This window comes from Pezoporus occidentalis, unplaced genomic scaffold (genome assembly GCF_034315485.1).
Source record: "Pezoporus occidentalis ecotype Australia unplaced genomic scaffold, CSIRO_AGI_Poc_V1 ctg30, whole genome shotgun sequence".
NCBI classification, from domain to species: domain Eukaryota; kingdom Metazoa; phylum Chordata; class Aves; order Psittaciformes; family Psittacidae; genus Pezoporus; species Pezoporus occidentalis.
This window is the reverse complement of record NW_026914941.1, coordinates 3807467-3879555: the sequence shown is the minus strand read 5'-3', so window position 1 is coordinate 3879555 and position 72089 is coordinate 3807467. Positions and strand designations below refer to the sequence as shown.

Below are 72089 nucleotides of genomic sequence, written 5' to 3'. Positions count from 1 at the left end.
TTAAATTAAAATGAACAGCATGACCATGGCAGGATTAAAAATATGTGCTATAGAGCTACTGAAGATATTTGTTCCATTCCCACTTCACTCTTCTAAGGAAGTCTTCTAGTTTACTGTTAAAGGGCTGAGTTTGTGACCAATATATTCCAGACCAGAACCAGGACTGCCCTAAAGTGTATTTAAGTCATGGGATAATTTTTCTGAAGAACACAAGTAAATAGGCAAAGTGGAACAGACACATTCTGGGAATAATTACTGCCTCTAATATATTAAGTTATTCAGCATTAGGCTATTCAGCAGTAATTATACTACCTCTGGGCAAGGATGATTTAGTACTGCATACTGTTGAAAGTGCATAATTAAGAGAGTGGGGTCTGGCTACTATTTAACACACCTTTCCAAATGTTCATTTGATCCAGTTGGCAACAGCCACAGCGGACTGTATACGATGGGAAGGTTAGCAATGTGTCTTGTACTACACTGTCTGGAGTACTACAGCATTTAGCACTCCCTAGACAGAAGGTCAAACTGTTCTCATTTAACTCTGTGTAAGCCAACCACCTTAAACAGAATTGCATGTGTCTAATTAAAAGCTGCATGTGGTCTGCTAGGCCACCCTCTGATTAAGTTAATACTTAATGCAGTCTAGCACATTTTTCTCTGGTTATTTTGCTATCAGCAGAACAAAGCCATGTATAGGGTCTAAAACCAGCTATAATGCCTCATATGCTTGAATAGAAAGAAAAAAAGAAAAGAAGTTTAACGAACAGAAGAAACATTTTGATGTTTCAGATTACTTCCAGCCCCTGAAATGTGAAAGCTTTATGTGCTATTGAGCATTGCTCCGTTTCAGTGTTGCTCACATTGCGGTATTCATAGGAATGGGGAAAAAGAACCTCTGGAATCCTCTGGGTAATGTCACGAGACCATTAAAACCCTCTTCTTAGCCTTCCTATCCATATTTCTTATAGAACAGAAGATGAGGACATAAAAAGGTATGAATCTGTTCCATAAGACTTAGAAAGTACCACTACACAAACAATATAGTCAGATCTATGCTGCTGAGTTGATTTATGCGTATCTTGGAATCTGTGCACTTTAATACCCAGCAGTACTCAGGGCTTCAACTTTGTCCCTGTGCTTCAGTCTGCTATGAGAGCACTTTACAACAACACGGGATTTGAAACACAAGGCGACATTCTAAAACATCATACTTGGGTATCTTTGCTATGACAGAAGTCCTTTCTTGAAGCCTTATATCAACACATGGAAGATTATCAGCAAACATCTGACAGAGACAGCAAAATCTGGAATGCCTCCAGAGGCTGAATCTGGCTCCCTGCCTCAGTTCCTTGGCTTGCTCTCTGACAGATCCCATGACTTGCTTTACAAGCAGTAGCAGTGGCAGTTTGGAAACAGCCCCTAGGGGAGGTCAGGAGGGGGTTGACTTGGCTCCTCAGTATCATTTGTCTTGCCTGAAATTAATTTTGAAGAAGCTGTTCAGCACTGTTTAAGAAAAAGCTTATGTATTAGCAATAGCCATTGCTTTTCCCACTTGGTGCAAGGAAACCGAGCACACCATTCAAATGCCAGGATTTATGTCACTCTGGGGAAACATGTTCTAACCAATTTGATTTGTTTAGCATTTCTCAGTTACCCTGTTTGACACAGACATCACAAATAGTGCAAACCTAGAACACAGTAGAGTGAGAAACAAACAGAAAACCCTAGGTTTTAGGAACTTTAGGAAGAAAGAAGCAGGAAGTGTTCGCATTTCTTGTTCCTTTGAAAGGAAAATTAAAAAACAAACCAAAACCAAACCCCTTTTTTTTTTACATTCTTTTGCTACTTCTCAGAACCTCCTGGATCCTTCCCCAAGAAGTGCTGGCATTACTGTTATTTTTGTATCCCTTGCTATTTTGCTCAATGTCTGTGACTTTCATTAGAAAAAGACTAAAGATATATTGACTAAACTTATTTACAAAGTCACTAACTTCAATTAAACCCAAGGTAAAGCAAAGGATGAACCATTAATTCTATAGCCCTCCAGACATCAGCTTCTGTGACTCATTTTGTTAATAAGACCCATTCAAAATTAAACTGTGATTTTACCCACCTTTCACTGTCATTTTGCCTAAATGCTAGCAAACATTTGTTGTGTATTTCTTCTTTTTGTCATCTATTTTCAGTTGCTTATCTCCTTCTCTCTTCTGGCCCTATGCACTTGCTGGTACATTACTTTCTTCCACCCCACCCCACCCCACCCAGCAGAAAACTAATAATAATGTACCATTTCAATGTCCAAATCATGACTTAAATACCAGGAGACTGGAATAACTAGAAAAATCTTCCATTTACAAGCTGATTCCAAATAACTGCTTTTCATACACTCTGATTCAGGACAGAATTAAAAGCTTTGAAGTTTTGTGAAAAGAAATGAAATAGACTACACTGAAAAAGAGACTGATGATCTGACCAATACTGGCTTCCAGAAGAGTTCCAAGCTCCCAGATGATGCTCCAATCACATTCCGGTTCCACGCTGCAGCAAGATCAAGCCCTTTATCATTTCCTTCCCTCCTGCCCGCTCCACATCTCACATTCCTCTTCCTGCATGAAGGACACCAAGCAGACTGGCCCTAAGAAGCCAGAGTGCACACAAGCCAAGTCCCCAGACTGGGCTAGCAATGGACCAAACTGCAGGGTGTTGCAGACTGTGCTGTCCTTTGCTTTAAACCCAACCCTTAAACCAGGATGATCAATACTCAGATGGTGAGGACACTTACCAGGCCTGCAGGAAAGGTACTAACAGGAACTTTTCTGTCTGATTCTGATACTTGAACCAGAAAGGTATCATGACATGGAAGTGTCCAAAGAGTCGTGCACCAAACCAGGATATACATGGACAGCACATACCAGGCTGAAAGGAGTGTCTGGTGTAAGAGAAAGATAGATGAGGATGGAAAGGCAGCCTGTACTTGGTTTAGTCTCTATTTAGCACTCATGTATATGCTCATAAAAAAGAGAAAAGCGTCATATGTTGACTGAAAAAGTCAGGAGTCGGTTAAGGACAATATTTCTATGCAGTGAACAAAGAAACAGAGCCTTGGTTCTTTCATCACTCACTGATTTTCACAGATGAGACAAAAATCAAACTCGTATTTTTAGTTAGCTGAAAACAAACTACACAAGATCCTGAAAAAGCTTCCAGAATTTACATCTGCTTTCACAAATACAGATGATTCTGCCTCCTGGTGAACAGCCATAGTTTCTCCATGCTTGACCACACACAGAATTTCAGCAACAGTCCCCACACCCCAGTCTCTACATCAGTTTGGTATTTTTCTGTGTGCACATGCTTCTCAAATCTGCTAATTCGATAAACTGCAGAACAGAAAAAAAAAAGGGGGGGGGGGGGGGACAGGGACAGACGGGGGCATCTGCTTACAGTACTGGGGCAACCCCAAGGCTGAGAGAGAAAGGCAATCTTTATCTTGTACTTCCAGCGCACGCATCCGCAGTGGTTTTCCTGCTGTAACACATACTTTGATCTGGCTCTTTTCTCTTTCTCATTTTTAGCTTAGAGGCTAATGATCCTTGTTGCTAAGTCACATCAGCGAAATGCTATGAAAGGACAAGTTCCATTTAAACAAATGAGTCTATATTTGCACACGCTATTTTCATCCATGTTCCAAGGAATTATTTTGATCTGCAAACTTAAATTAAAGCTCATTCCTGTTCTTTTAGCAAGGCACATTGCCCTGGGAGCTTATACTCTTACGTATCACTGTCATTGCTCTTTCCTCTTTTGGAAAACAATGGATGCTTAGAATTAATTCTAAAAGCTTTGAGAATGTACAATATACACAAAACTTCAGGCTATGTTATATGTGGTGGCACTGTGTATTCAAGTACCAGCTGTAATCAGTATCTGTGATTTATATGCTGGAATTTAATGACCTATTACATACTTATCCTCAAAGATAGATATAATTTTGACTCAAAACTCCCAGCAGCCTATGTGCACTGTGTTCTGTAACACAATAGCTTTTCTTGCCACAAGTTGTACGGCAAATCTGAAAATTTTCTTATCACTATGGTACAGATTATTGTAATAGTTTTCACACCGGATATGAAAGCACTTGCTGGAACAGAGCTGGGGCAGGAATAGCCGAGAGGTGTGGTATGTCCTTTCACAAAGCCTCAAAGCTGCAGATTTAGTTGGTATAAAGCATCACTGTCACTGCCTTGTGAGCGTACAGGAAAAGGTAGCAGGTACAACAAGAGAAGGTAGCAGGTAGCATTTCTGATTTCTGTGCACCAGAATACTAATGTGGTTTCCATGCTGCTTCCTGAAAGAAGGCAAGTGAAAATAGAAAGGGCAAAGTGACACAAAAAACCTGGTCCTGTCATGCTAGAGCTTACCCAGATGGAAGACTGTCAAATGTGTGGCTCAAAGATCAAAAGCAATAGGAGTCAACTCAGTCTGTATCAAGCATCATGGAGAAGCTTCTCCAAGAACTTCACATTCCACAGAGCTCTGCTTTAACAGGTACCTACAATTTCCTTTCAACCTACAAATCTCCAGCACATTTTTACCACCATTTCCTGCTGAATCTTTACGTATTTGCTCTGTCACCTTTTTTTTGTTTTTCTCTAACAAGGACAAATCTCAAATTATGCTGCAAGAATGGCAAAGCTCCTGCCTTAAAATTAAATGCTACCTTAACCCAATGTGAACCAGAGTATTTCCTGACATCCCAGCGGACACAGTCTAAATTAAGTGTTCACTCAGGAAAAAAGAAGTATTCAGGCACCTGACTTTATAATGGCTTTAAACTAGAACAATGACTACCAAATTTGAATACCATATGCTCTGTTTTTTTACCAGTGAGCTCTATATTTTGGTTTACAAAGGACACTAAAGACTGTTCCACTGTAGAGAAGAGAGAAAAAGAAGAAATGTAAATACTAAAGGTAGACGAATAAAAATCCTTTGAAGGGGAATTGAGCACTTGCCTACTGCTTAAGAAAAATGCTCTATAAAGCAGCTATTGATTTCCCATTCAACAGCACTAAATGTTTTATTGAAAAGCAGCAATGCTCAGTAATTTGAATTTTCAATTAAGGTAGCACGTTCCTTGGACACATTTACTACTGCACTCCAGTGACATTTATTTGACTTTTAAAATCCCTCTACTATTGTATTCATGTTTGTATAGATCAAACTACCAATACAGAAAGTGTTCAGATTATAACACTGCTGATTACAGACACGTTTGGTAGGCTCCATGGGCAATCTAATGACTGTATTTATAGGTAGGACAATGTGTAGTTGGACACAGCTGAACTAAAATATGCCACTATGAGATATATTAAGCAGTTCAGTATTTCAGCTTAGAAATGTTTATATTTTCCTTGTCTTTATGGACATAGCTGCAGTGAAGTTAAACTAGCTATTAAAAATGATTATGTGTTTACATTTGTGAGGATTGGGGGGGCTTTACTGAATTTCACTCTTCTCAAACTGATCAGCTACTTAAATGCGTAAATATTTCAACTCTAAGTTAGGATGCAGTATTTCTGGACTATAAACAAGATAATGATGGCTCATCTCGTATTCTCTTCTACACAAAAATGGCTTGTAACCTGCTAGCTTTCCTAGCCCCATGGAAAAGCGGGGTAGCTTGACCTCCAAGTGCTCAACTGACAGACTTCATCTGTTTTGAAACAGATTTAGTAGATTTCCTAGTCACAGGTGCTTCCTTGTTCAACAACCATAGCAGCTACTTCTGCTAAGCAAAGAACCCTGGTAACCCTTGGGAACTTTATTGAGGGCGAGAGGCACAGCTTAGAGTCACTACTGCACCAGGCTGCGCACACTGCTGTGCAGAAAAGTGCTAGCAATTTATTTCAGCAAAATTACAGGGCAGGCTGTATAATTCCCACCAGTTTGCAGGGTTGTGCTTAAATTCTTGATGTTTCTTGCACTTAAAACCTAGATACAAGCAAAAGGAACACACTTTGTTTGCAAAACTGAGAAATTACTATAAGAGAAGCCTTAACAGTCTAAAGATTTAGTCCAGTTACTCACACTGGTATCTAAAAATGTGTTAGGTTAAAATATCTATGCTAAAAGTTCTGAAAATCAATGTTTTTCTTACTGGCATTCTGCCTGTCCTTACCCATGTTTTATTTCTTCTCACCCCTGGAACTAGTTCAGGTCATTTTTACATGCCTGCTCACATGCTCATTCTTCACTAGATTGCAAGTACACATTACATTTACATGTACTATATATGGTGTGTTCCCATGCACGTTAGACATCTGTTCTTGCTTCTTTTTGTTACCTACTCTTAAAATTGGTTTTACCCAGGTCCCAGGCTTGCTTCTTTTAACAATAATTTTCCATTGGTGAGTTATTTATACTTCTCAGTCCTTTGATATCATCCTGTGCCTGTAGATTCAACCCCCCTGCTGTTATCTCTTGCCTATACACTTCTAAATTGCATTTTTGTTCCAGGGTCATAGGTAGTTCATTCTGCACAGAAAAACTACTTCCTTTTCCTATCTATCAGTTACAAACATAGCTAACTATATATATATGCATGGATATATGGACATTTATACACACATACACACCCCAGACAATTGTACAAAAGCTAGGTTAAAAAAAAGAAAAACAGGTAGTAGCACCTGTTTGTCAGGCAATTGTTGTTAGAGCTAAACAAGCTAAACCAGAGCACACACAGGCCAAACCAAGTCCAGACAAAGCCTGATGGGTCCTAAGGCCTATCTTGCTATTTTAACACAAAGACTATGGCCTTTTGCAAGCAACAGCAACACCGTTTTTCCAGGGTTACAAGGCTACAAAATAATAATTTCACAGAAATGATGCAAGAAAAAAAGTGACAGTGAATTAACGGTGTCTTCAACAGCTACTGATTAGCTTCAGCAATCTTTCTGCTGCTGTAGGGAAAAACAAATCTTAGCACTGAATTTAATACTTTCTGCATTTGCAGTGAGTACTGTCCAGATATCGCCAATCTTTTCTGCAATCCAAGTCTTTTTCCCCTACTTATTACGAATTTCTCTTGGGTTTTTTTGGTAGGATTACATTTCACTAATGGCTGTCTTAGCTTTAATGTATTTCAGTAAATATCAGTTCAAATTGACCCAGGCAAGAGGGGATGGAATAAAAAATGTCTCCGTCACTTCTGACAGGAGTTAACCCTTGTTATAATGGGTGATGCTATCATATCACAACCATGACAGTGACTGGCTAAATTGGCACTCTGCCCCTTGGAAACCTCAGCCCAGAGCACTGCAGTAGAAAATAGCTGGCTTGCTTAAACTTGATCCTACTCCTTTTCTTTAGCTGTTCATCATCATTACACTTTTGTTACAGCCTTTCACTCCCCTTCAACTTAGGCAAAGATAGGGCTGGCTCCCACTGGCTGAAACTGCTCACATAGCAAATGATTAGGGAAGCACAGCATTCAGATGGGAATGCAAAGGCTGTCCACACTGACACTGTGCTGAACAGCTGAGGTAACAAACAAAATGTACCTAGAAGCTGGAAGAGAATAAAATTAAACAATATAGGCAAGGTGTGGTGTGAATATGAGGATATTTGTCTCCTACTGAATCCACAGAGGCTGCTAAGGCAGCTTCACACAGAGGTTATGGTCTTGAGCATTCTGGGCTCATCCTGGACAAATCATTTCTTCTAACCTTTTAAACATTAGGCATTTTCAAGTCAGACTGGCAAATGGGTTCTTGGAGGATAGGAGGAGCTCTCTAGTCCCTCTACAAGGCCCTCAGCCGGCTCAATATATTGTAGTACTTAAGGTGCCTTGTTTCTCTACATGACCCTTTAATAAGGATGGACTATACAGATGTACTTAGTGAAGTGCTCCCAGCCCTGCTATCATCTGACTGAAATTTCCTGTTAGAGCTAATGAGGTTCTGCTCCCACTTAATCTCTAAATATGGCACAGTTAACGCTTTTTAGTTTGCTTAATGACATGCTATTAATGAAGACATGACCTGAAAAGCTACTTGCATTTATGTCTCTTTTTTTTTGCCATTTTTTACAATTATGCTGAGGCAATTTAATTTTGAAGATCATAAACTATTGTTTTGTTTGACAAGTTGTATATAATCACCCTACATTCCCACAAAAGCGCTCACCAAGGTCAATGCATAAGCTAGCAATTTATCTGAAACATTTATCATGATACTCAAATTGCTCTGCTACTTTTTCAAGTTATTATTATTGTTATTGCCTTATTGACAGAGTAGTGTGCTAACCCATACTAAAGAGGGGTTGAGGCTGTTGTGTTTTATTCCAAACAATACTATTCAAGTTATTGAAAGCACAAAACTATTCTTATCAGTAACTGTTGAACAGTAACTACGCTGAACAGAACAATGTCTTCTTTGTTTTTCCAATGACAGCTGGTTCTTCAAACTGTACAGCAACCTACACCTTTACCTAAACAAACTACAGCTTGTGTAAGCAAGGCAACCAAAAGATTTTGCAGGAGTTAATGAAACCATACTATAATTCTCTGTAATCATTATCAGACTATCTTGGCCCAAATGAGATTCTCTGTGTGTGTGTGTGTAAGGCTCAAATATTAGACAGTGGAGAATTAACTTCTACATCATTACTTTTAATTGAAAACAAATATGCAAACAAAGGCTAATTACCTTTAATTTTAAGAACTGGAAACCTTGTTTGTGTGAGTGAAATAAGAGTGCATTGAATTTTAATGGGATTTGAGTGTTTCATCTCTTTAGGGTTGATTTGTTTCTATCGTTTTTCAAATATTATTATTTTTGCTCAAAAATTACGTTAAATTTCCCAAAGGCTATTGTAGTTCTCTGCTTTTCTGGTTTTCACATACAGCTTCTAGCCATACTGTTGCATGGGGTTATTCATCCTCAAGAGGAACTTTGCATTTACCTTGTTGCAAGTTATGAGATTCTTGTCAATCCTGTTCTCCTCCTTCTGAATAACACTGAATAATAACATAATAACATTATGAATGACGTAAGTCCTGTCTTCCAGCATATCAACCACTCCCTCTAAGAGGTTATCATTCACAAAGTCGCAGAGAGGGCACTGTGTCCCAACATTTGTGCTCTTAATAATGTTAAGCAATACTAGCACCCGTATAAATTGATAAGAGATACGAGTAACCATCTGGCAGCTGGAGTTTGTAATCCTGATCATAACCTTTGGAGCCCAGTGATCCAGGCAATTTTCTACCCACCTTATCCATCAGAGTGCGAAACATATTTCAAGCAAATTTTTAGATATTCACAAACATTTTTCAACCTCCTTACAAAACAACCTAAATTCCTTTTTTTTTCTACAATCTTAACAGAAGGTAATCCAGCATTCAAATACACCAATTCAAAATGGAGGAAAATAAAAATTAGAATAGAATACTTTCAAGCTTTAGAAATCAAACTTCAGAATTATATGCATGCTGTACGCTTACAAATCATCTTCATTAGCACCTAATTACAATTTAGTTCAGCTAATCAGATGATCAACTGCATTGATTCTTATCATCTGATTAACCCTAATATAAAGTCCTATGAAAATTTACAAGATTGCAGTAGAAAATTCAAGTTATTTTCAAGTATTTTATTCTCTGAGGAAAAAAAAAAAAAAAGGAGGAACATATAACGAGGGCTAAATTTTGCTTTTCTGCTTAGGAAAAAAAAGTATTCACTGAAAGAAGACATAAAGATGCTGCATAGCAGCATGGCTTGGCCCATGAAAATTAAGTGTGAATTTGGGACTGCAAAGAGCCTCGTTAAGTTTCTGTCTTATATAAATTCATACTTTCAGAAATTTTAAATTGGGTTTTACAAATGTATGATGTGAGCTATTTCAAAACAGAACTTGAAGCGTTGCTGCATAAAACTGTAATGATCATAAATGACGAATGACTAAAGACAATGACAAACGAGGACATACATGGAGCACTGAATTTCTGTGTTACGGTTGAATACTTCCCATCCTGATAAATCATCTCTTCATCAATTTTAATGCTGGGGGGATTTGAGAACAAGAGATGAACCTGGCCTGAAGTTTACCTTTCTGAAGCACTACAAGTTTTAAAAGATTCCTTGGTGACTTTTCTTGCTTGAAAGTCGTACGATCAAGTCAGAGGTTGTTCCAGAGTTAAAGGATTCCAGGTTGAGAGAGAGAGAGGCGAGACACAATGGATAAAACACCTAGTTCATTATTACAGGACAAGATAGAGAGGAAGAGATGGCAAAGAGTTAAAGAAACAATGATAGTTATTTATAGTGAGTGTTTAGACTACCAACCCCAAAGACCATTTGATGATGATCAGCAAACCAGCTCTGAGAGACACCATCACAGTGCTAGGTGGCAGGCTCAACCTTAGTGGCCATCCCCATGGAGGCAACGTTGACATGGGTGGTATGAGGTTCTCCCTCTCCACATTGCATGAGGCTCAGGCTTTTATGCTTTTTAAGCAAAAGGGCACACTCATTTCGATGTAGAGGGCCAGCCTATATTGGAAAGAGTGGCCAGTTATGGCTATTTGCTACGACTGCGCAGTTAGTACAAATGGGTGTCTGTTCAGGGATTTCCAAAATGGACTGCAGAACTTTTAGGGGATTTTTGGGAAGGAGCCACCACAGACCATTATCTCACGTGTCTTGCAACTGGTATGAGACTCCCCTTTGCTAACAGTGGTGCTGACTCCCCCATTTTCAAGGTTATGTTCCCACGACACATGCCAAACAGTACTGTTCTATTTTTTTTGTGTTTCACCACGGACCATTATCTAGTGTCACTGACACAGAGGTATTGCTGATAAGTAAGCTAAATATCAAGATAAACATTAAAGAGCAAAACTTGACCATTATGAAGAATAATATCAGGAAATTATTCAGTGCAGCTGAGAGTCTCTTCTTTGTACATACATGGGAAGTTAAAAAATGGTTCTTGGATTTGTGTTAAAGAAACTTTAAGTATTGATAAGGACTGACAGAGACTGTCCTCATGCACTTTCCTAATATACAAGTTACATATATACACACACCCCTATATATGCACACATATATATGAAGATGTAACGTCCCTTTGATGTTCATTCTTACCTCCCAGTCAGTTTTCACCCAATCTGCAGGCACTGACAAAAAAAGTTAAAAAATCGTTACTTCTATGGCACCATATAAAAGGTGGAGCCTAAGGAGTTAATACAGGTGAACACAGTTGGTATCCTGATCTAATCCTGATCTGCCTACTATATTTACATTATTCTCTATGGCATTAAACTACTAATATGAAACATGCCGAATGGAGGAAGTCACTATAGCATAATCCTCCTTTAAACTCCACATTTGTTTACAACTTCCCTTGCAAGAGAACTGAAGCAAACCCAGATACTAATTCCCTTTCCTTGCTTGTCACTTGCTCACCCTTTCTACATGTCTCCCAAGTCCACAAGCAGATGTGGTACAGTTGTTGCTGAATACAGAACATAAAGAAAAGGAGATGCTTTGAACTTCAGGAAAAAAGCCTATTTCTCTCTGTGAGAGTAAAATTATTCACATACCTATCAGAAGGACATGGTCAGATGTACCAGGGTAATGTATTACACTTCTACATTTCAAACAGTAAGTTCACTCTCCCCAGTGACATTAAGCAACATTAAACACTTTATGAGCACCTGTTTTATAGCTGTAGTAGGAAGAGAGCAAGAGGGCAGCACTGGGGCAGCACAAAACCCCCTACTGTAACCACAATGAAAATCTTAAAAGGGCTATTGGAAATAAATTTTTTCTTGCAACTGTGTCCACACCGCAAGACAGACTTTACACTAAAGTTAAGCATGTCACCCTTACTAGGGTTTTTTTTAAGAGGTGCGAAGCAGTACACACTGGGATGCAAGTGGCTGGAAAAGACTTGGTAGAAAAGGCCTTGGGGGTCCTGGTTGAGACCAAATTGACCATGAGCAATAGTGTGCCTTTGCAGTGAAAAAGATCAACATCATCCCACTCTGAGCTACCACAGTGTTGCCAGCGTGTCAAGGGTGGTGACCATTCCCATGAGACCGTATCAGGTGTGCTATGTGCACTTGTGGGCTTCCAAGCAGGAAGGAGACACAGGCATGCTGGAGATAGTCCGCAAAGGGCCATGAAGATGATTACGTGTTTGAAACATCTCTCATACAAGAAGCTTCTCTCATACAAGAAAGTGAAATACAAGAAATTCCCCTTAAACATAAGAAAAAAAGTTCTTTATGGGGGGAGGTCTAACACTTGCACTGGATACCCAGAGAGGTTGTGGAGTCCCATCCTCAAAGATATTCAAAACTCAGCTGGACAATGTCCAGGAACATGCCCTAGCTGCCGCTGCCCTGAGCAGCGATATTAGACTATACAATCTGCAGAGGTCTATGCCAACCTCAGTGGTTCTGTGATATAACTTTTAGTACCAGGGTTATGTAAATGTCCTATGGAAAAACCCAGGAACCATTATCTTAAATTCTCTGCTGCTTTAGTGGCTAACCTTCATCTTCAAATTTTATTTCCAATAGTGTGCTAATGAGAAAACCACCAGTGGGAAGCAGTCCTTGCTGTTAGATCTATTAAACATGATTAAAAGAAAGAGGCTGAAGTGCAATTAAGGTAAATATTTCATTGAGTTTTATTAATCTGCAAAGATTGTATCCAAAGCATACATACTGAAGTCTGAGAGTCATTGTGTTAAATTTCATGAGGATAGAGCTTCTGCTCAGTATGTATGCTGTGGATGTAAGATGTGGTAGGGCATGATTTAATGATACTTCAACATACATAATTATTTTAATGTTTTTCAGTCTTTGATACTACCATTAAACACAAAATTCTTCAAGTTTTAAAAAGCCTATTAATAGATACTACTCTGGTTCATAAAGGATAGAATTAGATATTGAAAGCATAAAGTTGATTTTACTTTGATCTGTTAATAAAAGAAGATACAATATGGAATAATAACACACAGACACTGAAGTGTTAAATTCTTTTGGAAACAGTGTTAGTATGTTTTGAAAGTGGCAAAAAGTGAATGCTTAAAAAATTAAAACCTGTTCTCAGAACTCTGGATATATTAATTCAGATCATATGTCCATAACCTCCTGTTTTTCCATTTTGGTATACTTCCATCCCCTGCTTTCTTGGTTCTGTCTTATCTAACAGTTTGTGGAAATCACAATTGGTGTCACTGATTTACCTTTCGGTCTCTCTGTTTTCTCATTCAGACGTGAGTTTTTTCTACTTCATCACCTTGCTTCCATTTCACTATAATAGAATGGAAGTATGCAAAAAGTGATATTCAAAAATCAAAATAGTGTATACCATATTCATCTTTTGTAGCATAATGACAAGGTAAACTGCAGCAGCAAGATAAGTACACTTCTTTTCTCATCCCCTCTTTTATGTACAAACTATAAGAGATGAGATTCTTAATCAAGCGTCTGCAGACAGGCGGTTTTTCAAGTGTTATACCACCTTCCATGCAAGTCATGAGAACAAAAGAAACCTGAGAGAATTGGCAACAGATGTAAAAATGGTGACAGTGAAAAAAAAAAACCTAGGGTGTTGCATCCACTGGTCTAACATTTTAAATGTTTGTGATGTTAGGAATTATCATCACTGCCCTTCCTACTGCCTCATTACTAAACTGGGAAAAAGCGTTAATTCCTGTGCAACAGCAAAAATTAGAGCCTGGAAATGTGAAGTACAAAATACAGCATTAATGGTCACGGAAAAAAAAAAAGTAAATGTTTGGAAAATGTCCTCTAATGTTCTGCTGGAAAACACCTGCATGGGCCAGTGGATACCTAAAGATAGAGCTCAACTCAACCTGCACATCTCAGTCATGCATTTCTTGAAATTGAAGTTACTTTCAAGAAACTACATTGATCTTAAGGCCTCACAGCCAAATGCATTGTCCAACCCAGGTGAAGCCAGCCCACTTGGAAAGACCTTTGCTTTATCCCTCCTAAAGCACTAGAAAAAGTACACAAGGAAAAAAAGCCTGACTTGATCTTCGTTTTCAAGTAAAGCTTGGAATAAAGATGTTAAAAAGAAAGTCAGTATATGCTGACAGAACGTACAAGCAGTTTAATAAAATACAGGAAAGATTTTAAAGACAGAAACAATAACCTTTGTACATGTGTAGGAAACGGTATATGTGACAGAGCACAGTGCCAATTCTTGAACTTCAGATACTAACTGTAACGCTGATTATATACAGACAGTTGATGATTTGGTGGCATTATCACCCATTAGCCATGACTGGGGTCGACAGTACAATACTAAGAATCTCAAATGTTTTTCCTTCTTTTTTTTAACATATATACAAGTAGTAGCCAAAAGTAAGCTCTAATGAAGACTATGGGATGCCAAGCACTGTAGCAGCAGGATAATTCTGGACACTTAGAGGGCTTCATAAACACGGGTATGAATTGTAGAATTGTTTGGGTTGGAAGGGACCTTAAAAATCATCTGTTTCCAACCCCCTGCCATGGGCAGGGACACCTTCCACTAGACCAGGTTGCTTCAAGCCCCATCCAGCCTGGCCCTGAACACACCCAGGGATGGGGCAGCCACAGTCACTCTGTGCTTTATTGTGCCTGCCTTTATTGTGCCTGCCTTTATTCAGTCTTTACCCAGCAGTCTGGCCTGTTTTCAGATGTTTACTGATGAAATGGCCACTGGACTTGGTCTAGGGTGAGGTGTCCCTGCCCCTGGCAGGGGGGTTGGGGAGTTGGAACTAGATGATCTTAAGGTCCTTTTCAACACAAACCATTCTATGACTCGATGATTCTATGATTCACGGTCATCTTAAGGGCACAGGCCCAGTTCAGGCAATTTTCTTTAACAGCCTATCATAACATTTGTTCAAAATATGCAGAATCAACCTTTCTAAGATCAAACAGGAAAGGACTTACTTTCATGGAACTGGACATTCTTTAAATAAAATCCTAATAAACTCCATTAACATCATTATGATCTCCTTCTCCACAATCCAACAGCTCTTTCTCTTTCAGTCTTGTGCATCTGTTGCATCTGTTTGTTAAGCAATCGGTATTACACTGCCACTTGGAAAAGCTTTTCTAGCTCTCCTACATAGTTTTTTAGCCACACTAACATACCTTAAGAGTTTAATGATCATTCTGTATCTTTAGTTGTGATTGAGGTACCAAGACCAGTGCTGAGGATTTAACCGCCTTGTGTTCTTGAGGAGACCCTTGCATTGGAACTTTTCTTAACTTTGTATGTCATTATTTTAACAAATGTATTAGAATCAGCAATATTTAATAAGCTGAAAGGTACGCACTCACCTTTACAGCATTTCTCATTGGGATGCCACACTAATGATGGGCCTTCCTTGGCATCTTACCAGCCTTCATAAATATAATTCCATGTTAATCATAGAAAAACTGTACACACCAACTTCTCCAAGTCCTTAAAAAATAAAACAGCAGGTCACAGGAACTGGTTGTGTGCTCAGACCTCTTGTCAAACACTTTACTGTGTTTAATCCATAGAGACAAAAGACCTACAGATGAACCAGCTACGGAAATAAAAGCACTTGGAAGCTTTCTCTTGTTATTTAAGTATAGCAAAAAACATTCAGAACAAAAGGCACCTACTGATCAGCACACCCTTCAGTTCTGTTTGCATTCAATACTTGCTAAACTCAACTTTCAACTTAATAGGAGACTTTTGACATGCGCTTCTTTGCGGACCACTCATGCTGGTGGTTGGATGAATTTTCTAAGTCTTTCAGAGTACAATTAGGCATTTTATAAATATGAAAGACTGCTCCGTAAGAAAAAAAAATACAATCAGTACCAACAAAAATCCCCAAACCCAGCCACAGTCACTGAAGTGTAATTTATAAGTGCTATATTAAGTCTTATCCCTCTGCAGAACACTCCTTTTGATTAAACAACTTGTTAAAGTTGGATATTAACACATTACTACTTTTAATTTAATAGTTGGATATTAACACATTACTACTGCTGGTACATTAGTGATAGCAGTAATAACAAGTTTGCTTGAGCTGTGACATACTCAAGACCAAGCTACCTGTTCTGCCTTTTTCCCCTGTCATGATACTTCCCAATTAGAAGGCTGACCACTAGGGCCTTGCTATAAAATGTAATTTTGCAATGTTATGAAGATCTCAGAATCAGAACCATGAAGCTCAGTCTCTTCTGTTATGATACCACAGTCTATGTTATCAATATTCCTACCATAGTGCTTACTTTAAGCAGCTCATCACCATGCATAAGTAGTAGCAGCTCTGCTCAGCTTCTAGGGGCTCTAGTGTCAGCTCTAGAGACAAAAGGTGTAATATAACTTGAGTGTGTCACACAGTAACAGCGCCTGAAGGGAGCTGCACAGCAGTTGTGGTAAAGAAACTGGGAAGGAGTTTCATTGTTTACTCTCTTATTCTCCCTTTTTAAGCCAAGACCCTTTGGGTATTTAAAGTTTTTTATGTAAAATACAGAAGCTGAAAACCACATAAAGAGCTTCAGTGAGTAACAGTCTGTATAGAAGACAAAAAGTTAACTTTAAATAGCTCAGTTTGCCAAACTTAAGGACGGGAATAAACCTGCCATGTAAATATGATAATGAGCAAATTCTAAGATATTCAGTCAAGCATCTACAGATTTTTTTGTGTCTTGCTTAATTAGTTACAGTTTCATGTACTGCTGTCTTTCATTAAGTTTGTAATTCCCGGGCATGCATAGGTGGGTGCCTCACTAAATATTATATGAATAATATGAGTTAATCATATAATAGTATGCTAATTCTTATTTGCTAGGAAGTTAATTATAAAGCTTTGATAATCTGTTTTGAAAAAATTAATTCAGTGGAAAATGTTTGTTCCTAGAACAGAATCATATTAAGTTTGGTTTGGGTTTTTTTGGGGGGTGTTTTAGCTGGTTACCTGCTACCTAATAAGATGAATCAGTTGCCTGTGCTATAGGCAAGCCAACTTTGGAGTAAGCATCAGGTTACCCTTTCTTTTTAATAACTCTTCTTGCTAAAGACTATTTTTACATAGAAAAATACATTAAGATTCACTACCAAGAAAGGAACAAAGCAAAATCAGTGTGACTCGCTTTCAAAATAACTAATAGATTAGTGAACAAGAACTTCCCTGTCTCCAAATTGTAGCTGCTGGTAAGTACATGTGGTGTTTGGCTGCTAAAAACTATCATTTATTTTCTTGTCTCTGGGAGTCCCAGGAGTAATAGCACTATTCCAAAGTTTCCATGACAATACCGCTATTTGTTAAGAAATTAAAAATAAATTTGAATTCAACTCACAGTAATACACTGTGAATTGTAAAACTCCTCTTAGATATAAGATTATTTTTTATATGGGCATATGGAAAAACGATTGTCGCTAGACACTGATGTGAAGCAATACCTATATTTAGCAAAGTTAATCTCTTGTACAAACAAAATGCCACTGATTTATTCACTTTCCTTTCGCTTAAGTCCTAAACTTCTAAAGACTTCAAAGTACCATACAGAAGCTAGATAAAGAGTTTATCTGCATAATTCTTATGCTAATTCACAGAAGGTGTCTTGACTACAAGAATGCCTATGCGCACACTAAGGCCTCACTGTTACTAATTCTTTTCCTCTAAAAGCTGAAATGAGATACACATATTTAGTTTTATGGTACCTTTCACTGCTTCTTTTAAGAGAGCACATGGTTCTGGATCCACATGGGAGCCTGGCTGCCCACAGGCTGACTTGTCACTTCGCTGGAATACCTGGAGACATTTTTGAGCCAGGGTACTACCACAGTGAGTATCTGCAGAGCATGAAGCCCGAGTGCTCCTATGCTTTTTAAGGACAAAAAAAACAACCCAGCCCTGTGTCCTGCATAGCGGCACAAGAGATCGGTATGTGAGATACCACTGACTGCCTGCTGCTCATCAGGAATTTGCTGTCACCCTAAAAGCTGCAGCTATTAATTTCTCCCCAACTTCTCCTTTCCCAAGCCCTACACTCACATCTCCAAGCATGCTGTGTATTTATCACTTAACTCTTAGGATAAACCAATTTGCAGTCCCAACATTACACATCTCTGACACTATAATTTCTACGTAATCTTTGTATCTTTGTAAACGTTTTAGTTCATAGAGGTCAAAGACAAACTGAAATCATCTGCATTTACAAAAGAAGTGTTTTCCCAGAGAATCTGGACAGTTTTCAATAGTATGCTTTAATTAATATTTGCAAATATTTATTATTCTTAATACTATTTCTGTTCAGTAAAAAAAGCACCAATTATTAAAAAAAAATAGTTTGCAGTTGGTTGCAGAAAAAGATAGAGAAGGTCTAAATGTATACTTTGCAAACTTAACGATACAGGGCGTTGTATTTTATAAAGCCAGCATTTACCAACTACTGAATAAAACAATGCTAAGAAAACCATTTAAAAAAATTAGAATGGTTCCACTGTCTTCTCCATCCGCGTACTTTTATTATACAGCTTTTTTTCATACTCTGACTCTGTTTAGACATGAGGATGTATTCAGTCAGGACTGCTTTCAAACACAGTAAAACCAGGGACAACTGCCTCCAAGACTGTAAGAAGCCTGAAACACCTATTGTATAGACAAGCCCTGTAGAGGTAACAAATACGGACTTGTGGCATCATGAGATATTAAAAATCTGTATTTTTCTATGCATATTAAATATATATCTGTATCAGCCTGTGTATGTATACACATTTTCCAAGTATCTATCAATCTCCAAAATGAAAAAATGTTTATACACCACTTATAAACTATTGTCATAATGTTTTTATGACAGAATTGGCAGCTGGTGCAACTGATCCAGCTCCAGGTAGGCAACTCTGCTGGCCTCATCTACATCACACCTGCAGACCATTCTTAACCTAAGCCAAGAAAATAGCATACCACTTAAAACACTTTTAGACAAATTACATGTTACAGCCTTCAGAAATTACAGGTTTTTTTCTACAGGTTTTCCTACTCTGTGCTTTTTATGGAGTATACAATGGTTAGAGGCTTTTTGGTTTTAACTTTTTACACTGTCTGCTGCGTGTTAATCGTGAGTGCACACATACATTTCCATTACTAGATAACTGAATGTTTGCAACAGTAGTTCAGCAAAAGAAAAAACAAACACTGCTGTCCACAGAGCAATTCCCTGAGACTGTCTTCACAGACCTTTTATATAAAAATGAATTAACTAGGTTTATTTAATGAAAATGGTGCAGATCTGATTCACATCCACAACTGAAGAAGACTTTCTTCTTAAAAAAGGGGAGGCACTCAGTAGGGAAGAAACATACTTCTCCTAGAAGTATAAAGTTCTGAAGGGTCACTGCTTTCTACATAATGTTTAATTCTTCCTGGAATTACACTGATGTACACGTACAATAAATAACTCCTTATGATAGTATCACTAAACCAACCACTAAGGTATTATGATATACTACACTGTTAATATTTCCTTTGCTTTCACGAAAGACACTGTTTTTTTTCCACTTTCTCTCTTTTCCAGAAATACATACAGCCACTTTTTCCAGAATTCATTTTGAACCAGGCTACTGACATCAGGAATTGTTTCAACAGAGTGATTATCTATAGGCTTCTTAGAACATATGACAAAGAAATCGCTGAATCACTCAGACGCAGATTTGTGCTAAGTCAAGCATGACGTGTCAGTTAGTAAGAATGCATGCATCAATGGCAAATGAATATGTTCACATAGGTCTAGCATAATATATCAGAAGTGAATAATTCATATAATACGGGAATGAACAATTAGCATGCACATGCACCTGGAAAACCAGGGTGTAGGAAATAGGCTTTTTTTATTCTCTTAGTTTCTTTTCTTTTCCTGTTTTTCAACACCAACTCCCCCTTTTCCCTTTGTAAATTGTGCTCACTTCATTTTGTGTCAATTTACACAATTATAGAAATTTGAGCATCTGGGGAATTCAGTGTGCTGCATGCTATTTTAATCCACAGTCCATTCGGGTGAGGATGAATGGGCATTAAGTTTCCCCTGTTTATCTTACCACTACTATTTCCATTACTGCTAAATCTGGTGTGTGCAAACTGGGTGCCTCTGGCTAAGAAATTTAACTTTTGCATGCTCCTACAAAAGAAATATTTAGTATTAGAAAAATATAGTATAGTCCTGTCAAGGCTATTGACTCTCTAAATAAACCTAACATGATGAGCAGCTTCTACTCGTTAGCCTGTTTTTCAGTTCCAAGATCATCTTCACGTGGCAACTTGTATTTCATGAATTGAATTCTTCAATTCTTTTTCAAGAGCATCTAAATGTAATTGCTCTCTGTACTGAACACTATGTTTTCGTATGTCTCCTTTAAGAAAATTAATGATATATTTTAATCTTGCAAGTATAGTGGTAGAATTATACCCGTTGCTTTCTGAGCACATTAATGTGATGCTTAATAGGAAGAAAACACCATACGATCTTTCTGAAATTTTCAGCATTCTTAAATGTAATACATATTTTCTTCTTGTGGAAACAGAGATAACTGGAATAGCAGAAGCCAGACTTAAGGAGCTGAAGGCAGTAGTCCTTTCAGACAGAAAAGATTCCACTTTTATTTGCAACTTGATCCAAAGTGGAAGCCATTGAAGACAGAAGTTCAGGTTGGATATAAGGAAGAAGTTCTTCACTGTGAGGGTGGTGAGGTACTGGCACAGGTAGCTCAAACAAGTGGTAAACGCTCCATCTCTGGCAGTGTTCAAAGCCAGGTTACACAGAACCTTGGGCAACATAATTTAGGGTAAGGCATCCCTGCCCATGGCAGAGTGGTTAAAACTGAATGATCTTAAGGTCCTTTCCAACCCAAACCATTCTGTGATTCTATGATTTTATGAAGGAACATAATTTTCTAGCTTCATAATGTGGATGTGGAATTTCAAACGTCCCATTTCCTATCTGCAGCACTGCTCAGTACTGCCATTGGCAATAACAGGCTCTTAAAATATTTGCAAACTCTGCCCTATGGGGGGGCAAAGATACTATCTATCATTCATAGCATAGTTTTGTTTGGGAGACTTATTTTTTAGAACCCTGACATGTGTAATCAACTGCAACTGATGAATTTTGTTCTCACAGTTCAACCTTTAGCATTAATACTGTATTTCATAATTGTGTATTTTTGTCCTGACATAGGTCTTCTGCAAGGCAATGGGAGTGCTTTCAGTAGGACTGAGACTTTGTTTTCTGTTTGCCACTGCACAATGCAATGTAATGACTAAAGTTGCAGATACAGTAAAAATTCTAACACACTACTCAATGGAAGCAGTAATATAACTGTGCTTTAGCAACAGCCTCCAAAATATACAGATCTAGTATGTAAATGATAAGCACTCACTATAATTTACCTCTTCATTATAAGAATGAAAAACAAAAGACATATGCAGAACTGCCTAATATTCTTTTACCTCAAACAGCTTAGTGGTTCCAAAGTGATTCTGCAGAAAGGATACCTTAGCAGACTGTTATAAAACCAATGTAACAGGAATTATTTACAGGTGATAAGTAAGTCCTATTCAGTAACAACCCAAGTGATTTCACCCTTATTCTCAGCAAACAACAATTCTTTTCTTGACTAATAGGCTACAAAATACACCAAACATATCTTTACTCCTCAGTTCTTAATATGCATTAATAAAGTCTGTAATGTTTTTGCCAAATTTCAGACTTATTAACTTTCCTTTTTATGTACAATGTTTTTTTTTTTAATATGCCTCTTGAATTAACAGGATGACTTATCAAACAAAAGAAATATCTCTGCTTGCAAGCTGAAACAGTGTCTTTGGAAGAGCTCTGTGGAATAAAGAGTCTTTTATTATGTTACAATATTAGATACAGAAACCTGCTTAACTATGATGGACTTGCACTACTCTAATTTCATTGACTTCAGTGCTGCTAATGATCTAAAGCTCACTGTCACACAGGGGAAAAATAAATACATGCTAAAAGTATAGATTCTTTTCTGAAGCTGTATTTCCTTACAGGGAACTACGGTATTGACCAGCCTGATGGAGCCATTCACTGCTTGGTAAGCACTGAAACAGGAGATGTGACCACCTAAATGAGTATGTGATCAGGCCTGATAAATTCTATCTGATGGCTTGGAAGTTTGTTTGATGGTATCATCCAATTTCCAATGAGCAATGTCTATCTTGCAGGAATTCTAGGTGATGACTAGGTCCTGTGTTTAGCTCTCTCAACTGAAGATAACTGATAAGGGAATAGCCATGGGGATAATAGTCTCTTACCTCCAGAGTAAAGTCAGACAAATAATATTTTTCTTAGCTGGCTGACAAACCAGAATGGAAAACCAACATACACAAATATATATATATATATATATATATATATATATGTATATATGTGTGTGTGCATATATATATTTGAGCCAAAGAAAAACACTATTTATTTCTTCTGCTAACAGAAACAGACAACTCAAAATGCCTTAACAATTAAATAATGAAGTCTCCACTCTTCTTTCGATAAATGAACCTTTTCTAAATCCTAAATGAAGCAATTTTTTAACTAAAGGGTAAGCATTTTGACTGCAACTACGTCCTGAATTTAACAAGAATTATTAATCTTCATAATTAATCTATTTAGGGACCAATTTCCTGAAATGTGTTGAAAAATTACTGCTTTATTATTATTTTTTTTTACCTTAGAGATATCCAATCTTCACAAGACTATTTCCTGCATGAGCTGGATGAGTTGTAAATGCCTGTAGAGCTGCCAGCCTTGTTCTGTGCTATCTGAGTAAAGAACACTTCACTCCCAATTCTTCCAACCAAACACGCAAAGCAGCATACAGAATCCAAACGAACCTCACGTTTCTAGCAGCCGTCAGAATATCCTTTGACAATGAGAGATGATGCTGAAGAAGCATCCAGAAGCAGAGACGTTAAAACATATTGCTAATGATTTAACTGATGGCAAAATAAGTAAACAGGTAATTGTACCACGAGATGTACGCATAGTCCACGGTGTGCACTTCCAATCCCAAAGTCCACAAAAGAAAACAAATAAAGGAAATCACTCCCCCCGCCCTTTATTCTTAATACTGTAATTGTCTGTATTTGTATTTTCCCTATCTATCCTTTCAAATAATTTCATGACACTTTTAACAGAAGCTCTTAATCCACAAGAAAGAAGATCTAGGGAAATTCAGTCCAAGTAACTGATACATCTTGGTAGCAGCTTTCTCACAATGTTCTGACCGAAGAGTTCTCAGAAACTTCTATTTTTGTTAGACATTCTGCAATCAATTTCTTTGTAAAGTAAAAATAAAGAAATCACATAGATACCAGAGGAAAAGGAGGACACAAAGCCACAGAAGGATTTATCTGCGTTGGGTACACAGAAACATTCTGAAATCCAAAATGTGTTATAGTGTTAATCACTGCACTATCAAAGACCAGCACTTCCAATACAGAAAAATAGAGGGGATTTGTTTTTAAAAGTAACTGCTATATTGGCACAAGTATTTTCAGGAAGTTTATCTCATACTTACTTGTCCATGGAGAGTGGTCTTAGCCCAAATGCTTCCTCTGCAACAGCAAGCGCCAAAAGGATAAAGAAGGCTCCAAATTATGGAAGAGAATTTATCATTGGCAAAAATGCAAGAAAGACTAAAAATTTTCTAATTCCACCTATGGTTCCGTTTAAGAGGTGCATAATGAAGTAAAACCATAGCATATCATATAGATGAGTTTCTGGTAGCATGCTATTTGTCCAGCAGCCCTGAGGCACAGCTATAACTCAGGCAGATTCCCAAGGACCTTTAATTTAAATTTTGTGGTTTTCTAAGTGCTCAGTTGGGACAATAAAATAATTGTAAGCCCAAACCCCCACTTTTGTTTCCAGCTTCCCTCAGCTGCTAAATTTATGCTGTAGTTTAGAGTACACAAAGACAATTATATGACTTTGTTGTTACGTTACTTTAAGATCACTTCAACTTTTAAAATGAAATTTCTTTAACACAATATAAATAAATCTTAATCCTCTTTTTTCCCAAACTAGTTTATTCCCTAATAAATATTCTTCCTCCTACTGAAACTTGATTTTGCTATTGGCAGTATGAAACTTACAGCTTTGTGCAACTGGGAAACACTGATGACAGAGTTGGTTTTGGTTCTTTCCATGAATAAAACTCTAACTGGAGTCTCTATTTTTGAGAAGACATGACTGATTTCCATATTAGCTAATTGTATAAGATGTATTTTCTGCAGTGTGGGTAATGACGATCACTGAAGTCAGTTGAACACTATCTAGGGTTTGTAATCAATACTATTACAGGACACGTTAAAAAAAATACTGAGGTACATACAGCAACATGTAAAATGCATTTACTTTTATTGCCCAATATGATACTAATAAAAGCAGTTTGATCCGTGTGTGCTCAAAATCAATTTATGTTTTGGACTTGGAGTTCCGCCCGATTAATTTTTAAAAATAGCCTAAAAGTTTAAACCATGCTCTGCGAACATTTTAAAGGTTGATGCTAAACATACCGATAAACCCATCCCTGTTAAGGGAACTGGCAATCCATTTTTTCCCTACTAACCTAGGAGGATTTATAATATCCCTACTGCTGTATCAATTTTGTTTAATACCAAAAGAAAAACAAGTATTTTATGGTTAAGCGGTAGTTGACACAAACAGGTAAGAGAGGTGAAAGACATTAGGCCACACAGGGACCAAGAATTCATTATGTCTTTCATCCTGCACATGCAACATGCACCACTGCCTCTTTGCCTTTTCTACTTCAGAGACCAGAGCACAGTGTTCTGAGTGGCTGCTTCTGGGATTTATATTCCTCCAGGGTAATGGTGCTGATTATTTAATCACCTTGTGTATCCCACTTAGGCAGAAAGAAGCATAGTCATGTGCATCAGGAGTCATGAGACTGATTGCACCGTCTGTTTCCTTTTCGCTGCGACAACATAATCTGACACTGGTGGCTGGAGCCAGTTTTTAGAGCAGGTATAACATGTAATCAAATCTGCAGCCACGAGCGAGAAGCCACTTTTGGATGTAGAGGAAGTAGCTTCCATTATGGAGCATCCATGGGGTTTTGTACATACACATCGCATATGAATAGCAATCCTGAAAGGAGTGACATCAAACTGGGCACACAAGCTTCCAGTCTGCGCCTCGCCTGCAGCAATGTGCAGCCAAGTATAAACAAAATACCATTACCTTTGAATGATGTGCCTGTCTAAACTGGGAGCTCCAGGTGGAACAAAGCCCCCGTCACATCTGACTCAGCCCAGCACAATCCAAGTATAAGTACTGAAAAATAGCTTCTCTTTCAAAGTGTCTGTCATCACTACTGCGACAGCAGGGACAAACAAACAGCACTGTCCTCTCTATTATAGGAACAGTTATAACGTACTAATAATGAGGGAGAAAAAAGTAATTAAGGCTATTCTTACAATAAATTACAATTATTCATGGTTGTGTAATCTGTGTGCACTTACAATTTTTGCAGTGTCTGTGCTATGCTGTCCTGTGCTGTCTGGACACTAGATACTGGTGAAATTTTAACACCCTCTGTACAAGTTGTTCACAAAATTGCAGTTCTCATCTCATTTCCACTTGCACACCACAAGATTCAGGCACTTAAAACAAGTTGAAGTGTTTGGTATTTTTTGGGGGGTTGGGTTTTGGTTTTGGTTGGTTGGTTGGTTTGGGCTTTTTTTCTTTTAATCTGCCTGTTTTCTTCCCCTGATGTAGATTCAGTTCCTCCAAGTGAGGAGCTTAGAAGTAATTTAGAGTTTGATCTGAAGTTGATAAAAGGTATCCTTAGCAGAATAATGTTTCGAAGTTATCTCTATACCCACATTTCTCACACAATTTACATGTCTGAAACTGTCTGCAAGATAAGGTGCTATTCTCACTCCCCATTAAGGACAAATACTGCTCAAGATCAAAGCTACTCAAAATGTTTTCTACTTACAAGATGTGCAGGAGCACATGGCAGTGCTCGGTGTCTTTTAGTGGACACCAAATATTCAGCAAATACTACCAGAAACACCCACCATCCCTTTTTCCTTTTAGTGTGTCTTTTGCAAGAATCTTCCCTCTCATTTTATAGAATGGCATTCTAAAACAGGACCAGAACTCAGAAAACTGACTCCTGCTCTTATGTTCTTACACATGAGCAAACTGCTGTCTGTTACATCTGGAACACTGTACTACATCTTCAAGTGATGTGATTCATGTCACTTGCCAAGGGATGGTAAGATGATCTGTGTTTCTAGTGGCACCATCAAAGATAGAACAGGATTTTATTAATTTAATAAAGGCTGAGCAGATGCTATAGTCTTACCATAAGTGGCATTAACAGAAACCAGAACACAGGCAACAAATACAGTAAACAGTCTTAGAGGACACTTCACCCTCTGTACCAGCCATCCAGAACCACAACTGGGATCGCCAGCTGAGTCTCCAGCCTTCTACATCATTTTGCTAATACAAAACCACCAGCAAATATGTTGCGACGCTTTCCTTTTAAGCCACATCTTCTGCAATTAGATGTCTAAGAGGATGCATTGGTGATCAGCATCGTTGACTTTTAATCTTCAGGATAACTTGTCTCGGATCTCATACCACTGTATTTTTCCTGTCACAGGTAGAGACCTAATGAATTCTATGTTAGATGAAATGCAGGAAACTACTACAAAGAGAAACACAACTTTGCATATTTTCTGAGTGAACTATCAGTGATGCTCTTCTGAACTAGACTTTTTGCTTTGAAAGAAGCTGTTGATGCTTTGAAGGACAGCTTTGCCCAGTTGCATGCAGGCTGCTGATCTCAGCTGTGAACCAGTGGCTTTTCTTTAGGCAGCATGTTGGAAAATATCTTTTATTTTCAGCATATGCTGAGATTTTGAAATATGAAATGCACCAAAGTTTAGGGAAGTCTACTTCAGCTCCTCAGCCAGATAACACCTTAAAAGTTAATTATAATACTTCCTAGCCATTCCTCACCCCTCAATTTTTGATGCAAAGGAAATGTGAACAGAATACATAGTAGGTACTACAAAAAAACTGAACCTTTTCAAATTGTATCGGAATTTCCTCCCATTTTTCTGGCACTATGGGAATCATCCTTCACTACTGTAGTTGGGCATGTAGTCAGTGGCGTTATCACCATCCAGTCATCAGGAGCCAATAGTGCAGCAGGAATAGAACTGATTACCTTCAGCCTCGAGACAGCACTGAACTAAAGGTTTTCTCTGCTTAGCTGTTTGTAAAGGACTCGACGCACACTTTGACATAATGCTTTTGAAGTCAGGGAAACTAACTCAGTGAAAAATCCCTTTGCTGAGTTCAGCTGTGTGATGCTGGAAGGCTCAGAAGAAAATTGAATATGCAGGTATTTTTACTAGTAAAAGGAGAGAATGTTCTCATAGACCAAGAAAATCAAACTATTTCCTAATTTATGCCCATGGATTAGTGTTTTTATAGCTAATAGAAAAAATAGAGATTGATGGGGAATCACAGGAATTTTTAAAACGTGCAGTGATGATAAGCTAAAATTCAGCTGTAGAAAATAGATGTCTCCTTTGCCTGTAATCCATTAGATTAAAAAAACTGTAATCGTAGGAACCTTTAGCAATCATTATTCATTCAAATAAAATAGAATTTTAATTAAAAAAACCCTCTCCTGAGATTGCCAGCGCTGGTGACACAGACTGAGAACTTCTGATTTGCACTGTTCCACAAGAGTATGATCTTCTTTTTTTTTTTTTCTAAAATAATGTAGGCATAATTTTGCTAATTCCCTTTTCCCTTTTGTTGAACACAGCACATGAACATGCTGTTACATATTTATATTTTATGGAAAATGACTGATTGTGCAATGAAAAGTCAGCATGAAGAGAACTTTTTACACAATGAACTATGGATGACTGACTTGCATTCACCTGAAAACGATACCGTTCTCTGCCCAAAATACTAGATGTGTGCTGTAAACAAGGTAGAAGATTTAGCAAAGTGAAAACCTCAGGCTTATTTAGAAACCATCAACAACATTTAAAATATAGTGCACAGCAGAACCCTCCTGGTTGCTGCAGAGAGCAATCTCAGTTCTGCAGTTTGAATTTCTTATCTTGTTAGGAGCCAGCCTGATTGAGTCACTGAACCCAGGTAGAAAAAGTAAATTTACTATCTGTGATGGCTTTGCAAACTGACTCACGTTTAAAGTAAGTCAGAGTGATCAAACAAGTGGTAAAATCACCAGGACTCACACAGCTTCTGAGAGCAGTCAACAGTGACCAGCTGAGGACAGCTTCTTATTTAAGTCCAAGCAGCAGCCCAAACAGTCCTTCTGATGGCCCATAGCATTATGGACTCAGCTATGGATGCAGATGGACTTAACCACTGACAAATCACCTAAAAAATGTGTACTATGCTATCTGTGCTCATTTTAATCTTATCTGAATTTAGGATCATACAATGAACATCATAATATAAGGTAATTAACCAGCCAAAGGTCATTTCTACTTTTGCATCATAATCTTATTACCTCTGCCTAAGAAATGTTAGGTCTCACTATACAATCGTACTTGCTTTAAAAAGTAACATTTGCTAACATGCTTAGCACGTCAAATGATGTGCCTTTCTTAACAAGTCTCCTGCGCATAAATACTGGCCTTAAATTAACTCATCATAATTTACCATAACTTCTTGCTTTAAATCAAAGCTTGACCCCTAAATAATCTGAAAACCATATTACTGCAAAGATACTCTAGATAATGGCAGCATTCTTCTAGGCATATAGACAACAATTATATATTGGGCAGAGAAGGTTATGTTGATTTGAGTATATGAAATAACCATTAGGCTAAGCGCAAAGTTCTTATTCCTGCCTTACATATTGTTATCAATCTAATTATATTTTATTTATCTTACATTTTTGCAAAGTTATTTTTCATTTCATAAGAGAGTTGTCATGAAATTTTGGATATTCAGTTAAAGCCTAAGTACTGTAATATGAAAAAGCTTGAGCTGCCCCAGGACTTAAAAGAAGTCATATGTGCACAGTGGTGCCCAGACTCTGAGTAGGCATCAATTCCTAGCAATGAGCAGTACCAATCCTCTTTATCTAATCACCACTTTTATTCACTGGTGCTATTACCTTCTAAGATCAAGCATCCTAAAAGAAAATCCTAACCCCTCCATACATTGCCCTCCCTTGACATACATTGGGTTTTCTATGGGATTTTGTATTTTTTTTTTAATCAAAAATACAGGAAATAGAAGAGCTTCACATGCAAAAAATTAAATCCAGATATCATGAAGAGTCCAACTAAATAGAAAAGTCTGGAAAACTCAGAGTTGGTACTGTATCTATCCTTCCAATCCCCTGTTGTGGAAGAACTCTGAAGGAGTCTCCAAACAGCGTGTGATTTTACAGGCCATATGATCTGCAATATTTACCATGCATAATGAAAATAGATAAGGCAAAGCAAACAGCTTGAATTTTGTATTCCTTGCTTTTTATTTAGTCTAGGTTGTTAGCACCATGTGAACATATATTTGGGAGTCTCTGTGTTTGTGTGTGTATGCATATGTGAATGTGTGTATATATAGGTATAAACAAACATAGTGTCATTTCACTGTATTTCTCACATATCAGAAAAGAACACCTTCTGAGCAATTAGCTTTTAATTTCTATAATCTCTTAGAAAGAAAAAGCATTTTACTCAGAACTAGAAAAAAATACGCTTGTTTCTAATTTCTGTATTCCTTTGTTATCCCTAGTGTATGCCGCTTGTTTGTGGAGGTCCTGAGTTCCAGAGAAACAAATGTCCACACCTATAATCAGAATATTTGACCACTGTTTCATTAACTGCTATAAAGTATTAAACAAATGAGAATAAATGGGAAATGTATTTGCTAATCCCTCTTTTTTTAGTTGATTTGTACATACAAGAGTAGGAGACAAATACATAGAAACTGTAAGTAGAAGAAAACCTCTATATTACATTGAAAGTGTAAGGGCACACATCTGAAAGAGGTTCCTCTACAAATACAAAAAGATGTACAAGTCCTAGGTCATGTTGCCAATATCTGATTTACTTGCCTGGATCTCTATTTGAAACCTATGAGGGCAGTGGGGAAAGAAAATAAATATGAAGGTAGTTCAATATATCACAGTTTCTTTGTGGAGACTAATAGGGTCATATAAGTTCCTTTTATTATTTTATACTTTATTTGATTCCAGTTGTTTTGGGAGTTTTCTTATTTGGTTGGTTTGGGGGGTTTTTTGGTTTGTTTGTTTTTTTTTGGGGGGGGGTGTGTTGTGGTTTTGGATGGCTGGCTTGGGGATTTTGAAGGGTTTTTTTGTGTTAACACACAGGAGAAAAATGTATAAGGAAACGTATAAGAAATTCAGAAGAATTACACCTACAGGATATCCTACTGAGCAACAGATTATTTGTACTAAATCTCATTAAATTTCTGAGGTTCAAAAACAGTGGCAGGAAAATCCTATTGCCATCCTAATATGTTTGGGCTTTTCCTAGTCAGACCTTTAGTTTCTTTTCATCTGGAGTCCTTTTTCCTTTTTCTCACGTTTAAGAAGGTTTAGTTATGAGTTTATTATAACATATGCAAATCTGCTTATTTTTAGAAACCAATCTTTAACACTTGGGTTTCCTTGTCAGAGTCTGTAGTGCAAATAGCTGTGGTAATAAAATTATCTACAGTGAAGAAATTGCTTTCTGTACATAGAAATTTAATGAGATGGAAAACTTCAACAACTGAACAAGCCGCTCAGCAGAGGCTTGGTGGGCTCTCATAACATCTGCCCATGTGCAGGCTGGAAATACTCAATGCCAATAGGGATGCCATTAAATCGAGTCTGCTTTTGTGTTTCACACCCCGGTTTCCCCCCCTTCCCTCCCTCCATTTCATAAGTAAAGTTTGTTAGCCAAATGCTAATGAATATCAGTATTAACTGACCAGAAGAGCATCATTCCTCAGGTCAATTAAGTTTCAAGAATACTACTGGGTTAGAATGCTTTCTTTACTTTTCTTTCACACTTAAATAAGTACCTGCGTCCATTACAATCCACTCGTAAACAGGATCAGATCACTAGAGACTTGCAAATACTCCTACCCCTAATTAACCTGAGAAATTTATTTATCATTTCCATAGGCTTTGACACTATAAGGAATAGAGCAGCATAAAAATGCCCCACACTGAACTTCCTATGCTTAAAGCCTTGTGCCCTTACCCACTCAAACATAATTGTAGTCCATTCCAGCAGCTACAGATGCTTCACCAGGGCCTCCAGGTGCATTTTGATATGTAAATTGTTGCACCTCTAATTATTTTCTTTCCCGTTGTTTTTCCCTCTCATTCCAAAAGAGTATGCTTCACCCCCCAAAATATAAGAACTGACCAGCTTTGTTCCTCTCGTGTGTGCTCAGACACACAAAATATTCACACACAAAACTGTAAAGGCTGCACAGCAAGCGTTAAGTAGCTTTTTGAGAACATTCTTTTACACTAAATCTGTATAAATTAGGAATGCCAAAACAGTTTATCAGAAAAGCACAGATATCAATAGAGTATACAGTCCCTTATTTTTGTTTTTGCCCTTGCTGGATGAGTAATTAATGACCTGTATGACCACCTTTTAGTTTCATCTTCATGTATAACAGAGAAACTAAGCTGTTGCCTGCCCTGCTTCCATGAGTTACCTTAATCAAGCTTACATATATTAAGCATGTCCTAGTTTTATTCCTAACTGCTGTTTCTCATCTGTTCTCCAAACTACATCTCCTGACACTCACAATTAAGGAATTCACTATTCAAAGCAAAAGTAAGTGACTTTATCATTTGATTGAAGAACCTAAGGAGCAAAGCCTCTAAAAGATTAAATATTTAATCCTTTGATCTACTTGTGCTGGCAACTGCCCTATCTATTTTATGAGCAGGTTGACAAAAGCATTAGGGGACTGGGATTTGTGTAATGGAACAGTGTTAAACCTTGCACGCTTTTGTGCTAAAAAGAGAAATAATGTTTTCCTAACTGAACAGTATTACTGTGACCTTCCTATAATGGTACCTGGGGCGAAACTGAACATAGATATTATTTCAAACAATTTTCTGTGACAATTTTACCAAAGCATATAAACAACTCAGCGAATGCACTCAGGACTGACTACAGACAAGTTCTTAAGAAGCAAGCAAGCTCATTACAAAGAAGCAGCTAAACAAGTCTTAAAGAGCAAACTGATCTGTCTCAAACGGTAGGGAAAGTAAGCGTCGTTACAGAAGGCTGGAGAAGGTCAAACATGGTATTGAGTAAAAAAGGGCATAATAGAAGTATGAGGAAACTGCAGTCTAACTGAGGGAACTAATTTGATGAGGGATACCAGAAGAAGCTATTAAACAGTTTGTACACACCTTGATAATGTTGTATCAAGAAGATACTTTTTATAATGTAACTTTTTGTAATGTACTCACTATTTTAAGGTTTATCCTTAGATAAACTTTAGTGTTTATTCTTAGATAAAATCTCAGTATCACCAATCTGGGTCCACTTAAGAAAACTTAAAGAACGAGCAGCAGACAACTGGACAAGTTTAAGCTATAGCCACCATGAAAATGTTGAAAGAACTCCAGGCTCTTTGGTCAAGAACATAAAACCATAAGAACAATCTTCCAGTATTTAGAATGTCACCAGTAAGATGTCCGTGACCAATTGTACCATATCTCTGCTTCATTAAGACCTTGTATAATCAGCTTTATTTGTACAAGGGTTAGGTTTAGAGAAACCTAATTTTGATAGTAGGTAAACCTTGGAATAAGTTCCATGGGAGGGAAGGGGAAGGGGGGACAGGGGGAAAAACCACAAAAACCCCAGAAGAAAACATAAACCCCTGTAGCATTTCAATTTGTATTTTTGCAAAACACAAATACTGACATGTGCCAGAAAATATTTAGATATAACTGATCCTCCTACCTTCTCCCTCTCATAAACTAGATCACTTTTTCAGCACAACTCTAACTTAATGCTCTTGTAACTCGTATGAAATAATGTCCTTTGGCAAGTAACTGCTGGGTGACAAGCATTTAACACAGGTTTAAACTCAGTGCTCCAAAACAGTTCTAAGTTTCAGAGAGTTCTAAAGGGGAACCCCCACCTCTCAAGCCGATTAAGGAATCTCTGGAAGGGATTATTATGTTTAATTTTAACATTCAAAGCATATCACACACCAGCACAGTTACAGTAGACAAGTGATCCTTTGCCTTCCTGAGGTTTGCAGTAAATCCCCATTCCTTGTTAAAAAAGAACTCATACCAAAATGTAACTGAAATCTAGATTAGTACCTCTAATTTAGAAACCAAACAAGCACGCACATCCAAACTCAGTAAGGAACAAATTTTCATGACTTTAAACACTGGTACACAATTTTTGAAAAAAAAATAGTACTTAACTATTTGGAAGTGAAGACCAAGTCAGAAACATTTCAGCCAAAGATGGAAAGCTAATAATGGCCAAACTGCTCCTGCTCTTTTTTGCATGCTCTCACTCCTTTTAAAGCTTCCTCTGCAGTAATGACATAGGAATCAACCCAAAATTACCTTTTTGAAATCCTGTGAACATTCCTCCATCAAAGGTGATCCCTGGCAAGCCACACGCACAGTATCATTAGGAATACAAGTAGCTAATGATATAACCCTTCTGTTTCCGAATCTGAGGGAGCTGAAATGTTGCATAAACCAGCAGCTACTCAAACGATTTATACGGCAGTAGAGTGGAGTCCTCTGTTTGCCCAAATTCATTGTTTCTGAAATGGAAGCACAGAAAACGTATCCAGTTAACTTTTAGCATTGTCCTTTTGAAAACAGATCTGAAACAGAGCCATGAGAGTTCTAAAGTATGAAATCAATATAAAGCCATGCATAACAAGTTCCTTTCCAAACCAAACTATTCTATGATCACACTGATGGATGAAGCTAGAACTACAGACAGGATCTGAAGAACACTGGATTTTCACAAGAATAGGTATTCTGAAAAAGATTCACCTACTTCAGCAGAATTTAATGAGAAGGTTTGCAAGATTTTCGTATTGCCTCTCAAGATGAAAACTCAAATTAATTCATGTTTTTTATAATTAAACAATATCACACATACACAAAGGAAACTATGACCAAAAAATTACACTTGCTATCACAGCATAAAAGAAGGGTAAGCGACCTTACCAAAGCAGTTTTCAAGGAACAAATGAGTTTAAACATGACTTTAATATCTGCTGTTGTGCTAACAATGAGGCTAAAATCATAAACCTATATATTCTTCAAATAATGTCTCCAATTAAAAGAATAGGAAGAGAATGACATTTTGCAAACAGAAATAATTCTGTCCCCAAAAGTTCAGTTCAAAAAAAATATTCAGCTATTAACCCCAACCTTTTTTTTGTTAAAGGAACACCCCCTTAAGTTTCTCAGCTGGTATAATACGGAGACGATAATGTTATTAACCAAAAAATGTGCTACCTTAAAAATGAGCTTTTACTTTCTACAGCCAAATAGAAGAAATCAATATATCAGGGCAAAACTCAAAAATTTCCATTTCCAAACAAACCCAACCAGTCCCCAAAATGGTTTTCTGCTAACCAATATTTTTAGGTTTCCCTCTAAAACTTTCTTTGGGGAAGAAACGCAGTGTTAAAATATCACTGCTCTTTTTCATGGTGTTCTCACAAATATGTTCAACAGGTTTCTCAAAACAGGCAACAGGTGATAACTTAGATAGGACAGAGTACTAGAAAGGGTAACTGGCTATCAGTACTCAAAGTGCACTAGAAAGAATCCAGGCTCCAACTCCACTAAAATTCACAGTCTTTCAGAATCTGGTGACTTCTGGCGTTTTAGCCTACTCATAAAAGAAAAGGAAGAAAACATGGAAAGAGCAGGTCCTTCCCTAAAAAGCAGGGTGCTTTGTTTTGGTGGGGTTTGTTTTGTTTTCTTGCGGCTTTTTCCCTTGGCCGTCTGACAGTACAACCAACACTATGTCTATATCACCAGGATTAGAGAAGTGGCTGTTAGAAGTAGGCAGAAAATGTCTGGATTCACACCTTTTTTTGTGTCTGCAGCACCTCGGCTAGGCACAATCTGTGGCTGTTTGGTTAGATCTATCCTCTTTCTTCTGTCAGTGTCAGATACACTGAACATCAATTCTATATTCAGACTAGGGTACCTTCCAAACACAGATTACATGATCCTCAAAAATTCTTCCACACAGTATAATAGAAGGAATATTCTATAATAATATAAAGAGCAGCAGCATTACACACACTCTTAGCTGACAGTGCACTAGTGTATAGTCAATGAGTCAAATCTAAGCAGAAATGAAATATTAGATATATCCCGTGAAGACAAGAGCACTTTTTCAATCAGAAATTGTTAATTGGTGTAATTTAATGATGGAAACATATCTCTATTGGGGCACTTTGATTATTAACTTTTAAACAAATGTACTTCTAGCATTTCATCTGACATAATACTGAACTATAATATAAAAATACAAACGTAAAAATGGACAAAGGAACAGAAAAGGATAAATGTTATTTCATCACAGAGGCCCTCCTCTAAGGATTGTCTGACATTAAAAAATGGCTTTCTTCGTATTAACAAATAAATCTAGCAGTATGGGCTTCCTTTACATACACAGGAAGTTTGTATATAGCAATTACACTTGTTATACAGTCTTATGTCATCTCACACTGCAATGTGTGAACTGAACTGAACTGCAGTATGTCACAAATAATGCTGACCTTGTCCAGCTAAAGCTTCGTATTTCAAATTTCAGAGGCCGATTTCTGTTCTGTATAACCATTGTCTTAAGTAACATTATCATCATTATAACTGCCTAGATCCTTCCCAGTACTTCAAGATGCACTTAACTGTAACCCCAAAAAGTTTTGTATGTCTCAACTTTCACTGCAGTGGGACTTGACACAAAAATCTTGTCAGCTCGGGATGTATCTGTACTGCAATGGGAAGTGGGTCTGAAGGGTTTTGAAATGGCCACATAATAGATGCTGGATATAATTTACTTCAACTAGTTTTGATGTGGTTTTGAGGACTGAATGCCCAGTAGCAAATGCTGCTCATTAGGGGTGCTCCTTGTATGCACACTCCAGGTTCATTCTATAATGGGTCTTTCTCTGCAGGGATGAGCAGTGTGCTTATCCCCTCCAGTGCTAAAAAGAAAAAAAAAAAAAAGCAATAAAAAATCCAAAGAGAGAAGCTAGTATGAATGGTATGAATTGTCTTTTTGGATTGAAAATACATACCTTGCTGCAATTCAGATCAAATATTAGTCCTCTGGTATCAATGGAATTGTCTCAGAACTGAGTGTTACATATTACCTTTGCTTTCAAAATTGGGCAATCCTATTAAATTGAATATATTTTGGCTGCAAAACAAATTCCATCATAGAAGCAAAATTGAAGCTTTTATATTTTGTCAGAAAAAAACCAACACTGTTTGTTGCAGAACAGGGCAGGAAAAACTCATCAGGAACAGCCAGAAGGCTTGCTAGTGAGAGCACTTGTCTGCAGTGTCTGGACTGAAATCCTGCTCTGTTTTATTTGAAGTGAGGACTAGAAGTCACTTCTTCCTGCAGATTTTGCCTTTACTAATAGAGGTGGTCTCACACCAAACAGAAAGTTGAAGGGGATCTCTGGGGACAACTCAGCAACTGCCTAATGCCTGACCCTGCTCCTCTAATATGGCCACAGCCCCGAGCGTTGGCTCTCTACTCTGGGGCCACAGGGACTCCATCCATTTCACACTTTGATCACAAACGTGGCGCTGGCAAGAGCTCCTTCAAACAGATACATTCCGGCAGAAAAAACACTCCAATTATTTCCTCACACTTTCACCACCACCACCCCCCATCCCCCACCCTTGTCCCTTAATTCGTGTTCAGTTCAGACCAATGTCTAACTGGTCACACACGCTGCAGTTACAGCTCACTCAGCTGGTATGGCAACAGGCTGGGGTGGTTAAAACACAAAGATGTAGCCTGCTATCTCTACCATCCTTAATCCAGTCATGTTCATAGCAGTGGCAGCAGGAACTCCTTAATGCCTTCAAATTCTCCTCTTCATACACTTCAGATTAAGGACATAGTAGCTTTCACGGTAACGCCTTGTCCCTGAGCAATGGTCTATTCAGTATCATTCCAAAATTGCCCCAGTTTGTCTTTATGCCCTTCTTATCAATGCAGCTATCCTTAAAATCAAAGTCACTCACAGTTGCAGTCAGGATGTAGATGCCTCTATAAGGAACAACATGACAGCATAAAAAGAGTGGTATGCAATGCTAAATATTATTCAAATCCATAGGAAAAATGGGTAAGAGGTCTTCGCATGTGCTTCTGTTTCACAACTAAACACCTAATGTACCTATTTGCTTTCTTAGATCTATTTTACATATATGGTCTTGATGTTTTCATCAATGAAAGGCTTTCAATAAGTCATTCAAAAGTTCACTATTTTACAACTTTTATTAGGCTTTAATTTCACTACTTCTTCTATGTACCCTCCTAATGGGTAAAGGGAAATTAAAGGATTCGTCATAGCATATAACATGCTTAATTCTTTTCTTTCAAATTCATCATCTGTAATTTTGCAATAAAAGTAATCGCAGATATATGACGTTTTTAAAGGCCGCATTGCTCTCCGATGCCTGTAAACAAGGATAACCTTGGGGAAATCTGTAAATGTACTCTGACTTGTTTTGCAAGAGTGGCTATGTTAGAAGTGGTTTCTTTGCCAGTCCTAGCACAAAATACAGCACCCTGATATTCTCAGTCTGGATGCAGGCCTCCTCCTTTGCGAATACAGATGAGTGTATCATGAAATTCAATTTAAATTATATGACTATCTAAACTAAATGGCAATCCATAAAGAAACAAACATTCAATCTACAGCTGGGGATTTATCGAACAAACACTACCCAAACTCTACATGAATTAATAAAATTCTGTTTTCTGGTTTCATTTTACTTATGCAATCCATTTTACATGATACAGGCTACGTGAGTGAGTGAGTACCTGTGAAAAGACATTACGCAATTAAAACTAAGCCAGTCTTTAAAAGCTTCACGTGTGCATTTCTCTAAAATGCAAACCATACCTTGTGTTGCAAATAAGTTTACAAAGTGTTACTGTCACATTTCTGTGGGATTTTAATGAACTGCTTCAGACAAGCACAGAAAACAAATGAATGCTGCAAAACCACACTCATTTGGGAAAAGTCTATTTGGAACCTGAGTGTACATTTTGTACGGCTGTTATCATATTGGTGTGAAGATTTATCATTGTTTCAAGGAAAAACTGAATTTGACAGGAAACACTCATTTTTGATTGAAAGCTTAGTGTTATTTCCAGGTGGCATATGGAAGAAAGAACAGCAGAATTTTGTTACAAAACTATTCTCAGGGTTTCAAGGACTAACTGTGTTTCGCTTTGGGACACACTCCAATATGAACTGAAGTCAGCTGAAATTCGGAGACCACCACAGAATGTAGCAAGGTTTGGGGAAAAGTGACGTAGGAGACTCTAGGGCTTATCTGGAAAAATCAAAATAAAACAAATAAGGATACTCCTGAGTTGAAACACACACTTTTTTTTAATGATTATAAATATACTTCTGTAAGTATTTTGTTTGTTTTAGAAAGGCAATACTATAACATTTATAACTAGCATGTAAAGTAACGGTATTTTCAGTAGATGTTATATATGTCCATATATATATGTCCAAACCTTAGCAAAAATGGGAATTTCTCATTTTCAATTACTCTCCTTTTTGTGCTCTTTGTTTAGCATTTGATTGCTTTATCATTATGAATTATTCAGATAATTAAATAACCTTTGTCTTAGCCTTTAATTTTCTTCCTCATAGAAAAAGCAAAATAAAGTCACCTTGCCCTTCTTGTAGGCTGAACAACAGCAAATTAAAATGGGAGTATTTCACTTGACAAATTTAATCCATCCATCTGTTCTAAACTTTTCTGTCAAAACCCCCAAATATACCTGATGCTTCCTAATAAGTCAGCCTACAGTAAAATCTCTCATGTGGAAATGAGCAGAATGTGACATTTTTCTGCTAGTCTAACATGTATTAGGTTTTGACACTTGTCTATCTTACTTGTCAGCTTGGAAGTTATCTGGATTTGTTCAAAGTTATTGCCATATTCGCAAACAGACAACATGCTTCTCTCTTTATCATATCTGACACACAGTGTAAGGCAATAATAGGAAGAAAAATACTGCTGCTATTTTAAAATCTAGTTAAATATCACTTCCCGTATTTCTGCCCAAAAGGGATGACAAGGTGAATTAATTTACCAGGATTTAGAACCACTGAGTGTCCTCTGATACCCTACTCAAGTATCAAGTATTTTATATAGAATTTTAGATAGTCAAAGTATTCCATGTGTGTCAGAAGGAGAAGTCCAAATGGATGTCACAGTCCAGTAACTTGTCTAACACTAGACCTTCTTTTTCACACAGATGTTTCCATGGGTGCCAAATGTCACTCCACTGAGCCATCTTCTGATAAGTAATTTATCAATAAAAGGGGATCCCAACTACCATTCCTTCGATGTCAAAACCAGCCAAGCTTCCTGCTGTCTCCAGCAGGAGCGATCACACAAACCCGACACTCCCCAGATGCTAAGGCATACATCACCACAGAATGAGCAGCAGATTTGCCACACTCACAGCAGAAAAATAAAGCTTTAACTTCAAAGGATGTGAATACTGTGCCTATGGGCCTCACAGCCCTACTCACGTCAACCTGCACTGCCAGTGTATTTTTGTTAATTCACATGGCTATTTCCTATTGACCCTACCAAAAATGGTACTAAAAATAAAAGATATTGGGTGAGACATTAAAATTATCTTTCAAGGGAATTGAGCTTCTATTTGCCATTTACACTTCCACAGTTTCTTTTGCAAGCCCTCCTTCCACTTACGCTTGGTTTCACGATTTAACTCCAAGGATGCTGAGAGCGAGTCATGCTAGCATGCAATTTTGGGATTGTATAATCATAAAAGAATAATTCTCTATAAGGAAAAAAGAAAAAAAACAAAAAAGAGAGTATTTTTCTGAAGCCACATTTTCTTTGATATGTTAAGCCTGATTCAAAAAAATAAAAGGGCAAGTTCCAAACTTCCCACAAGCAAAGCCTTGGCAGCTGAGTGAAATAACAGTAACAAATCCACAAGAAAACAAAGAAAGAAAACACTGAAACCATCTGCTCCAGGGGGAGGTAAAGGAAGGAAATTCTATCTTGAACAATGTATGTAGGACCTGCACCATTCAATAAGATAACATGTAATTCCTGGATCCCTGGAGCTCCTTAGAAAGGCTTTATTGAGAGGCCTCTCTCTATTGCTTAAAATGTCACAATCCTTTTTTTTTATTTGTATATATATATATATATATATATATATATATATATATATATAATGTTCTTTTTCATTGTCCTTAAGCCAAAAAAGCAACAAAACTTGGTCTGCTTGTTTTTTTAATGCTTACAAAAATCATGAGCAACCAGCCTGCAGTAATTCAGGATAAGCTGTTTTTCTGACACGATAAACCTTATGCGAATGTGTTGGCAATGTAAAATACCAGATAACTGAAACAATAGCAATCAGTGATAAATCAGTACAATTATTATGTGCAGTTCCTGCCTGCTCTGACAGTGCAGGTCCCTGGCTTGATATTATTAAAGTAACATTAATTATCTCTTCCTGGGTATATTTCACACCTTACACACATGTGCAGTAGAATCTGAGCACCTCACAATCATTCATAACTCATCTTCACTGTGAAACATAAAAACTCTCTTAGCCCCATTCCACCTACACAGGACTGAGGCACAAGGAGAATAAGTCACTTTCCAATTTCACATGCAAAACTGTTTCTGATAAAACAACGCAGAACTGACGGTAGCAAGCCCTAGGCTAGTCCACAGTCACCACACCATCCTTTCGCACAGAGCCCAGCTCCTGAGATTATGAGAATTTGCAATATACTACAGAACACACTGCTGGCTTTTCAGAGGTCTTATGTAAAACTGACTTCATCTTCTGACAAGGTAATAAAGCATACAGAGGCTGCATAGTCCCATTTCTTACTCCTCTGTATATTTTTAACTTGATTTAGTTTAGTAATACAGTAATATTTTGAATTGTAAGGTGTCTGAATGTGTCACCTTTCCATTGATGCTTTTGAGGAAGTTATACCTCGGTACTTCAGCAGACATTGCAGTAATGAAGACTTTTAACAAGAGTGGCTGGCTTTTCTTTATGACCTAAGAGCTTCTTCTTGGTTCCCCACTTTTAACTGAGTTATAGATTTATCAGTCTCAGTACAGAACAACTTTAGATTTTGACCTCAGGCCTGCAGCTGTAATTTAAACAGGGGATGAGGTGAGGGGAAGAAGATATGCATATGAAAAGGTTTTAGGAATAAATATACTTACAAAGGAGCTTTGAAGAAAACAGGTAATTTGTGCCTAATTCTTGTGGAACAGAAGGGTACTCAACTAGTGATTTTAAAACCTGGATTCACAAGGAATTCTGCATTTTTCTCATTGCCATGGAATTACAGAGACAAGCCTTCAGGACGTAATCCTTGCCCTCTGCCCTCACTAATAATTTATTCAGAATGATGGGGTGATCTCTCTTCTCCTTTCCCAAGTACTATTCATACAATAATCATGTTCTGTTCTGCAAGATGATCTGCGAGCACTGCTTGTCAAATGGGCATATATTATTCAATAGCAGTGGTAGTAGAATGGGTACCCCACCTTTCTCTCATTCTCAATTAGTCTTTACCTGCAAAGCTTTGACATAAACAGGCATTCCATTATCATATGGCAAAGTGCTTTTTACTAAAATTCATCTCCAAATCTATAGTGTTGGACAAATTCTGCTAAACAATTTTATGGTCAAAATAGACTTACATCAATTTGCACTATAGAATCTCCAGTTTGGTCACAAAACTGAAAGTCTGCCAGTTGCCCTGAAGATTTTAAGGGCATGAGGCACATTAAGATCTGGTATGACCTGCTACAGAAGATGGGTATAACAAAATTTACCCATTTACTCCTGGGTGAACCCAATACATTTTCTTTGGCTAAAAGATATTGATACAACACTCCAGGTTAAAAAGAAGTGTTTTAGTAGATATAGCTTAGAATATAGCAGACTCCAACATAACTCTTCTCCCAAAGTCTTACTAAAGCTGTCTGTTATGGACAAGTAGAAGGAGAGTCTATAATTCAGGGACTATGAGTAGTCTTTCTGCTCTTATATCAATATTTTATGCTATTCATGGGGAATCAGTAAGGTATTATTAATTGCTTCTCACACCACAGGTAAAGGCTGATCCATTAACAACATTAAAACTTAAATATTAATTCCTAGAAGCCACAGAATGTACTCATTTCAGAGCTGCAAATGGAAACGTTACAAAAAGGAAAAAGGGTGCTCCCTTGTTTAGAAGCAAGGGCTGTGTTGTGGTTTTAGGCACAGCCTTGAACAAAAGATGCTATATAAACTATACCAGCCCAGAAATAGCTTTGGAAGACATTGTGCCTGAGCTAAATTCTACACTAAAAAGTTCCCCTGGCAGAGTTCTGTAGTGAAGTGTGATTTGTGAGCAAAGTAACCATGCTCCTTGTACAGCTGGTCTTAATGGCAAATCCTGCGTTCTTGCTCCCTTGGCTTGCTGAGCCTTGTGGGAAGGGAAACTAAGCAGGGCACTCCAATGAGTCACACTGTCTAAGAACGGTTTTAACTTGTACTAGCTGCTGCCATGCCAGGAGTACCTTTCCAGCACAGTATACAGATGTAGCTGCACCAACAACTAGCTATAATACATTCAAAGATAGCTAATAATAAATGGACTGGTTTATAGTTCTTTCATATCACCAGCACAATAATGGAATCCCTTCCAGTAACCTCACCTTCCAGGCCAGAGACCTTGTACTAATTTTTCCCCCAGCCTTGTCAATAGTTCTGAGTGAACTCAAGGGTCCAACCTTATATTTGCATAGTCTAAGGCTTCAATGTCTAACATTTGGTATCTGTTAGTTTTTCAGCTGTGCCTTTAGCAAATGTGAACATAAGCTATGAATCACTTAATTTCTCAGAATATTTGGGAGACTACTTGGAAATGTTATAAAACTGACAGTAAAAGCAGCCCAGCCAAAGAAATTCTCTTTGTTTTTTCAATGACTCGCGGTACGGCAGATACAGCTTGACAATTCAATAGCATTGTTCACAAGAGTTTAAAATAATAATTAAAAAATGAAACAGTAAGAGGAGAAGAATTATTAAATACAGCCATAAAGCTCCATGACTCTCCTGTAGTATCTCCCACAGAGTGCTAAATGCACATCTTTAGAAAGTCTCTGGTAGAATTATGCTGTACTTGAAACTGCTGAACAGCTGATGACATATCAAAATGCTAATGGTATTACTAGAACATCTGCATTTTAACAGAACAGAGGTCAATGTGCATATTTGACTTTAATATAAGAAATAACTGTACATCTAATTAACATTACATGTTTCCGGATAAAAGTATTTGCATTTCTAAGTACCACCAGCATCACCTCACTTCTAGGCCAGATTTTGTCAGTTATCCTTAAGACAGATAGGTTTACTCTGGAAATGAATGTATTTATTTCCATAGAAATCCAGAACCAGAAAAATTATTTAGTATGATTAAAGGTCCAGCCCTCACTCCTAACTGTAATGTGTACCTTCATGTATGAGTGTTCCTAATGACCATTAAAAGATAAGTGCTTACTAAGTTCTGTTGCCCAAGTACTACTTAGCAGTACGAAGAATGGCAGAAACCAAAAGATTTAAACTGTTAAAAATTGACTACTGCCATTTGTATCTTGTAGTTACACAGCCTTTGGCATAGAACCAAGCCACTGACAGTGAGTGAGACACCTACAATACCAAAACAGTACAGAAGGGTCTAATAAGAATCATAATAGCCACAATGTTGTAGAGGAATGCACTTAGAAACAAGCAGAGTTAGTTAACAGGAAAAAACGAGGAGAGGCCTAATATTAAATGCTACACCCAGAGGAAACATTTGACCAGCTTTACAAAACAAACAAACACAAAGTAGACTGACATTGGGAAGGAAGGGTTGAAGCATGATTGAGACATTTTCCCTAGAACCTACCTCCCACCCAAGCAGGGCAGCCTGGAGATGAAACCTGGACTCACTACAGGCAATACTGATAACAAAATCAGATTTAATCACTGAAGCGTCACAGTACAAAACCAACGTATGAATTGAAAGGCTGCGTGACATGGGTCACGAATATTACATGTACACAAGCACAGTCATTCATTTGAGAAAATAGCTAGGAATAACACAGCAGATCGAAAACATTTGAAAGCTCACTTTGTACGCATATATCTAGTTTCAAATGAGAATTTCAATATTAAATATTGAATTAATAACTGATGGAATTCTGATTTTTGTTAATATACAAATACTTTTCAATCACACATGGTAAATATGGTTCTTATTGTAGATTAAAGTCTTCTTTTGTAGTGAAGAGGGATATGGGTTATAAATTATTATTCATGGATACATGCTTACTGCGGGGCTAACCACAAGAAAATAAGCACTGAGCCAGATCCCGGACACACATATTTTACTGCTTAAACTTCAGCAGTGTTTCACGAACATGATTCAAAATAAGGTGATGTGCTTTATGGTGGCTTTAAAAGCATTCCAGAAGAAAAGACAAACAAACGTGCTTCATTAAGAGATTTGTGGAGCCTCTTTGGTTTTCTGCACATATATATCTCTGAGAGCTGCTGATCAGAGTTAATGATAGATTAATCGTATGCTGTCCAAGATACATGTACAAGTGAAAAATGACTGGCCCTTCATTCACAGATAGCTAAAATAAGGTATCAACTTGATATTCCAGCAAAGCAACCTCTAGAACAGCAAGGGAGATATAGCAGAGTCAATAAAAAGACAAAAAGTTTGATGCCTGTCTAAAGCAAATAAAAGTGAAAGGCCTATTGTGAAACAGGGGAAAATAAATCAGATGGGCGTCTTATAGCAAAATTCAATTTTCTCATGTCTTCTTAAGCTAAAGCTATGACAAAACAAATGCTTACATGAAATCATGCAACTGTTACCAAGCTGTTCATTTCATCAAAATGAACTCTCAATGCCTTTCATTCTGATGTTTTCTAAATAGAATATTGCCATTTCTCAACCTTTTTTCCACTGCCAAATTTCCCATCAGACTGTAATAGTTTTTGCCTTTTTTTAAACATTTAAAACACTGTCAATTGTAACTGAAACATTCTTTTGCCCTCTTTTTTTGCACTCCCTTAATTTTTGTCTCAGTGAAGCAACTAGTCCCTGATGAGGGCAGCTGTATTTGCTCACAAATAGTTTTCTGGTACACTCTCAACAAGGTACAGAGGGTCATTGACAGATAAAGTGACACTGAAATAAAGAAATATTTTCTCACACTGGTGCCAATAGAATCACTACACACAATAAGCAATGACCCCACATAACCAGTACCTTTTCCAAATCTACTTTTCAAGCTCCTTAATCAGAAAGAGGCAATCAGACAGTATCTTCACTCGTTTGTCCAGTGTCATACCTAAGCGTGCCACAAAAAAAACCTCCTCCATTATCAAAGTTTTCTAAATTAACTATTAAATTACATTTGATCCGTCAATTTACTTGCAGCTAATTTTATTCAAGTTTGTTCTCTCACACTAAAAAAAAAGATGCTGCAGGAAAGCAGCTTCTCAAAGATAAACGTAAAACCACCAGAATCATGTTTAATAAGGAAAATAAGTGTTCAGAATCTTTAACAAATTAATTGGTTTGGGTGAATTTATGATGCACTATCTTCACTATGGTCTGTAGATTCTACAGGACAGCAAAGAAAGTTGGTGACAAGTTTTACATAAGAACCACTGATAAACTGGCCCCATTTGCTACATTTCAATATTGAAATAATATAAAATACTTTGATTTTGACTGCAGAGACAGAGAAATGTTTGAATTTGTTAGTATGTAGTTTATGTCTATTCTGCTTAGACAATTTCTGCTGAGATACCTGCAAAATAACTGTAAGTATCCACAAAAACTGTTCTTCCAGTCCAACAGAAATGTCCATGCAGTATCATGTGTGTATAGCCAAGAAGGGCAAATGGAAACAAAACTGTTACCTTTCAAACTGCTTACTTTTTCAATGACTAAAACCATTGTAAAATAAACTTCAAAACTGGTCATCTTCAGTGTGAAATACAAAACTTAATTACATCTAAACCCTGTCCTTAAAACCATCCTTTAATTTTGCAGAAGTCTACTATTTTAAGTAATTTCCATTATTTCTGCCATTGCACAAGACAGCCTTCTAACCAACAGTAGCTTCTGTCAACACTGCTCTACTTCAGAATACCAAATTCAGACCACACTTATACCACAGTGATGAGATCAATATAAAATCCCAGTAGCTCAGATATATGTACAAGGATATCCCTATAAATTACATCTAATTATAGCAGTAGAGAATTTTATTTAGCAGCTTTTCTTAGACTAGCAGGATTCCAGCAATTTCTGGTACTGTGTAATTTAGGTGAATAGTGCCTGCAGTAATGTTAATACAAGTTATAGTAGAAACGAGAAATATATAGATATGCATTTTTTTTTCCTTATTGCTGGTATGTTTGCTTTCTTATGTCTTTGTTGTAATTAGAACATCATCTGACAATGTTTTTACTTGTACTTCTCTACCATTCTAACCAACAGACTAAGTGACACCCGTAAACACGTCTAATAACCATTCTCTTTTTATCTCAACATTTTCCAGCACCAAGAGACATTATGGAAAATAACTTTTTGCTGAAGTAAAGGTTTGTATAGTCTCGGCCAATGTTTTCAAGTAATTGCCTCAACACTGAAATATCTGTTGACAGTAAAAATTCACAACTAATGTTAGCACTGGAAAAGAGATACGAGGCTTAGCTCTTCTTCACAGCTAACAAGATTTATTTATATATATATATAAATCTATATGGAGTTTTTTACCACTTTCTGTCTACTCTTTAGTCATTTAAAGTATTGTTGTCAGGTGAGGTAAGGTCAAAAAGTTGTTCTAGCTCTTTCTGAGAATCAATTGAATACCATCACCACTGGCAGTCCTGGGAGATAAACCTTTGCTTCAGGTCTGACAAACTACTCCTCAGTTTTCAACTTGCCTCCTCCAGGCTAGATTTCTATCTTTCTAAAGTTTTCTGTACTAAAAACCCCCAGGTAACTTGCTTCCCGTCTAATGACTACTTGAGAGGATTCATAGTTACAGAAAATCAATGTTTTAAATGGTATTGAGCAATGCGCTCAGAATCTCAAGGTGACTGGTTCAATCTTCACTGATTAAACATGACACAGTATCATCAAAGTAAGCTGCAAAGTTGTTCTTTGCCTGTTTCCTTATGCCTTTTCAGGCAGGGCATCACATCATTTCAACCAGAAACCTATCCCGAGCTACGAGTCAACAGTGGGAGTTTTGCAGCATCTTCTAAATGAGTGGAAATAACCAAAGCTGCTGTGGGTCTGAGGTTCAACTATAAGGGGTAAAATATTTACAAACCAGTGAAAGGGCCTTAATATTGGAAGAAATATATTTGAAAGTATTACACACATTATAAGAGACAGAGAATATCCACCTACTAAGCTACAAAGCTTTGTGATATTTTCCTGCAATCCATTTACTACAGCTAAACCAGAAAGTCTGAAGACAGAAGCCAGGACTCCCTCTGTTAGGGAGGGCCATTGCATTAGCTTCTGGAGTCACAGTGCTTCCCACTCTGCCTTGCTGTCTGTCTGGCCCAATATTTTGTCCTCCCCTGTGCAATGAATACTTTCACATAGTTTTTGCAGGATGCTAGGATGCTTTTTAGAAGATGTGAGTAGAAAACGTCAACCCCTTCAGCCAGAGAAAGTACGGATTACCTTGGGTTTTCCAGACCCTTGCCATTAAAGAATAGCATGTGATGACATCTTCTTCACTTCCTTTCTGGTCATTACTCAGAAGACATCTCTAAACCTCATTCAGTCATTTCTCAGAAATTGTATTAGTGCATATTCTCAAAAGTGTTGATCTCCAGATGCCAAGTAGATACAAGTCTCTTCATACACCTTTCCCTCTGGTGGATTTTTGGACTCTCACTCTGAAGCACTACTTTTCACTGGCAGAGGATTCCAGATTTTCCTCCAAGGGTATAAATGCTAAGGACTCAAGAACCTGGACATTTTATCTATTTCTCCGAGTCTGAAGCATCAAAATCATCTCTAGGCAATTTCCCCAAGGAATTATGTCTGCTTTTAAGTTATTATGGTTTTCAGTGATTGTAATGACTATTTAAATGCAAAAATACCTCTTCAAATAGAAATGACAGGCTGTCAAGTTCACTGGTGATAAATGGTATTTTGAAAATCCAACACAAAAGCAATTACAATCATAGGACAAACTTTTGGTACTCATACTGCTGAGTTTTGCGGTTACAACATGCCTCAAATGCCTCAGGTAAAGAATTCAGTTTCTCAACATAGAAAACTTGCGTGATAAAATGAAGAAAGCTTAAATTACATCCTACAGCTTTATTGAAAGTAATGCCTATAACCTTCAAAAGCTCTGAGCATGTGTTGTACATCTCCAGCTTTGAAAAGGTCAAACTTCTTTTCATTCTTCTCTCTTATTTACCATTGCTTTCTATTCAGTAGGTAAACATAATGCTTGTAAAAGAAAACATAACAGAAGAAGCTTCAGCAAGACATAATGTTGAACTTCTGAACCTTGTGCTCTCAGGAATAGGTATCAGGACTGGGGCAAGTTTACCCAAGCTACTCTACCCATGTATTTATTGACCTTTAATCCTGGAAGATTTCCTCACAGAAAGGTTGGCAAGGGTAGATGGTTGGGAGACAAAGTGTTCTTTCACTCATATTCATGTAAAAACCTAGTCAGATCCTTTCATTACAGTTGAAAGAGCTGTTCTAAGTGTTTACTTTTTCCAAAGGTCTTAGATGGCAGCCTGAAATAACAACTTGAATGATGGAGGATATCTCCTATTTCAGGTAATTTGTTTCTGTCTTCCACCTCTGCCAGGTAAAGCACCTGTCAGTTGGTTGTGCTCTTCATCACCTCTCTATCCCATATCTGAGGGTGTCATGAGTTTAATCAAGTGGTTGCTGAAATGAACCATCTGAGAGACCCTGTCAAATAGCTCAAACCACTCTGAAGTCTGAGTGTAAACAGTGACAGTAACAACAGTGATGTTTCAAAGGAAAGATGACATTAGATCAAATATATCCCTCATATTAACATGCATTCTTCCAATACAGTTTAAGACCTATGGCCTAATGTGTTAGACAAACATGTTCCATTATCCTGGAGCAAACTACCTGGCTATCTTTACAAGGAAAAGAGAGAATAAACAGCTGTAGATGGCAACGTTTAACAAAATTAAATAACAAAAACAAATAAACACCCAGTTCCACTTTAAAGGACGATGACTTAGAAGTCTTCAGATTCCAAACAAAAAACCTGTAAGGTCAGGCAAACTCCACAGAGTGCTGCAAATTACTTTCACCCATGTTAGCAAATTTATCGTGTGTAACTGCAGCCAGAGAAAAAGGCAGCTATTGCAAACATGAAACAGTGTTAGAGATTTACCTCCTTTCTTTTTTTAAATGTGCAAAATGTAAAACTTTGCTTCATTGGCCATTGGTGGAAGAACTTGTTTGAATAGAAGTAGAATGCAGGGGAATCATCACTAAGACCAAAACTCAGTTTTGAGTAGTTCAAATGAAAGATGTCTTTATCTTACATTCTATAAACTCAATGCTTCCTTCTCTGTGCCTTCTGGAGGACCAGAGAAGAAAGGCAAAGAACGAGGGTGGCATGTAACATTTATAGGCACAAACCTAAGATCAGTCAAGGCCATAAAAATAAGAGCTGTGTCTGACTTCCTTTAATTGGCAAGAACCTTCATTTCTTCCTCTAGCAATGTTCCAATAGCCAGAAAATGTGATAGAGCAGCGAAGACTGTTTATGGTCTTTTGACTTGCTGTTCCAGTTCACTGTTTCACTAATAGGCTAGACATGAACCATTTATACTAGCCTTAAAGAATTTTCTTGAAGAAGAAAATTCTGACCAGAGCACTTAAGAGTGTCAAGATGTTTTATGACAAGGCAGAAGGGGAGCCGGAGGAGAGAGGTGAAATACTTTGAGAGATGCTTTACAATTGTAACACAATCCCAAAATTAAAACATCTAAACACATTTCTTGCAACACCGCAACGTCCTATAACTCACTCACAAGCATCTTAACCTCCCTCTTTATAGAACTCAAGCTTCAGATATAAAAAGCTTAGGAAATTAAGCAGGCCAAATTTATCCCTGATGCAATCCTATTATCTGCAGACATATTTAGGTTATTTTGTTAATCTCATTCCTTTCTCTGCCTTTTTCCCTAAATACATTTTAAAATAATCAGGTTTACTGCTCCTTCATAGATGGTGCAACAGCAACTGTTTAAATGCTATGAGATTTTTTTTTTAGATTTCTCATGACAGACATGACTGCAAAGGATTTCAAAACAAACAGGCAATTCTGAAAGTCTTACTTCCATGTATGCATAGAGTAAAACATAGCTGGTTTCTATTTTAAACTCTCACCATATAACAGGATGATCTGTGATATGTCCTTTAAATGCTTGTTGGAAATCACACGGAATGTATTTTCTACTTTGATTTCATGCTTGTATCTAGAATGAATATGCTAGAATATTCTAGAATCTAGAATAAACCTCATAACCAATTTCAGAAGTTTTCCTTAAGGCAACAGATGACTTCTGCCATTTTTCTAGGAGCTCATTTTCAACTAGATGACTGTAATATAAGTTCTTTATGATGACCATGCACCCCGATAAGGGTAGATACTTTCTGCATTTGCGCCTCTTTTGTCACAATCACCTTCACTAATTATGGTAGCCTTATTACATACAGGTGGTCTCCCATGGACTTTTGCCAACTGTATTTAGTACCTAAAGCACTTTTTCTCTTGTCAAAATGGTATGTTATCAAGCACGTTTACTACTTACGCCTTCAGACAAAGGACTGTTTGAAGAGTTTTATAAAGATGGGTACAGAAATGGAAAAAGGGGAATAATTCTATTAGCCATTTCAGACCCACACAAGTGACAGTCTTTTCTAATATTTCACAGATACGTGTAGGTACACATATATGCATACTTAATCCTTTTCTCCACACAGAAACATCATTTATAAGGCATCTAGCACAAAAAGTATTGTCTATGTAAAGAAAGAAAGCTTCCTGGCACTACAGTAATACAAATAAAGAGCAGGCCACACAAGGCAATGTGAGTAAATGGGAATTCTTACAAACCCTCAGTGAATGAAAAAAAAACCTAAAGTCAACTTTCTCTCCTTAAAAATCCCTTTCAAGTGCCATTTATTGTAACAATGCACTGATTGGCACAAAATAGGCCATGTTAAGTTTCTTATCTTGACATAGTAAGCATCACTTGAACTATGTGTTACGTTTGGCAAAGCTTTTCCACATCCTATAAGCATACAGATGTAGAAACTTTTTTGTATTATTTGGCATCACTATTTATAACTGTAGTTCGCCAGACTCCAAGGAAGCTTAAATTATTAATATATTCTGACTACTTTTTCCTTACCCTCACATCCCATTAGGAATGGTTCTAGTAAGAAACTGGTTTAGACTTAAACTATAAAGTGTATCCTGAAAATTTTTTTCACTTCTCTGAGGCAATTGCCTCACAGCACTGCAATGCTGAGAACTCTTAAGTGCATTCTTCCTCCTTTGCAAGGCTGAGCCATCTTGGGTATTTAATAATATCCCTCAAAAACTATTCATTTAGTAGAGATTATGTATTCATTTAATGGAGATTATGAATTTACTGAACCCAGAACAGACAATACTGTAAAAGAGTACAGGGTAAAACATCCTCCAAACAAAGAGAATTGAAATGTAATAGTTTAAAACATAGTATCTGTTTTCTCCATGTTGTAACACCACTGACTCTTCACAAGCTAAACATTAAGCCAAGATAAAAGGTTTTCTCTTTTCTATTTTCATTCATTCCAGGACACTGAAAATCAATTAATTCTTTGTAAAAGAACAAAGAACTGTCTGCAGTATGAGGTACCAATAGCTGGAGTGATGAAAGGCCAGACCTATTGCTTCAAAGGAAAGAAATATTGAAACCAAAAGGTGAACTTACTCATCTTCGGCTACAGAACAAAACCAGAAAAGGTCGCAAGCGTGTGATGGTAATTGCCTACGGTATATGGGAGTCTGAGCACTGGCCTTAAAGAAGGCTGAACTCACATGGCCAAAAATCAGGCTACCGGTTTCCTGTGTTTCTAAAGCAGTTTGATTTGACTTGTCATTATAACAATGTAGGTCAGCTTCATAATTGTCTCATGTGGTTATACAACTAGGCATGGGAATGCAGTATGGGCATAGTCTTTGACAAATAGAGCTTTATCACAGAGTTTAAGTTGAGAACAGAAAGAAAATGTTGAGGAAGATTTTATTGTACTATAAAATACTATTTTTATACAAAAACCTTCACTGAAAGGTACAACATGAAATCTAAGACTGTCTGATTTTCCTGTAGATATAGCATATCTTTGTCATTGGTAATCCTCTGCCAATCAAGTAAATTATTTCCCTGCTCAATATTCACATTACTGCATATGATACGCAAAAAAGTATTAAACAGAACAACCCTATGAAAGGTGAGGTGTGAATGATGACTACTTCTGAATTCACACCACAAGTAAAAATGTTACTTTGGACCAAACACAAACCCCACATTTCAAGCAATCTTCCCACTGCTCTGAACAAAAAGGATGAAAGTAATGGACGACACTTGGGGAACCAGGCCAGAAACAGAGATAATATCCAGGTCTAACCTTCCAGTTGTACATTCTTACTCCTTTAATGCTTAATTTGTTTATAATTTGACAACTAATCTCTTGCAGACTGGAACAATGTGCCTTTTAGCCTTGAAGTTTCCTCTGATTTTGCTAACAGCATAATGCAAATGTGTGATAGGTGAATAAATTTTATGCATTATTTTTGTTTAATGGATAGTCACATTCGTCTGTATTTAACCTTTTTTTACCTCAAAGATACTGAAGTTTATTTATGATTAAATAGCAAATGTTAAAGTAAAGAAATAATTTTCCTTTAAATAAATATTTTTTTCTCCTAGCTAAATAAATTTTACTATGGACTTCTGCTATTAGACAGCTCTGCCTAAGCTAATGAGAATATTTCTTTTGTATATTAAAAAAATCCCAAACATATAAATGTTTATATAGAGACATACAGATGCTCATACACTACTGCAGCCTAACTAATGTAAACCAGGAAGGCTGATCCTAACTTGTGTTGAGCATAAAAGCAGTACCCACTTAAATTCTAAAATAAGGATTTAACAGCATGTTAACCTTGTATTAGTCCTCTTCACTAATACAAATTTAACCCAGCACTGGAGGATGCACAAAGAAACTGATTAAATGTTTTACTTACACGCAGAACTCCCCCTTACAAGAGGACACAAGTGGATTGATGATGCTCTCATACTTCCAGATGAACAACTAGCAAGGTATCAAGGGTCAAACTTTTGAGTTCTATGCAGAACAATGAGAAATAAGTCCTTTTTTCCCCCAACAGCAAAATGTATGTAAAATATTTTTATCCTGACTATAGAATACCACACTTGGTTGTTATCTGAAGCTAAAACAAGTAAGAGTGAGTTTTGAATGGGACCTTCTAAAGCAGAAGGGCTGTAATTATTTCTCCTGAATGTTAAATATCATTAATGTTCAGAGGTAAAGATAACATCCTGAGAGATGAGCAATCTTTGGATGAGCTTCTGATTTTGGTATGATATGGCTGGTATTGCTGGTACGCCTCCCAGGTCTAACTGTCATTGCCTTTCCAAGGGGTTGGTTGGGCAAAGCTCTGTGCTGCAGTTTCCTCACTGCAGAAGTTCAGATCCCTAGAAACATTCTTACAGTTGTTTGTAAGAGCTGTCACCTTTTTATTCAGTACAACCTCCTGGGGAGAGCCCACAGATTTAAGTGAAATTCTATATAAAAGAAAGCAGGCTATGTGCCTAGAAGTGAAGAATCATCCCCCATATTATTGATTAATACCTAGCAGACACACTATAAATGAGGTATAATTTATCAGGACACAGTGACAGTCTTTGCTTTCTTAAAGCTCATCTTCTATTCACTCTTCCAACTTCCTTTTGGCTAAAACAATTTCTTGAGTTCGTCTTCAGCCAAGTGTCATCTGTTCTCTCCCATAATCGTTACCCTTCTCGCTAATTAGTCAGGTTTAGCTTCCTCCTGTTACACACTTAATTAACTTCTCCACCTTTGGAAAGGTAATTTCCCCTGAACGAATTGCTATCATGACTGTTTCATACAATGAACTAGTTCTAAGTATAGTCTTTGAATGAAGCAAGTCTGTTAAGAAAGATACAGAGGACTTTCTGAAAGCGAACTGGCCCTGCAGGGGTGGCAAAGACAACCGTGCAGAGAAAAACCACAATATGAAAACACTTTTCTGTTGTACCACCATCAGGTAGTACAGGAGGTACAGGCTGGCTAACGTAAGAAAGAGACAAAGAATAGCTATTGTGTGTGTTACATGCTATCCTCCAACATTCATCCAGTCAGTCTGTAGTCTTTAAATGCTTTTACCTGCATAATAACAGTGAGTCTAACCGAGATTTGCCACACTGCTTCCATTGAACACACACGTAGCAACAAAAGCACTTCTGCTGAAAGGTTCTACTTGACAGACAAGACAAAGAATGAGATGGCAACACAGCAATAAGCAGAGGTAAATCAAGTAGTCACAGCTTAAATGAATGGCAAATCATTAGTACAGACCAGAATATAAGTCTCTGGATTTCCGCCTCAATCTCTTACTCGACATAAACTGCTGCCTATCAGGACATTACTGAATTCTTGCTAACAGTAATCTCATAAAGAGGACAGATATCTAGTTATTCTTCATATTACTTACTCCTTCTAAGTGATAAAACAAATTAAAGTCAGGCACGTTTTATTGATAAATATTTATGCAACTACTTATGGACTTACAATGCCCAGCCTAGATTTACTGTGAAGTGTTGAAACTGCTTCTGAAATGAAGAGGAAAAAAAGAATTAAAAAAATAAAGAGCCACAACCAACCAAACCACCACAGCAAACCCAAAACCAAATCAAAGTAACAACCAAAAAAAAGCCAAAAAACAATCCAAAATAAACCCCACAAAACCAACCGACCAAAACATCATTCATGTGAGTTCCCTTTGCAGAACTCATCATTGGCACCATAAAGCAGAAGGCACCAAAATCAGAAGATGTAAAGATCATAAATGCCATGACTTGAATATTAGCTTCCCAAAAAAGACAAATACTCCCACTCATTAGTTGTGCTATAAGGAAAACACTTATTTTGGTCAGAGAAATTATAGCAGTTTTTTAGATACTGCATTAATTCTAAAAACTAACAGCCTATCTGGAAGAATGCATGTAAGCAAATCTTCGATTTGGTTTGTATCACACTCACTAGCTTCTTGCCTTTGGCCAATTAATGCTAACAGTGGAGAAATATGAATGGCATAATACCTGAGTAACATTTATCTTCTCGACAGAGATTAGGAGCAAATAATGCATGCAAGACCTCCTTGGATTCACACATTAGATCATTATTATGTTTATTTTTCATTGTTAGCACTTGTTATTCAAGTAAGCTAGAAAATGATTGCTTCATAGAATTTAAATGTTCATTCTGAGTAGAGCATCAAACGTTACGTGCCTGAAAAATGTTTCTTTATTAGCACTAATCTGTTCCTTAATTCCTTTACTTCCACTTCAGCTCTGGCCTGCTATGTTGCTCCAATAACCATTGTCCTCTGACCACTTGTTAAAAACAAGTTGCGCTTCACAAGTGAGCGATGCTCGGAGGTATGAGGTATTACAGCTACAAATGGGCTTTACCTTCTGGTACTTGGTCTTTTGCGTGATGTAAATTACATACATAGTGTGATTACAACAAAAGAAACCGGTCATTATTTCACTATTCTCATGGTCCTGCTGCCTCTTTTGTCAATGTTTTGCAAACACACACACTCCCTACTTGCTGTCAGGGAAAATTGTTGCATTTGTCAATTTTTTTACTCTTCTAATTTCCTCAGAAGGCTCATGAATCAAGTAAGCTTTTCTTGGCTTCCTATAACAAAAAAGAGAGCAATACAGCATTTTCAGTTGCTGCTGTATTAGAAATCTTAATAAATGAGGTCTGAAAATGTTCAGACATCAAAAGCAGTACCTGTTATAGAACATGATTCATTCATATAGGAACTCAGGCATCTATTGAAACACCGTGGAGACTAATAATGCCTGGGAGATCAGACAAACCCCCTGAGGTTCATACATATCATGAACTCCCATTTGGTTTAGGAAATTCCCAAACGTCAAATACTTAAAAGCCGTGAAAGTACTGGGGATGTATCTTATAATGCTCTTGTCCTTCCTGGTTGCTATCTGAGACAGGCTTCTGGTAAAGCAGGATAAAGTATTAGCCATTCTCCTATTCTTAGTGGAGCAACATATCAAGAGATGCAGTGGATTCTCTATGCATGAGCTCTTTGAAATAAAAATGAGAAGACTTTCCAGCAGAAGTATTCTGGCACATAACTGTGCCATTTACACTATGAGCTCTGGAAACTGGAGGATATAACTGATGCTCATGGTGCCCACTCACTTCTCCACTTCCTACCTGCAGAAAAAGGTTTGCTTTTGATGGAAATCACATATATACTCCAGTATAACTGTGTATCCAGAACAGGGTCTAGATGTTTAGATTACCCAGTGTCTCTACTGCATGTGCCCCTTTTCCTTATAACACTACTGCCTGATAAATGCACCATGACATCTCATATGACACCAAAAAAAGCACCGAAAGACAAGTCAAGAAAGACCCTACATTCAGATTTTCAGCCTCAATGTAACTATGAAGGCCACCAATTTGAGATACTCATCAGAAAATTAGCTTGGAGGTTTCAGAAAAGGAATTGCTATACTGAACATCATGATGTTATTTTCTCTATTCCTTCTCCTATGAAACAACATGACAGTCTGTGGGAATCCAGCAGGGAATGAGAGGTTGAGTTCAGGAGAAGATAAGAGGAATGTTTTGCATTGCAGTTGAATGTGAGGTACCCACTGTATTAGCTGCAAATAATTAAATTCTAACAACTTCAACTGAAACAATTAAAATGCACAGATTTCAACAAGCAGCAACTTTAAACAAACCCTTTTTCCCTCTACAGCCAGTTCCTTCTGTTCATGCTTTGGTTCTTTGCTAAACTTTACTACTTTGCTAAATCATAAGCAGGCAGAAATTACCAAGGTAGAACCATATGAGTTTTTGCTGGCAATGTCGGTCAATGTATTTGAATATTAACAATTCATGTACTGAATGCAAATAGGAGGTAGAAAATCTTAGTTAAAGGAAATGTAAAAAAAAAAACCCAAGCCAAACACAAATGCTCCATATTCTATTCTAGCCATCTTGCATCTGGCTACCGAGGAACAGGAAAAAAGCACCACTTACAAGGACTACATGTTTCTTAAAAAATTACCAGAATTCAAGTAACCTTTTTTCCTTTTAATTAACATGACACATTAGGACACTAAAGCTAGGAATCTGGAGGTTTAATTCCTCTCATTGAGTTTAGCTAATGGTCTTTTACAACCCACCTCAATTCCCAGAGTGTCCCACATCAAGCTGGAGGACGATCACAAGATCCATATGGATCTTAAGATCACCACTGAAGTTGTTTCAGGATATTATCAGAAACACAGATGGGATTTCTAGAAGATGTTACAAAATTCTTTCATTCTGCAAAGATCCTGTCGGGAGTTTCGTAGCTGAAGAGTTTATTCACTAAAGTATCAACTAGAGGTGGTCAAATATTAAATGCATTGATTTGTGAATGTCTCCTTCCCCCTTCACTCCTTCAAATAAAACATAAATTGATGTGCTTTTACTCAGGGGGTCATGTTCCTTGTTACTGGCAAATATCCATACAACTGTTGGTCATTAGAGAAAATTTTCATATATTCCCAACATTTTATGTCTTTTTAGCAGAAAATCCATATTGGAATTGGCTGTGTACTGTTTCTGCCATTTGTTATTCCAGTACTTGATAAATGTAATTTCTCAAATCATGAAACATAAGCAGTGCAGTGCAATAGATATGATGGCAGCTATACAGCACAAAAATAGATCCAATAGAAATGAAAACTCATAGCACTACTCACTGACAGAGAACTATTTATCTGGTAAATGTTTGGTAATACTTGTATGTATCATAGCAAGGCAAAGAGTTATTTGTCAAGATCTTGGAAAGTCCTCCATTTGACAGAAAACAAACAGTTATTTGAGAACAATTCGCTAATAGCTCCATTCTTTCTACTTGCAGAAGAGGCACACTATTGTAAATTTAGATCCTCTTACTGTACGCTAACTGCACAAGTGTGATTTTGTTACAAGTTCTCACAGAACAGGATGAGTAAAGTGTACCAAATCAGGTGCAACACAGAGGAACAGGGAAGGAGGATAAATAAATAAATAGATTCCCAAACAGATATCTATATAATCTGACTGAAAAATACAGCTGCCTCTTTAAATTTATTACATTTTGCTTTGAGGACTGCTCTTTGTAGGTCTCCTCTTCTTTGCTGAATGACTGAACATTCAACAATGAGACCTTTAGACTCAAAAATGACTTAATCTGATAAATTTCTAACTCAATTTACAGCAACGTCATGCATATGCTAAAACCCTTCTAACATAAATATTTAATGAAGAAATAAACCTGCCAGAAGAATAAATTTACAGCACATTTAGTGTACAGCATTTTAGAGGTGTCTGCCGAGTAGGTTTTGCTGTCGAGACAAGGTTTTAAACTGCCAATAGTTTAAAAGTAGTAATTTTTCATTGCATTTCATTTGTAAGTACCACTCCTTTTAAGAGACTCCAGGCTGTCAAGGTTAATTGAACCCTCAGGGCCCTCAGAACGACTGTACTCATTGGGGCTCTGCAGGCTCTGGGCTCAGTTCCCTGACTCTTTTGCTCTAAATCTTGTCTGAAATCATCTTTTTCAGAAATACAATCTCAACTTTTATCTCAACAATGATCATCTGCTGATCTAATTCTCTGCTTTAGACCTGTATCTGTCTGCCCAGGCTCAAACGTCTGTCTTTCTGGCATTTCCTGATCAGTTTAAAACACTGTATTCAAATACTAAGGAGCGGAGGAATAGACAGCTAGAATTTTCTTTTTGTGCAGACAGCATGACCTGCAGCCAGGGATGACACACTCACTACTATTTCCCATCCAAACTCTTTGAACTCCCCTGCTTCTTGCCATCAAACAGACCTGGTCTGTGCAACAGCCTCAGAGGTGTTTCTCAGAGCTACTGGCACATCTGCCTCACTCCCACCCACCTCTGAGGGCATTCATGACCATTGTCTGGCTGATTTTTTCTTCACGATACTTTTCTAGGGGCAGACCAGCAAAATCACTGTATTCTTAGTTCAGCATTTAAGCATGCTGCTTCTCCAGCAGGCACTCACAGGGGGATTCTTCCCTGTTTGGAATCCTGTAATCGTGCAACTCATCAGTTCTCCTAAAGCCAAGCGCTTTTTTTCAGAGATGGAATAAGTATCAAGCAAAAAAGACCACGAGAATCAAAGGAGCTATGTTTGTATTTAGTCTCATCTAATTTTATGCTTCACTACGAACAAAATTTGCTACATTTCCTTGCTAAATTAGTCTAACAGCTCTAACCCAGTCCTGTTCTCCTAGCAAGTGCTTGACTGTTCTGAGAGGGCTTTTTTCCCTTAGGAAAACTGACTTTAAAGAGACCTTTAGCTTTCCTTCTGAAACAGAACTTTTCAAAATTTCACTTGTCAAGTTTTCTGCTGAAAAAGTAATTCAAGCACAATGACCAGGTAGCTGTTTTGGCTTTTGCCATTCAGAAGGAAACAAATACCCCAGTACTGGACTGTTTTGTGGAAAAAATTCCCCTAGCTGATGAATTATGCCCAATGGCTTCTTTTTTTTTTCAGATCTAATGTATTCAATCTCCTAAAACAGGATAATGGCCAATATTTCTACAAATCAATCAAATAAATTCAATTCTAGAAAGAGTCATAGCTAGACAACTATAGCTTTAAAGTTAAACTGAAAAAGTGAAAAACAGGGAGAATGATACAGTCATTAGGAGTCTTTCTATTGACATAAATGAGCTCAACTGGGAGTCTGGCGTAGCAATCACTCTAAAGCTTAAATTAGCCAGTCACTATTATTCCCTTGAAATTAAAATATTAAGAGCAGCTTCTCAATTCGGATGCAGTTGAGACAATTGCTTTATCAAATTATGTTTGAAATCATTAAATCTACCCCAGAGGAGAAACTTCCAGGTCTGCTTTCCTTGCATGTTTCAATATTCTACAAAAGATTTTCATCTATCTGATATATTCAAAACCCAGGTAATGGTATAACTGATGGACTGATAAAGTGATAAAGTCAGAGATTTGCCAATTTGGTAACAAAGTTAAAGAAAACCCCCATACTAAGAAGCTATACAACGCATGTTACAAAGCAAATGATGCCAGCCTGTACCCAACATATCCCTGTGTTCTGTGTGGTGCAAGGCCACATGGCTGAGGAACCTGATACAGCCCAATGTATCTGACCAACAATACAAACATAAATTAAACTCTTCCAGATGATTTGACACATGATCAAGTAGCATCTTTGTACCATCTTCTTATTACAAATGGGAAATGCACTACCACCAATTTGCTCTAATGCTTTTAATTGTGCACTTATGATTAAAGCTATATCACTGCTACAAAAGTGATTGAGTCCTTTAACTGCTTAAGAACCATTTTCTGATTTGTCAGAATATCCATTGCCTTGAGTTCACTTTTCGCTCAAGTAGTCCTTGCCTCATAAGAGATTAGGCATGTTTTAAGAGGTGTCATCCAAACAGTGTCCCAGTTTCAGTATATCCACAGTTTATTCAAATGCACACATTCTTTTCATCTTTCTTTTACACTAAGAACCATTCCAACTAGTGCCAACAGGAATGTATTTTGCTTTGCTTTGACTTTTCCTGATGAAAGTAGTCCTTTCCTTTTCCCTGAGGAAGTAGTCACTGGAACTAAGTAGGATATTCATTTTGATGCAGGGTGCAGGAGGGTATCAGCATTTCTGCTTATAATGCAGTATCTTCCACTGTGCTCTGTGTCAGGATGGAAATGCTACACTGCATCTCAGTTACTAAGCCTCCACATGTAACATTCATGAAGCCTTCTGCACTCAGAAAAGTTGTAATAATTAACTCCTCAATAAAGCTATAATTAATTACTGACAATTTAATGTCCCTACTTTTAGCCTTAAACAACAGGCAGGATTTACAGTTGTCATCTCTTGTTTAGCACTGCCAGGTGCGGCACACGTGTTTCCAATCAGGTCATCCCAACTACACCAGTCACTTACACTACCCCTTCACACTGTAGCTGCATCCTTCTCTGCAGAACAGTGAAGCATTCCTCATAGGAAAATATTATGTCCGACTTAGACACTCAATATTTAGTAAAATGAGCAACTGAACAGACCTTAGAAGTGGATCATCTCTGGCATTTTCCACAACAAAAAGATGTTTCTCTGCTTTTTAGCAAAGACAGAACTGTGCAACCTGATATTAGTGGCCACTACATTGGATGTTCATTTATACCCTGTTCTAAGCTTTTCCTCTACAGCCACTTTGTGTTTTGAGCATGTCTATTAATTTAAAAGGTGTCTGCTGTTGTGGATAGCTGTTAAACAGTTCACAGGGATCTAATGCACTTTGTCCAGCAGCATAACTCTATTCTGCCTAATAAAATCCTCCCCCAGTAAGTAATGATTCTCTCTTCTTTCACGCCTCTCACTAAATTCACAGTTGTATAGTCACACACTTCACAATGTATAGAAGAAAAAGACTGTATAGTTTTTTTCATGTAAATTGCTTTTATATCACAAGGACTTCAGATTTCAGACTATCTCCAAAGTGAACAAGAGTTCTCTCTGCCTATGTATTTGATGTATTTTTACATATATGTTTAATTTACTGAAATAATAATTAAAAAATCAAATCTACCATACTGTATTGGCTAATTTTAAAAAATCCAGCCTAAGTATTGGTTCTCCTGCTACAGGTGTGCAGCCTAATGCCCAAAGAAAACCTTAAATTGGTCCAGCTTTAATTGGTTCTGGAAGTGTCCTCATAGATAAATACATTCATTGTGAAAGGCTGTTGTAGGAGTTGCTAGTGGAGAGACACTCAACGTGAAAAGATTTTTCAGGTTGCTACAGGGGCCTTAGGAATTACTAAGAACAAACTTAATTACAAAAGTAATTTTGCTGGGTATCACACAAGAAGCCAGGCTATCCAAAAGCCACAGAAATACAGTCAACTCAAAGCAATCTCACCTCACTTCTCAGCTATGGGATGTCTGTATCTGCCACCAGAAAGCATATCTGTCTACACTTCCTGATACCAAAACCACAAAGACTATTTGTCCAAGAAACACAGATATATAATTAAGGTGTAATGAGTTTTAATCAGTCAAAACATACTTTTTTCATGAACTAATTCGCATTTTACTGCTCCTAAAACCAGCACCGTGTGTCATAACATTTGAACTACCCTTAAAAGAACGCTGTTCTCACTAAGTACAGGCGGCAAATCTTTTCAGAAGCACAGATAATGACTGAGCATTAAAGAATTTACCTTGCCCCTTACAGATGGAAAACTTAGTAACCAAAAATTACATTTGATTGAAAAGCCTTTGCACAATTTTTCAGGTTATGAAACATTAAAGAAAAATTAACCAAAATTACAAGTTTCACATTTGAAATAAATAAATATATATGGCCAAATTATTTAATATGAGAAGTACTCGGTGAGTATCACATGTCTCCATCTGAAAGTCACATTATTAAGTTATAATTCCTATGTGTATCACTAGATGGCATTTGCCCAACTTGCTGGTGAACTTCTGGTTAGAATTTTATGCAGAATAGATATATGCAAAGGCTATTCTGCAGCTAAGGACTACCAGAAAAGTTCAGACATGGCTTTGAAATGCTCTAATTACTAGCCTATTCAATTTTACATTTAGGATAAATGGTTTCAAAGCAGACATGAAAACAACAATGTCCAAAACAAGGAAGAGCTCTTATTATTTAAATGCAGCTGGGGGAAAAAATTTATAGGATATCTTGAAGAGCTGTAATTTGCTTATAATTTCCAAGCTGGTTTCTTGTCCTGATTGTCTATGTGTGTTTGAAGTACATTAAGTGGTTGAAATACAGAATGATTCAATGCTTCACAAACTAACATTCTGTTTTATCTTCATCTTGGAAAATACATTTGATCTGTTGAAAGCTTTGGTGAGATATAAAGGCTTATAATGATTTTTTTTTAATATATTCCAGTTTTCAAATGGAAGGCGAAGTAGAGACTTTCATCAGATCTGGGTCTGGAACAAGTAAAGCTTTAGGGGCCTAGTATAACCCTGTTATTATGGATCTTCTGCCTCAGAACCACTGAAGTAGCCCTGGTTTTGCTTACCAAACAAGCCTGTTAAATATAAGATATATTTTACACCTAATCAATCTCCAGCAATAAACAACCACTTTTTTGAAATGAGTCTTCAATTCTTGTTTCCAGCTATTTTTCTGTAAGTGTTTCTAGTTCATTAAAATGATTGCCTATGTCAGATAGTAAGAGAGGCAGGCTGACTCTTATGTTCAAAAAGACTATACACAACATACAGCCCCCTCACCCCCGTGCAGTCTTTTAGCATTAGTCTAGCTACATCAGCCTTATCAAGCAACAGTGAGCCCTAAGGTTTTCCACCAGACAAACTTGGCTACTCGACATGGAGTTTTTACATTAACCTTCACACAATGTGCATCAGCGCATGAAAGTTTCCCGTGTGGTGAGCTGACAGCTACACATGCCAAAAATCTCTCCTTCCGTGCCATCTAACACCAGCAGAACTGCAGGACAGGGTTTTTATTTTCCTCATGCCCAGCTTGAACCAGCTGCAGTGCAAGGACAATAACCAGACAGTGGTCACGCTGACAAAATCTGGCTTGAGAGCTATCTGACAATCCAGCACACTGCACGTTTGGTCACAGGCAGAAAGATTCTTCCGTCTTCAATGCTTCCATGTGACTGCTGCACAGCACATTGTATGGCATGCCTGGGCTCAAGCAGTGTGATGGTATAAATCTTTTGAGGAGCTGTTACAGACTCCTCGGAGGGCATGTTGCTGAGATTTCTTTATTGAAGTCACAAGTTTCCTTTTGCTTGCACATATTCCCTAACACTTCCTGAAGTTTGTCACCTTCAGGCTTTCAGGGAACTCTTATTAAAATGAATTTGGCATCTTGTGCCTTTGATTTAATTCTATTTTTTCTCATGGGCATCTAGAATTAAACAGTGTGACATGCAAAATAAATAAAAAAGAACAGTTTCCTCTTTAAAATCTACCCACTTCCCCCGCTCCCAAAATCAAATGTGTAAGATCAAAACAGCTTTCCAGAACACCCTGCACCCTCAAAATTAAAACAAAATTCAGAAGCTGTTTCTAGGATAAACCTGTTATTTTTTTTTAAGCAAACTTAACCTTCGTGTGTAGCAAACAGACAATATTGCTAGGGCTTCAAACCTTAAATCTCTGAAATGCAGCTTAACAGGAGAATTTTGGAGCTGTTAGCAAAAACTTCCAAAAGGGAATTAAAAAAACCCAAAACAAACAGATTAAAATCCGAGAGCCTGAAGTTCTCACCTCTGATTACACCTTCACTTGCAAAGAACAAATAGCTTATTAATACACATGAAGAAATTAATAGATTGTGAACTGCTCAAGTAAGGTTACACAGTACCCTGGACTGGAATTATTCAGTGAGACCTTCAGATACAAACAGTATTTTGATTCTTTCCATATTCAGCTCAGCATAAAATCCCTGTCAACATCCTGCCTGGCTAGGTTCATGGACACACACACATCCACAGCCCTGTGACAGCGTCCTTCCTGAAACTTCAACACATCCCTTTCTAAACATGTTTAAGGGTGATTGCATTTCACCTCTCCCATAGATTCACACACACTGTGCCTCTTCCTCCTAGCAGAAACACCTTCCTCATTCCCAGAAAACTCTATTCCATTCTTTTCAACAGGGAAACACTTCCAGCAGTGTCTCCTCTCTTGCCAGTTTCTTCTTTTTCAGTAAGTCTTGCTCATTTTTAAATGAGATTTTTTTCATTTGTACAGGACTCAGAGAGCAGGCTCTTCCAGTCTTTTGTACCTTCAAATGACACCCTGTATTAAACCCTCACACTACTCAACGGTCTAGGTTAGTTTCAGATAGAAACAATATTTTCCCTTCAAAGAGAAGTTATAAAATTTCCATGCTAGTGCATTTCTAATTCATATATGTATACAAGGACATTAATTCTTACATTACACTCGCCATACCTGTATGTGCAAGCACACCAAGTTCCAGCTTTTTCACAAGTATTTTCAGTTGCAAATTTTTAATGCACTTTAAATATATACATAAAGGCAACAAAATGTATTCTTTGCCTTTGGATACCATTCCCAAGAACAGGATGGAATTGGGTTTATGTAATACTAATCCAAACATTTTAAAACTATTAGGAGTATTAAATGAATGAAGTAGGTTTCTTCCTACAGCAGGAAGTTTCACGATGTTGAATAGTGCTGTACAAGACTCTTGTAGAACTAAAACAGATTGAGGACTAGTACTCTACTATTGCAGTGTGTGCAACAAGAACGATGAATTCTAGGGCAGGTCAAGATAGTCATTTATTTTTGCTTTGTTTCCTTCCACGAGATTTATTTTTAACCTCTCCTGCAAGACTAATTTTTTGTATCGGTAGCTTCTTTTGGGGTGGGGAGGAGCTGACATTCTCCTGTCCACCTGCTATACCCCTCCTCGCTTGCAGCTGCACAAGGAGATCACAGAGAGTGAGAGAATTATCCAGTGGTCACAGCTAGGGAAAACACAGCTCCATCAAGAAGGGTATTGAACCAACAAAACACTGCCCTCACAGCAGTAGTCTGCAAGGCTGAAGATGAAAGATTTGGAGTAATTCTACAGTGAAAAAACATCCTGCAAACCTCAACACTCATGCAAATCATACACTATCGATAAAACCTGACTCCAAACAGAGCCAATGTCTAAGGAACTGAATCAGAACACAGCCTTTAACAATATAAAACTAAGATAAACATAGTTTTTACATGGTTACTCTATTGTAAGGGAGATTAAACAGCATACAGAAGTTCTCACCTATATATGACAAGAAAGGAGGCCTGCTCTGTTCTGACCATTGTGGAACCACTACAGTAGCATAGGCTTTGTATGTTTTCTTTAAATCTACGAAATGAGATTATTTGCTTACATTTTAGGGATGAAACAGAAGGAGCATCAAGTATTTCATGCATAATGCAACTATAAACAGACTCAACTAATGTACTGTTATTCAACAATGTTAAATCTGTAGAAGATAATCCTGTATCACTTAATCTCTATCCCTCAAATATTTACTTTTAGCAAATAGTAAAGTTGTTACTTTCCAGTGAAACAGCATGTCTGCATACAATAAACAGTGGCGATATCATGAATTGAAGCAGAAATTTTACTATCAAACAATGAACTCGGGGACAGTTCAGTGTGATTAACGCATGACAAAAATCAGGCAAGCATGGAGACACAACATAAAGAAAAGATTATATACATGGGGACCATAGGGTGTTAGATGTGCCTGCACACCACTATGTGCCTTATAAAGAGATTTTACATTTCTTATATTAAATGAAGGAAGAAAGTAAAGGCACATGGCGGCTACACATGTATTTTATCACATCCGCTAGCTATGTGCAGTAGGTTATGAAGTCCTGAAGCTATCTGGGGTATCAAAGGTTAGACAACACTCAGTAATCCTTAGTTATAAGGGTTCATTTGCACTTTCCACAGTCCCTTTCGAACCTCTTGAAATCTAGCCCAGTTACTTCGCCATGTGCAACTGGAAAGGATTTTGGTTGTGATCCACAGATGGCTCTGTACCTTTTCAGATGTAAAAAATAAATAATTTTTTCAAGTGAGAGAAAAATTCATAATCAAGCCTTTACAAGGATCTAGTCACACAAAATAGTTTGTGTGTGGTAGAAAAGAGAGAACGCAAAACCTAACTGGCTAATTGGATTTACGCTGTACTGCTTCTCTGCTGAAAAAATCTACCCTTAGGCGTATCGTCCACTGAAGCCTCTTTTTATTATAAGAATCAGCTGGCAAAAGTGGACACCTCAATGTAGTTGTGAATGTTTAGTAACAGGAAACAAAGCATTTTTGATAGGTTGGGATTATTTTTAATTAGAGCCATATATAACAGATCACTGGGGATATAAACACTGTCAAATCATCCTGTTTCTGGCTGGGACAGTTCTGCTTGATCGAACACCAGAATGGTAGGTCTGGACCCATCAGGATATTTTGGACAGCAAATTCTCTTAATCTTTGTTTTGGCATCTACTGCCAGCTAAATATTTACAGTTTTGGAGGACTCCAAGGAACAGCAATGTAATCTTGTTACTCTCTCAACAAACTATTTGTACATCCACAAAACACCCATTAATTACCACGCAACTGTCAATCTGGTCATACCCCCAGCAGAGGTCAATGTTTCAATAGCAGTAGTACATTAAACAGAGGTGAAAATAAATAAGCATTAAATGCAATTAAGACAGTCTTGAACTAATTCTTTGGGCAGGCTAATTAAACAGAGAAAGTTATTGAAAAGTTTAACCAAAAAGCTACAGAAGATACTTGTTTTTTTGATCAGTAAGTAAAAGAAATACTCTGAGAAGGCCTTTCTTAATTTCTGGTGCTCTCAGTGCTTCAAATGAGGTTTCTCGCTTACCTGACACACAGAAGCTTCAACAGCACTCATGCTCAAAAATGCTCAAAAAACTATGTATTCTGTAGATTACACAAAATGAATGACACGTTTACATTCATGTTAGATGATACACACAAGGAAAATTCACTTCCAGGAACTTTGGACACAAAGACTAAAAGCCAGTGTCTCCCTGATGCCAAGAAACACGATTCTAAGAGAGATAACACATCAAAGCAAGATTAAATTGGCTTTTAATTTTAGTAGTGCAGCTACGTAAGTTTCTTTTTGAAAGCTGTTATCATGGGTAAAACATCTGCATATACATCCTCTGAACTCCTGTCTCCATTACTTTAATGAGTCATAAGGACTAGCATTTCATATCAAAAACTGCCTTTCAAAATTGGGTGCACTCATGGATGTCAAAATGCTGTTCTATGTTCACGCTATGTCCTACGCATCCTGTGGAGCTCAATTTTAACTTGGACTCCCTGTACAATATAAAAGCCACTTATACTATTTTCTGGGCTTTGCTGAGGGAATCTAGGTAATGAGGAGAAAACCTTAAGGAAAGGCATAGCGGAAATTGATATCAGGAGATGTATTCATGCCCATTATGAATAGAAGTGCACATCAATTTGTTCCTGTGACTGAGCTATGAGTGAAATCCAATTTGCCCAGGTTCTATTGTGTAAAACAGGTGAAAAGAAAATAAATTTGCTCTACCATAAATCATTTTTTCCATACTGGAGGAAAAATCAAATTCAGAGTCAACATAAAGATTCAAAAAGCCTATACAGAACTAACGAAAATGAGGCAGACATAATGAAAACGAAACATTGACTTATTTTGTTGCCGCATCTGTAATGACAGTTTTCAAAGCTCATCCTTTTCTGCAAAACACAAAGAAGAAAGGTATTCTCCTTTGCATGCTACCAGTAGCTTGTTTTTTCTTAAGCGTTTGCTCTGCCTTGCAAACCTAATGAATTAGTTTTATAAAGGCTAATTAGCTTTCTTCTGTATTCTGCTGGAATGCAAACTATTGATTCTCAAACAAATGGGGAGATACTCTCCAATTATTGTTGTAAATGCAAATCCCTGGAATACTCCAAATACTTCTGTTCATGCAGACAGGCTAGAACATTGTAACCCCCTTAGAGCAGAACTGCTCTAACACCAGGATTATGTCCAGACACCATCTATGCAAGACAGAAAACCCAGTTTACAGAATGGACTCATTAGTTAGGCTCTGTGCTGCTTGAAAAAGCTACGAAATGCTTCAGATATATTTTGCACGAGGTCAAAGAAAAGTAAATCCCCTAGACCAATATATTCAATATACATTATATGAAATAAATCAAGAGCTACATAATTCTTCTTTATTTAAACTGAGTGACAATGAGTGGATACATAGTTCTTGCAACCCAATACTGACTGACCTGGGGGCAGTATAAGAAGAATCAGAATAATGGTAAAATAAGATATTTTGAATAAAAACCGAAACACATTAACATTACCATGATTAGAGGTCAAGTTCACAGCATTACTTTATAGCATTAGTCACTCAAGAAATGTTGAATTATCACAGAAATCTCTGCTTTGGAAGATACTTTCTGTCTTACTACAACAGCAACAATCTAGCTTCTTGTTGGTGTTACTATCATGGAGTAATTTTCTTTGTAAATGCTGTAAACGTTACTTTACCATGACTCATGGATATATTTTCTAGAGATGTCAGAGATATGCAGAAGTGAAGAAAGAACACAGCAAAATTCCTTGACACGGTAGACAACTCTAAATAGAAACAACCAAGCCAAGCACTTTTGGAAAAAAATAACAAACTACCCACACCCATGTTGCAGGTTTTCCAGTATTTTAGACCATTACAATTTAAAGGGAAAAAGTTGGAACGAAATGTTCTTTACAGTCCCTTCCAACCCAAACCATTTGATGATTTGATATCTGATTTTCAGAATCATTTGTTTGGATATTGCATGGAATTCTTGCAGATTCTATCCTTTCATATCCTGCTATGCTTGGATACAATCACAATATAAGCTTTACTAAATTTTCATTAAGAAAAATCTATAAATCAATTAAGAGATGACTGGGGGCTTACCTAAAGGTTTTGCTCTATGGACCTTCTCTTTTGCTTTTGGTGCCATAATCCATAAAATATTAATAACAAAAAATATGTATCAAATGCTAATTTTAGTGGATTATGTTCTATGTCCTCAAGATTTACAGAAATATGACAAACAGCTGTGTTTCATGCTGCTTTCAGAGTTTCAGTATATAAAAGCTGTAGTCACATCATTATTTATAATAAGCTTTACAGTTTACATTTATGAAATGAAATTCCCTTCACTGCAATCACTGATTTGCATGGTACCACTGCTAATATGGAACTTAGCTTTCATGGGAATGACCATAAGTGAAAGTCTGGGGGTGTAAAGCACAGGGGGGTGGGATCCAAATAAACAAACACAAAACCCATAAAAACTTCAAGATACCAAACTGAAGTATGGATTGTAAGAGAAGATAAAGCTAAAAATAGAGCCTATCATGTCAGCAAAGCTAGTAACAGCCCTGATATTTAGTCAAGAAGGGAATTTTAGATCATTCACTTCAGATTCCAGTATTTAATATAATTTCCAACCATGAAAAGCTCAAGCACCCTAAATGTGTAAAAGGACTCTGATGGCAATGGGGTTTATGTTTTACTGAAAGAGAAGAATCACTGTCTAGTTGTCAGCCCTGCTCTATGCAAGATTGGCAATATGTACTGTGCAGGTACCTTGGTATGGGCAGAGTACAATCAAACGCCAAAATTTATCCGTTGTGATCCAAGATTCAGTTTTGCACCAGCAGTAAATGTTTTTCTTCTGCTACCAGGCCTCAGGAATAGAGGTATATCAGGATTGTAGCTATACTAAACAATATAAATATCCTTCTGCAAGACCCTGAATCTAAGTTTTATGTACTAAGTTAATATTAAGTTAATTCTAATCTCTACCAAACTTCTTACTAATATTCTCTTCTGTATTCTTTCATACCTTCATTTACAGTGGGGTGCAATCAGAACTTGTGGTTTATGAGTTTATATACATTTCTGTAATGAAGGCAAAATATAAAATTGCAGGCTGTAACATTAGTTCATATGCAGATTTTCTGGCCATTTAATGGCTTGGAGGAATGCTGCTTGAAATTTCCATATTATTTCAGTGCGATGATAATTTGTTTTTCTAATTCTCTATTGACAGTATATTGACAAGACAGTCTGTTACAGCACCCATGATCATAAGTACACTATAATATAATGTGTAATTGGATCCACTGTACTTAGAACCAACAGCAATTTAGTTATGGATTTGAGTTTTAATTGCTTTCTTTGAGTAATTTTCAGCATATTGACGATTTGAGCTTTCTCAGCCTACTCATGTTGTTCTGTAATACAATTTTACTCTTTATTGACATAAATACCATATAACCAATTTAGCCAGCCATTAGGTATATTTAAGCCTTATTTGAATTTAATGATCTAAACCATATGCAAAATCTTGAATCAGTAACTAAATAATAAACACAGCAGACAAAATATCTTGGTATGGTGACATTTCAAGTAGTTCTCACATTTTTTAAAGCCATAAACTATATTCATTGTTATATGAACTATGGCAGCATGGTTTTCCATGA

At 37.2% G+C, this 72089-nt stretch overlaps 1 long non-coding RNA gene across 1 annotated transcript; it reads left to right on the top strand.

Moving 5' to 3' along the window:
- Positions 1-31719: 31719 nt before the first annotated feature.
- On the top strand, positions 31720-64449 carry LOC134168104 (uncharacterized). The gene is made up of 3 exons (XR_009966419.1): positions 31720-31965; positions 52392-52517; positions 63899-64449. It is a non-coding gene; the product is annotated as an uncharacterized LOC134168104 (long non-coding RNA).
- Positions 64450-72089: the final 7640 nt, after the last annotated feature.